The 60,948-nt window shown below is 42.6% G+C and overlaps 1 protein-coding gene across 4 annotated transcripts; it reads right to left on the bottom strand.

Moving 5' to 3' along the window:
• Positions 1-825: 825 nt before the first annotated feature.
• Positions 826-46,325, bottom strand: sulf2a (sulfatase 2a). 4 transcript variants are annotated; one of them, XM_026168770.1, is made up of 23 exons: positions 46,165-46,325; positions 44,947-45,031; positions 25,678-25,743; positions 10,610-10,876; positions 9,627-9,866; positions 9,359-9,510; positions 8,844-9,013; positions 7,207-7,357; positions 6,788-6,963; positions 6,545-6,673; positions 6,215-6,271; positions 5,947-6,076; positions 5,348-5,555; positions 4,712-4,967; positions 4,447-4,543; positions 4,256-4,350; positions 4,119-4,178; positions 3,867-4,033; positions 3,535-3,677; positions 3,293-3,401; positions 3,168-3,201; positions 2,602-2,655; positions 826-2,235 (listed from the first exon to the last, which is right to left on the bottom strand). In XM_026168770.1, the coding sequence occupies exons 4-23, from the start codon at positions 10,803-10,805 to the stop codon at positions 2,205-2,207; spliced, it is 2,655 nt and encodes an 884-aa protein (XP_026024555.1). In that variant the 5' UTR covers positions 10,806-10,876; positions 25,678-25,743; positions 44,947-45,031; positions 46,165-46,325; the 3' UTR covers positions 826-2,204. The 4 variants fall into 4 exon arrangements, with proteins under 4 accessions (XP_026024555.1, XP_026024554.1, XP_026024557.1 ...); XM_026168769.1 differs by lacking the exons at positions 44,947-45,031; positions 46,165-46,325 and adding an exon at positions 33,831-33,960; XM_026168772.1 differs by lacking the exons at positions 2,602-2,655; positions 44,947-45,031; positions 46,165-46,325 and adding an exon at positions 33,831-33,960.
• Between the last annotated feature and the right edge of the window lie 14,623 nt (positions 46,326-60,948).

The following is a 60,948-nucleotide window of genomic DNA, read 5'->3' as shown; positions in this document are numbered from 1 at the left end:
TGAAATGGAAATGAGGGAAGAGAGAAAACAGAGAAAACAACAAGACATAATGAGAAAGATGATGAATACACAATGACATACAAATGTTCACATATATGGTTTGAAAGGGAAAGAAGTAACTTATAAGGTGAACGATGTAAGTTAGCCAGTGTACAGGCACAAACACCGGGTGTAATGATGGTGTAATGTCTTTTTCGGCCACTGTATTCAAGAGGCTGGGAAACATGGCGGCCTCCACAAAGTGGAGCCTGCTCCTGTGTATTTTTAATGGCTTAATTCCAAGTTGTGTTTAAATCGCAGGCATCCACTGGTTTGAACCTGATGCTGATCATCACTCTGAACCATTACATGGTTTAATATCCTGTGATCTAACACATTATTACACACTAATCAACTTATATTCATGAGCACAATATATTATTTCCTATTAAATGACCTTAAAAAATTACCTAAGTTCACCTTTAAATTTTAGTTTGTTAGTTTGATTAAAGTTGTGCATAAGTGGGCGTGCATTCATGTTTATTCAGACTGAGATGCCAGCGTGACTGGAAATAACAGAGTTAATTTGACTGTGCCAATCAGAATGCTATGACTATCAATTTAATGATCTCAAGCTGCTGGGATTCCACTGTTGAGATTACATTAAGTACAAACCCTCCTGATGCTACAGTGAAAGGGACATTATTGAGAGCAAATAGGTTACAGCTTCCACATGTCACTGCACTCACCACCATAGGTTGTCCAAAGAAACGGGCAGACAGAGACACCTACTGGACATGAAAACAGTAAATTACTTAACAATTTCAAAATAAAAGCCTGGTCATATTCATGGTCAAACAACACTTTATTCACATTGACTATCAGCACTCTATTAAAAGGAAGTATTGGCTAAAAAAAGAAAAGAAAAGAAGCTAACAAATGCAAGAAGTAAACTTCACATCAATGAGTATTACACTGTTTTGTTTTTCTTCCGGCGCAAAGCATACTGTCCATTAATGTACATGGCACAGCTCTTCACAGTGAACCCTTTAAGTGCTTTTCTGATGTAAATAAGGACAAACATACAAATCTCAATGACAATGACATTTCTCAAGCTACGTTTCTCCCTATAAGTTCATTTTATCAACTCGTATCATACAATGAGGTTGCCTCTCCAGTATTATAAAAAATATTGTAAACATTTATATTAATTGCACAACATACATTCAAATACATACTGTACTGTACAGCAAGATTTCAGACTTGTATTGTTATCTTGTAGCACCATGTATAGCAAACTGAACAAACTATTTGGATACTTCTACAGTGTGATACTGACAATACAAAGGAGTAAAATGGCATTCACAAATGACACATTCTGTTACAGGTCACGTAGTCTGGAGGATTGTATCATTGTGAGATGGTGTTGTTAATTTAGACCTCTTCAAGGGCATAAAGAGACTTTTGTTGAATTCTGTGTATGCATTTAAATCATTGCAGGCAAACTCAGGTCATCTCAGATCGCACAGCTGTGAGGAGGATGACCTGTAGTAACAAAGGACATTCATCGGTGTTAAGAATAACTATAATACAAAAGAGTATGGCGACATGTTTGATGCAGTTGGTTGTTTGTTAAGTCCACTTTACTTCCATGTGCAGACACGTTGGTGCAGAGAAAGAATACAACATATGTCTTAATGTTACTCCAAGTGTGAAATAGTTAGCTAATCCACATGTGCCGCAGAGACATCACAAGGCCATGACATCATTGTGTAGCAGCAGAAGTGACGTGTTACTCATCATATTTCCACACAGTCTCACATGACATGAAAGAAAGCTGATTAAAGCTGAGACATTGTATATTATCTACAAGCATTAGTGGTATACTGAAAGGCTTGCAGACACCAAACTGTTCCACTTGATTTACAGAATCTTGTTGTTGTTGTTAACAATCCTGACAGCTGGGGGTGGCAAAGTTTGCAAATGGATATGAAATATGTTCCAAAATACATAATTGCTGAGTCTTTAGACTTATTGTAGGCCTTAGTATTTCCTACACCCCGGTAGGAGGCTATGAGGAGCAGCTCCCCCGAAAATGAAACCCAGCTTAGAGTGGTATCCCAGCATATGGTCTATCAAAGTCGAGGTCTTCGGGTTTTCTGCACTCTCCATTCTCCTTCCTTCTCTGGAGGAGGCCGATGCGGTTGGTTGTGGGCTGCAGGTGGTTAACCAACCCACCCTTCCCAAATCTGCCCTCTGTGCAAGAGAAACAATTACTGTAAGTTAAATGCACTGCTTGAGGCATTCACTGGAAACCATGGCTCCAGCTGTGGTCTGTTCCTACCAACACTGCGAGGAAAAGCAGGAAATGACAATAACAGAACAGAAAACGCAACACAATGTGACAATGACATATCTGCATTGCTGTAATGAATTTGAGCCGAGAGAGTGAATGAAAATGGTGCAGCAATGCAATGCAGGGAAATGTAAATACAATTAGTAGAGCAGTACAGAAATACAGTAAATAGGGCACCATGCTGTTAAGTCATCTGACCATGCTAAAAAATCTGGATGGAGATGCTGGCTGAGTACAAAGGAGCAGATGGGTTATGACAAACTCACAGCGATTTGGAGGAGGGCTTCTTCACTTTTGGCCTCTTTCGGCGATGAACTGGCCTGAAGCATGCACAGCACGTATACACGCGCGGGACCAATGCACGTGCATGAAGACAAAACCCACAGGTATACACACACACACACACACACACACACGTACAGACATAGATGCACGCAAGTACACACATGAACACAACCCCACACACACACACACACACACACACACACACACACACACACACACACACACACACACACACACACACACAATTAGGGTTGATTACAAAAAGGCAGAAGCTGAAAAGCAGCCTTGCATTTTAGCCCTCTTTGGATTTGACTTCTGCATGCTACAATGCTTCAATCACAACAGTGAGGAACCATGGCAGTTCAGAGCTTCCGTTTCAGAGAAACGTGTCTGTATTTTGTTTCCTCAGCTCCCTAGATGACTGGCAATGAGCAGAAACATAACCAAAGACTCAGCAGTAACCTCTCTGAATTCATATTATAACTTGAATTCCATCTGTGATGGTTGTGAAAGCAATCAGCTGCAAGCTGTTTAGAGGAAGAGATACCTGTATTCACTGAAGTAGTTTCGCTCCTTTCCTCCTGAAAAGAAGCAGGGGTAGCATTAATCTTAGTTTCAAATGACTGTTGGCGCTACAATATATGATATTTACCACAGAGATCTTTTACTGACCCTTCTCTGGGCTGCACTGCTTATGTCCTTTGCAGCCCCGTAATTCCATAAGTTGTTGATGCATCAAATTCAGAGCGTTGCGTTCAAGGGTGTTGACAGCATTTATCAGCTGCAGGACAAAATGTCAGCAAGGACTTTGGAAATTTTGGGAACTATCCCATGTGCACCATGAATCATGTAGTGGGATTATTTTAAACGTATTATTGGTAACTGCCATTCTGTGTGTCTGTTGAAATAAATACCTGGTACGGGTCAGTGTTGAGGTCAAAATACTCCAGGAAGCCCGTAGCAAATTCACAGAACAGGAAATTGTGTGTGTCATTGATGGTCCTGAGGCACCAGTATGTGTTGTTGTTGGCACTGGTGCATGCACAGAATGGACCCACTGAGGATCAGAGGAAGGGGGAGTTTATAAGGAAGGGAGGGGTGAGAGTGGAAAACAAGAGTTTGAAAAACGTGATTCAAAATATTGTTGTCATCATTTCTGCTCAGGAAAATAGTGCCAGAAACAAAGAGGTATGTTCCACCATGATACTCTTTGAACAACTTGCTAAATCCATAGACTATCCCTCACTTGTCCAGAAGGGAGCAGTCTGCCAATGATGGTTGTCATGTGTGAAGCAGGTCAGGCCGGGCATGCTGCACGTGTCGTTGTTCTGAAGCCTCTTGAGGAATTTCCGTAGTTTCTTTCTGCGTTTCTGCTCCTTCTGCAACCACTGAGTCTTCTGCTTTGATGGCATTCTAATAAATACAAAACATACGTCACAACTAGCCTGAGTGAGGAATTCAAAATTACTACACAGTAAACGAGTGTTATACATTTTACCTGAGTGAGAGCATTCGTCCTGCATTAAGTTGGAAAGTCTCCTTATTCGTAGTGAGATAACTGAAAAGACAAAGTCAGCTGTCAGATGTGCTGAATCTCTGTGTTGGTGCTTATCTGTCACCCTTAAATTCTCTCACCTGGGACTGTCGCACTGACATTCCTCTGGTCGCACGTTTTTTAAATGACCTTTGACCTCACGCAAGTTCTTGATTTTTGTCTGCAAGGTTTCGATCTAAAAAGGAAAGTTGCCCCAAATCTAATTAGACACCACAGGCTATAAATAACCTACAATATGTATTAAATATAACAATTAAAAAAGGAACAGTACCTCGTGCTCTATGTGCAATTTGTGGTCTTTCCATGCTTGAAGGGACTTATAGAGGCCTCCATCACATTTAACTGTGTCATTCATAAGAATGGAGCATCTGAAGGGCATAGAAACAATATATATATACACATATATATGTATGTATATGTATATGTATATGTATATATACATACACATATATATATATTCTAACAGTTGATTTCTGTCTTTTACCTCAGGAACATTACACATTCATGTGGAAAAATGTACACACACACACACGCACCTATATGTGACTTTAATAGCAGCAGGTGTAGCAAGTTTGTTGCTGGTGGTGGGTTTGACAGTCACTTCCATGCCACTGAACTCTTCATTGTCTTCCTCATTCACTCCTCTCCTCCTGTCTCTGGCCCAGCTGCTGTTCCTGGACCCCAGTGGCCAGTAGCCTTTTTCTAGGTCTACAGCATACAGGTCACCGCCCAGCTCAAATGATATAGAGCGGGCCCAACGCTTCCTACTTGTACCCTTACTGGACTTTATCTCTGCAGAAGACGAGACAGATTAATGTAAGACGTGTTTTTGATTCTTTATGTCAGGATAGATGACATAACAGCAACTAAACAGACTGATATAAATCAAAATTCCATGCAAGTTGTATCATATTCTGGGAATCCTTTACAAGCTTCTGCTATTTAATTGGTAATTTGTCTGTTCTATTCTGCCACTTGATGGCAGCACTGACATATCCTTCTGGTCTCATGAATACTTCAACAGCTGGTTATTTTCGCTTGAGATAAATGGCCCCATTTGGAAAGCTTCATAGGCTACTGCAAGGACGATTCAAAGTAAAGAAAAGTTTCTTTCTAAACAAAAGCATCTATTTATAGCAATGACAACAATGTAAGCGACAACAGGAACTGACTCTTTTTGGTGAGAAGCCTCTTCCTCTTCATGATGGATGGTTTGAAGCCGGAATTGCTGCAGTCACAGCTGTCAGAGCTGGATGTGAGAGACAGCTGTGAGGCACCGCTGGCCATCAGAGCCTGCATACGTGGGGCAAAGAGACTAGCCATGCCCTTGCACTTATACAGCCTCAGCTTGCCAGTCGGGTCCTCCACACACTGCCACTTCTGAAAGAAGGCACAGGGAAATATGGATTAACACAGGTCTTTGAGATTTTATAGAGTATAACATAATTTTGACCCAGTCTTTATAGCATGACGATAAAAATCACAGACATCTAAATGAGCACAAGGCATATTCAAGCTGAGCAGTAATAGTAATAATATTAATCTTCTGGGATGAGCCTTTTATGAGTCTTATTCAAACTGGAAAGCTCTTTATACACACGTGCACATGCTCTTCATTTTGGAGGATTAAGAAAAAGACTTTTATGTTCGATGAAACATACAATGACTGCAGATAACTCGGCAGATTGCAACCAGAATGTTAATTATCTCTTAATTTTGTTCTATTCAGACTTCATTAACCTCTCTGTTCGAGATCTTACAGGTCAAGTACCTGTCCTGGCTGCTGGCAGGAGGTCTGGTACTCTTCTTTTTGGCACAGGTCCTTCACCCTCTGATATTTTGGCAGGAAGTTCTCTTCCTGGGCCATTTCCTTTCCATCGGCTCTCTTGTGCGGAGGCTTCCTGAAAGCACAGATAAACAAAAAAACAGAAAATGATTTTTTCTTCAGCCAACCAGACAAGAAGTCTCATGTTGCTACAGGACAATTCCTGGTTTGGGAACAGTTTTCACAAAAGATAATACATTACAATAAAACATACCCTCTCTCCACGAGGAAAGAATCTCTCCATGTTTTACCCTTCCTGCTCAACTGGAACCTGTAAAATGAGACGTTTTCAGAAATCCTGTTAAACCACTTTGTGATATTTGCACAGGATAAACATGTACTCTATTTTAAATGTCATCCTTGCATGGCACTGAGAAGAAAGTGGTGTTCCATTTTTATGTTTGGATTGCAGATTTCATTATGCCCATGAAATAAACAGAGTTCAACTCTCAACCTTTTTGACACATTCCTGGTATTTTAAATGCTATTCAAAAATACGAAGAACACGAAGATAGTGAGTTTATAAAGTAAAGTAGGTACTCACCTATTGACTGGTCGGTCTGTGTCTAGCAGCTTGAGGATAGACTTGCCGTCCATTTCTGCAGGGATATCAACACCAGCCATGTCCAGCAGAGTTGGTGCCAGGTCAATGTTCAATACTATGTGAGGATTACTGCAGGACAACAAGAACATTTTTTTCTATAGAACTAGATAGAAGAAAATAGTCACAATGGTATTTACCTTTATCCCTATACTGAATGCAAGAGAAAAACAACGAGTCTCTTACACAGCACCTTGCTCCACATTAGGTCCTCGAATGTAGAAGGGTACACGGATATCAAACTCATAAGGCATTGATTTGCCCTTCACAAGACCAAACTGGCCAATATGGTAGCCGTGGTCTGAGGTGTAAATGAGGTACGTGTTGTCCAGTTCACCTGTCTCCACCAACATGTTGTACACCTACGGAGGATATAGTTCATTGAACACTCACACAGTGTGAAAAGTTTTACTTCTGTTTGATAGCTCAAGTCTCTTGTGCCAGATTGTGGGAAAGGAGGATTGAACAATTTACCAAGTGTGTCAGTGAATACATTATACAGTCCCAGTCAGAACAAGCACAGATCTCCCAGGATTTAAGGCTGTCAGATGAGATGTGTGTGTGTGTCTGTGTTTAAGCATATGTCTGTCTGCTTGTCTGAATACCTTCTCCACACTGTCATCCACCGACAGCAGAGTCTGCATCCTCCTGCGCTGAAGCATGTTAGTGAACTGCATGTGGACAGGCTTCATAGGTCCAGTGTAGCGTAGGATCCAGTGCTTGTCTGGGTTAGGGGCATAGTTGTAGCTGGGGGTTCTAAAATGAAAGATAACAACAAAAAAGCTTGAAGCTTGAAATTATGTGGTGTAATAAGCATTTCACTTATACCGATTCTACTTACATTTTAAAGGAGACAGAGTTCTTTTTGTACTAGTCACCGTACATTTGCACAGAGATGTTTCCATATTCTTTAGCTGTAAATTGAATCATAGAACCAAAACGCATGCATTCACAGCAACATTTTCTTCCTGTGCTGGCTAATGTCTCCAATCCTTTTCCCCCAAAGTAGCCAGAAAACTGTTTATGGAATGCTAAAGTGGAGGTTACATAAACCATGTAAAATGCAATCAATAGGTCTGCACACAGTGAGCCCAGTTTGATCAATATTTAACTCCAAGCCATACAGAACTGTATTTGGGAATAAAAACTGCTAAATAGCTAATGAGATCCTAAAAGAAAATACCTTTAATGTTTAAAGTGGATCGATTTGGCTTTTAAGAAATGCTAATGTCCCGAAGCTTATTCTGCAGCGAGAAATCTAATGTACTGTGAAGATGTGTCTGTAATGTGCCAAGGTGAGAAGAAGGTTTACCACTAGAGGAGTGCAGGACTTTTACTGCCTCTCTCTCTTAGTGTGGTTGATAAGGACAGAGGGAGATGGAGTGAGAAAATAGCCAGAGAAGGCTCTCACAGAAAACATCACCCGAGGGAGAGGAAATTTATGGAGAAAGAGCAATTAAAAGTTTGCACAAAGACACTAGGGCTGAATTTTCAGAATATTCTATGTGTTTAAAGCTTGTGTGGCACAGGTTAATGGTGCTGGAGGGATTAGATGAAGCAGCAGGATGGTGTGAGGGGGTAGAAATTGGAGTCTCATTACTGGCCTTGGCTACATCTCTAGAGGCTAATAGCAGCTCTGCCATTAGCTAGCAGCACTAGGCAGCCAGTGAGCACAAAGGGTCAGGAAGAAAAAAATGGAGGTGTTAGGCGTGTCTGTGTGTGTTTGTGTGTGCACATGGCTTCATCATTACCTAAGCTCTATACATACATCATTCCTCTCTTCTTGTACCACTGACAAAATGCTACAAATTAGCAGGTCTCATTACGGTGGTACCACTAATGTGAACAATGCACGAGCCAAATAAACTGGAGGAAAGCATTGGCAGTGGAAGGAAAGGCATCGGCTGCCAACAACATTCTGCAGGCAGAGGAGGATGAGATTGAGTCGAGATTATGGAATTTGTGTCATCCTGGGTCATAGAAGCAGAATGAATGCACAGATGACTCATATGCAAGCAAATAGGTCTGGATGTGAAAATGTAAAAATGTATCTGTGTACTTGTTATCTTTGTCCCCCTGAAACCAAACACGCTTACATCCCATAGGCAAAGCTCCTGTTCAAACAGCTGCCAATTATCTGTGCATGTATTATCACAGATCATCGGAAAACCTGCAACAATCTGCTAACTCGTAACTTGGTCACAGTTTGTTTAGGCAATTTGAAGCTAACTCATTTCCTTACATGTGCTGTGATGCATTGGAGAAAGCGGAGCTGTACTGCGGGGCAGAGTCCTCTGGACCATGTGGAGCAACGTGACTCAGAACCATCAACACAGGCCGGTGAGGGTACAGCCTCTTGGACGTACGGAAGTAGTCGATGCTGTTGTTGGTAATGACATCTGTCAGATAGTCCTGTAAAGTACATGAAATATTATTTATCATGTACTCAGTGAGTGACAGAGGGAGTCAAAGAGCAGAGCACCAGCACTGTGCGAGTCAAAACCAGACGTTACTGATACTGAGTCAGTGGAACTGCTCAATGTTTTAACCCTTCATCTTGTTAAGCTACTTTAAAGTGTAATTTTCATGTGTATTATGTTGCTTAAACTTATTGAATTGTTGTTTTCATTTGAACAAAAGCATCACTTTTCACAAATTTCATTAAATGATTTTGTATCAATCTCAGCACATGCAGGGATAATTATTCTGTAAAGATACATGTATTTTCTTTTTGATGTCAGAAGAGTGCAATAATACCTTTGTGTAGTCGCTGCTGTGCTTCTCCCGTACACCGTTTCTGCAGAGGGTGTAGTTGTAGAAACGTGAGTTTTTCACCAATGCTACCCACTCCTTCCAGCCAGGAGGCACGTAGGAGCCGTTGTACTCATTGAGGTATTTTCCAAAAAAGGCTGAGTGAAGAACAGGTGCGCAGCAAGTTAATGATGTACTCTTTTTCAGGTTTATTTGCAAATTTCATAACTCAATGGGTACGACTGAAGCTCGATTTGGACTCTGCAACGCTCACCTGTCCTGTAGCCTGAGTTGTTGAGGTGGACAGCAAAGGTGTGCGGCTCGTGGTGGGCCTGCCACGAGGGTGAGGAGCAGTTCTCGTTGTTGGTATAGGTATGGTGATTATGCACATATTTTCCCGTCAGGATGGAGGAGCGGGATGGGCAGCACATTGGCGTGGTGGAGAAAGCGTTTGAAAAATGTGTGCCGCCCTTTTCCATGATGTGCCGAGTTTTGTTCATGGCCTGCATAGAGCCTGGGAGGCAACAGGGGGAAAGGGAGAGAAGGGGGGGGGGGGGGGGAGGTTGTACGAGGGGACAGGAGGGTAAGAGCAGATTCAAAAGCCAGCAATTGAAATGAAAGGGACCCAGGGGGATGTAAAGCATTCAAGAGGAATGAGGAGTGAGATGTTGAACATAGAGTAAAGAGTGAAAATATAAATATAACCCATGAGGGGGGAAAAACATTATGGATGTGGGAAGATAAAACGAAAGGGGGGAAATAAGATGAGAGAATAAATCTTTTTTTGTAAAGTAACCCATTTGGTCTACTGTGTACTAAAAGCTTTTCAGGAGGATGGTGATTGTTTGGGGAAACAGATGCTTGACCATAAATTCCTGCTTTTCAATGGGAGTTTTCTCACTGGTGATCACAGGAGGACAAAGGATGTCACTGAGGCCATTATGCAGCCACTCCAGCCCAATACGCTGCTAAAAGACTTAAGCGGGTAGGGAGATGGCCAGGGTTTGGCAACCAGACAATGGAAGCCATAGGCCGCCCTCATTTCATGCCAGCGACAGAGGAGCTGGCAAAGGGAACACATGACTTTGAGTGGGCCAGTTGTTATGGTGCCAAGAGGCAGCATTAGGCTGACTTTCCTTTGCTGATGCTGGTGGATACACATGGACAAAATGTCTGTACCCGACAAAGTGAACAGAGATACAGATGCATAATCACACGGTAAACGCACACCACAGAGGATTAATGGAAACATTTTACCCAGTTCTATGTCTTGATCATCAGTGAGAATGAGAATGACGTTGGGTCGGATGTTGCGGATGTGCCGGTCCCTCTGCAAACGACTCCTCAGGCGATATCCGGAAAGATATCCCGAGCTCTCAATCTCTGGGAGAACTCCCACCAGGACAAGAAAGAGAAGGAGAGGGAGAGGGGCGGAGAGCCTCCGCTCTGCCATCACGCCACCTCCTCAGTCACCTCCTTAGTGTTTCTTTCAACACAGAGGAGTCAGCAACTTCCTTACTCAGCCTGAGGAAGAGGACACAGAGGGAAGCTGATGAGAATAAATCATACAAACACACGCACATACACAAAGCTGCACAAGTTAAAAACAGCAGATGCAAGCCTTGCCTGACCATTATGGGGTGCTCTTCCGTACAAATGCACCCGCTTGGGCTGAGCTCAGCTCGTTAATCAATCATTAATGATGCATTGGAGTGGTGTCATTGGCTGATTGTAATGATCTCTGGTGATGAGCACATGGCTGCGAGGCTGGGGCTAATGGGCCTGGGCTGGAGGCCAGCTCGGGCCTCACCTCATCATAACGGGGTTAGGGTGAATGCGAAGAACAGGGGAAGGAGGAGTTGGGTGAAGGAGTGTGAGGCAGAGGTGAAGGAGAGACCGGATGAGAGGAGGGAAATGAAGACAGGGGTCATTGAGCGCAGTGACAACGTGAAGACAAAATATGACTCTAATGAAAATGTTCACCTTAAATCATAAAGTAGACAAGGCACACTACAACAGAAAATCCCCACAGTGTGAAAATGAAAGTAGAAGAATAAATGTGGATATGACACTAAGGTTAATAAAATAGATAAAAACACAAAAACATTGTCTATTTATTGTCATTGTTGCTCAAAAAAATTGAGCACACATTTAACATAACAATTAGAGCCAAGTATGTGTTAAATAGTCTTTTCTCAATTAATCTCTACATGCAGTTTGCCAAAATTACACTTCAGTCCTATTAGCTTTCTAATAACTCCTCCTCATTAACAATACATCCCATTAGAGTTTACCATGGCAACTGTTGGTTATTGTGCCCATGCAAACCCACAGCAGCGGTAACCTGACTTTCTAGTGTAAAAACTCCAGAAACAATGACTGCAAGAACTCACGAAAAATCAACAGTAGAATTGACAAGCGCTACAAGCACTGTAGCTAATTAAGACACATCAGTAAGTGTTCGAGATTTAAGAGTCGTTTTATTTATCTTCATGCAAAAAAAAAACAAAAAACGCTGTATAACGAGGATCACATTTAGTCTCGAAATGAATAAAAACCTTTTTCTTAGAAATAAAGAAATAAATATTTGTTTGTCGTTTTTCCACCTTTGTTTACATCTGAACCTTTCGGAACAAAAATCTGCCTTATAAAATGTAGCGCATTCTCATTTTGATCAAATCCCCAATAAAGTTTAAATAGCATCTAATTTATGATGACACATCAGCAGCTACACACCCCTGTGACCGTAATTAAAAACCGTTTGTAAGCAACAGCAACCCACTGTGATGTTTCGCTGTCGTGAGAAGGTGGGGGTTAGGTATATGTGCTGGGAAGTCCACAATGAGATTGTGACCAGATCAGTCCTGATTCAAAGACAAATACAAAACCAGCACCTTCGTATGTCCTCTGTCTTCCTCCATCGACACACTCATGCAAGCAAATACACACTATGAGTATATCAATACATGATTAAAATGTAGCAGCAGCTGTTTTTGCTCTGCTCTTCTAACCCAGGGCATGCGGTTCTTCCCAGGAGGAGCACATGAGCTCTAACTTGGGGCTCTGTGCTTTTCTGAATTTCTGAATTGAAAAGAAGGCACCAGCAACGAGGGAAATCATAATAAGGGGGGGGGGGGGGGGGGAAAGAAACCTGCTGAAAGGACACACATTTAACCAACGCTGTCTGCATTCAGTAGTGCAAACCTCATCACCAAAATCATTTCCAGGACATCTAAAGAGAATAAAGAAGAGATTCAGTATGTTGAAAAATTAAAATCATCCTCTGCCTACTGGCTCCTCTTTCAGGGTGGCTTGTGGTGTAGTAGGTACAATGCTTGCCTTTGATAGTTGTTTATCTGTTTAAAAAGCTGATGTGGGCAAAAGCCATCAGGGAAGGCTACCAAATATAGTCCTGACTTGCAAGAAAACATCCAGTTAGATTTTTCACGCTGCTCTATCAATAGCCAAGTATGTAAATGTTGTGTTATTGTCATGCTATGGTGGTGGATATTTCCTGACATTACTCCCATGAGGCTTCCTCCTTTGCCCCGATACTGAGAACTAATTGGATTTTCAGGCTTTTATCAGCTCTAACCGACACACACGGTTCTTTCTTTCCAGCTTGCTCTCCCTCTGTCTGTCTTTTATCTGCTCGTATTGTTTATCTCTTCGGGTGGTAGATGCTACATGAAACCCAAAGAAAAAGCAGACGCAACCATAACCTCCAAACAGACAGAAGACATTGCACCTTGAAGACGTGTGGAAAAAACAGATGGACGACAGTTAAGGAACAGCAGTTGTCAGCCAAGCTGCTCTCAGTCTCCAACAACATGACCGTGTTGGCTTACACGCATTCATAATGCGAGGCAGGCCATGTTGTGTCTGTAAACTGCAGTGATTTAGAGCTCGTTTTCCTGACAGAGATCTGCCCACATCAGCTCTTTGTACTAAGTGAGCTGCAAAACAACAATGCTGATTCAGCCCGATAAGACAGAATGAAAGAAGAAATTTTGCCATTTAGACAGAAGCACAAGACAACTTGAGTAAATATAACTCTCAGCAAAACTCATTAAAGGCTGGGGGCTTGCAGAGGAAGGCTGTGGGAGTAAGCTAGCAGAATATGAGATCATAGGGAATAAGCTTCTAAAAGCATGTATAAAGAACAAGGATCATCTAAGGTTATACTAATGCCAAGCGATGCCTGAAAGTCAGAGCACAGAGGGAAAGTTTTGCTCTTCAGTCATTCGCTTGTAAAGAGGCTTTAAGAGACAGCAGCACTGCATCACCAGATAAAAACTTAATGCCACGCATCTTTTATTGATAAGACTGAATTATAAATGTAGTGACAACAGAGCCGGCCATGTCATAGCATGGGCATGATGGTAAGACGGTAGCAAGAGTGGAGGGACAAAAACAGAAACCGGATCGGCAGGCAGATATGTTACACTGCCCGGCAACTCACATCTGTACTTTACTAGGTCTGTCACAGTTCAAGTGAGGCAGGGTGGAAGCTGGGAGAGTACTTGATAAATCTTCCAAAGACTTTGCAGAGGCGTTAATGTACTTTTCCCCTATAAATAAAACACCTTGGGCTTTGAAACAGGCACAAAGTATGATTCATCCAATCTGCGATCCCCCGAGAAGGCACAAAACACAGACAGAATATGAGAAAACTGAGAAAAAAAAGACATTTATTACATATTGAAGGAGGACGAGCCATGGCGTACACTTGCAATTTAATCAGCTGTGCTCATAATGCCAATAAAATATGGAGGCGAAAGCCCACAAGCTTAAAGTCAGGCTCCTGGTTTCTTTATCACCAATGTTCTTAGACAGAGAAAGATTGAGGGAAAAAAGACTGTGCGAGGCAGGGGGAAAAAAATTCTAGGCATATAGTCTGGAGAGAACAAAGCACGAGCACTTCCACTGCAGACAGATCTTCACAAAACGCGAAAACTAGATTCATAGGCCAAGGCTGCCATATAAAACAGAGCAGAATAAAACAGGATGTGTCGCAGAGAACCGCCATATTGTCCTCTGCCTCGTTCTTGACAGAGGAATTTGCCATCTACGGTGCTGAAAAACATAAAGGAAGTGGCCAGGAATGTTTAAATAGACACATCCATTGCTGAATGTGGCCCGCTGAAACACTATCAAGCCAATCCCTTTGGTCATAATTGAGCCTGGCAGGGCTTTGCTAATGTGTGACTTTGTTCCCACTGGCCTGCCTAGCTCTGAACAGAATGTGCAAAATCTCCAAGGACCCTTGCATTTACCAACAAAAGTTGGTATTCAGATGCTAATTCTGCAATGGCATGCATCTACGTGAGAGTAACATTCTCTCAGGGAAGTTTGCATTTGTGTGCGTGCGTGCACGAGGGCGTGCGTGCCAGTGGAAGGAGGGGATTGTGATTCTCAATACAGTATGGAATGTTTTTTTCATGATAATAAGAAGCCACGGTCCGTCTCCTTAATCTATTATTCTCTGCAAATCTCTGTTCCACCACCAGATTTGGGAAAATTTTTTATTTTGAGGTATTGGTGGAGCTACAGCAACTGACTTTTGTGGAATTTGATGGCAGCACAATCAATCTGTAAAAGAAGTACTGATATATCACGTCATCTTTCAAGTTGATATGCTGACCTGGGCTTATTTAGAAATCTAGCAGCATTACAATTCTTATGCTTACGATCACTTTATCAGTGTAGGTTCAACACCCACGCCCCTTTCTCTATGCATTCAAATCGGCTGTTTTCACATGCAGTCTTAATATATTATTCTTATTATTACAAAACACTGTAGACACCCAACCGTGCAAATGTAGCTAATAAGGCTAAGGTAAGATTTTGGTCATGAAAATTAAACTTGTACAGTTAAAGGTGTTATTTGGTATATGACTTTCAGAACTACTGGAGACCGAAATAAACAAGTGCGTGAGCCAGTTTAAAGTCCATTGAAATGTCTTAATGAACTGTCATTAACTCCACTGCTCAACTATTTGTAAGTGAAACTTCGTGTGTGTGGCTTCATCCGCATGTTAAAGCGATGCGTTCACGCAATCAGATGGGTCACTTTCACGTTAATGTTCCTTCCTTTATTCAGTGACAGTGATGGAGAGAGCTATTTGCGTCTTTGTCTTGTGCTGTCTTGTGTATATCCATCTATTAATGTGACAGCATGCAGTTCAGACTTGTGCCATTAACAGATAAGTAAATGTTCCTAGTGCTGAACTACTAAATAGGTCATCGCAACTTTTGCGGAAAAGTGATAGGGTGCTCATTCAGACACGAAGCCAACACTTTGGAACGTGATCGGATTAATGTGAAGGAGTGTTTGCCTTCTCTGCTCCCCTTTATGAAACACATTGAGGGTGACTGAGGGGATATACATGGTGAATCAGAGAGCAAGGGAAATGAGAAGAAAAAACAAAAACAGTGGGTTAGATGAAATTAGGTACATAACAGAATGCTTCAGTTGTTTTCTGCAGCCATTAGCTGAAGGCTCTGGGCTGCACTCGCCTCTTTCTAAATGTAGATACAATGATTTCATAGCGAGAGAACAGCTAAAACCCACAGAACAGCTAAGCAAGCAACGCACAAATGGAGAATGTTGCTCAGCTAAATTGTTCCATATCAAAGTGTTTGCTGCTCATGTTTAAAACCCTGTATATAGATCCTTTGTCAAGCTGAGACTAATCGTGGTATCAGACTCTCATAATTCATTCTATAAGACAGAATGCTGCTTTCCCCTGTCAGCTGTTTTATGTCTCTATGAACTCTGATTTGACAGTAAAAGTAAAAATGTGGATTTTACGCAGTTACAACTTGTTGTCATTTTTTTGGAGCAGAAGGTCTTGACTCTTGATTCCCCCGTAGCACAGCTGTGTGACCCCAGACAATCTTTTTCCAACACTGACCTCCAAACTAACAACTGATACCGATGCAATGACATCCAAAAACAATGCCTCTTTACTATGACAGAATCCATCACTGGTCAAAACTCTCAGTGCTTCGCTGATAACCCTGAAATCATATTCAATAACTCTCCAGCAGCTCCTTGGTTTAAAATAGAGCCCACACATTCTTCTGATGAATGTGCCTTTACTTCCTAATAACTAACTTTAACCGTTGAGAATGACAAGAGATAATGCAGAGGCTGATCCTATTCACTGAGAAGATTTAATTTAGATTTCCCTCAGGTTCCGATAAGCTCGGCACACTGCAGACATTTTAAGATGACAGTCAGAACCTGCACAGCAATTTTCTGTTTGAATACGCAGACACAAAAGACCAGTGGTTAGACTTTAAAAGTGAGAAAATTTGATTTCTGCAGCGATGAAGTGACCCAAGTGTGAAATATTTCTTTCTGCACTTAAACTGTTTGTCTTCAGACTTGTGTTTCTTCTCTTGTTAACACATAATATTCTCCCCTCACCTTTAATGCCATGTGGAATGTGCTGCCCAAATGGTGAAATATGAATGTGTGTAATTTTAGCACTTAACACATCATTAATCCTGCAGTGAGTCTGCTGCTCCAGGGGAAGAGGTGAAGTGGTGATGTGCTCTGTCTGGAAATCTCTCTCTCTGCCTCACACTCACTAACAAGCGTTTTCTTTATAGAAAACATATCGAATGCTATACAAGTACAATAACTATATTTGTAGATAAATGTGGATAAATAAACAGTTTTCTTATAGTGTTTTAGGACAACCTCACTGGTTTACACAGACCTCTGATATCAACCCAAATCCAAGGCCTTCAGGAGAACTCGGTACAGGGTTGGGTTGAATATCAGAAGCAACACATTAAGAAAGAGTTCTTGGATTTCCTCCCCAAATTTGGAGCAACATGCACTTCACTTCCTGTATTCTGGTGAATTGCATTTTTTCTACATCTGTTTATGGTGTAAATTAAGAGATGCAGAAAAAACACACATATAAAGTAAAACTGAAAAAAAATCGAAGAGCAGGTGACAGTTCGGCACATACTAAAATATAACACAATGAAACTCTCAGGCATTCTGCATCATTTTCAAATAATTATTCCCCAATTTTCTCACTAATTATCAACAAACTTTTCTCATTAAAAAATTATGGCTGCTGAGTAAACACAGACATGATTCACACCGCTGTCCACTGTTGTCTTCGCCCATTTCCAGTAAGGATGCAACTAATTTAATAGTGTTTAAAACAAACTGACTGTATGACAAAAGCACACAGAAAATATCCAAAATTGGACACAATGGACAAATTAAATATTGGTCATACAAACATTGCATACATATTTAAAGTCATCTTAAAACCATTAATCACTTCAATAATCGCATTTTTAACTACTGAAATGTGTGCCACCTCCCACTGTGTACAAAATAAAGTCAGATTAGTTTGCCGAGTCAGGCTAATGCTATGAGCCCTGGCAACCTTTCCTGCACACCTTGCACAACCCTGTGCAGAAAGTAGCTACACATCCTGTGTAACACAACATTAGTTGTGCAGTTATATGTAGTTTTATTCTGACACATCTAACAAACAGCTGCTCAATTTCTGCATCCAAGTTTTACAGAACCACGCTGGTTCATGCAGCTTTCACCTGGTTACTTTCCACCTTGCTTTTCACAACTTCCCCTCACACAGAGACAGTGAAGCAGTGCTATAAATGCTACAGCCAAAAGGATACATTTCATTGTACATTAACAAAACAAGAATAAAAATGTTTCTATCACTTACTTTTTCCTTCTTCGTGGTGATCGTCCAGCCTGAGCGTGCACAAAGTGAGACACTGTGTAGCTGCTAACTGAGATAACACCACTGTGAGTGTGTCAGAGATAATTATCTTTACCTCACAACCTTCCGTGGTTGTATAAATGCATAATTCAGATTTGGGGAATTAAAAAAACAAACAAGGAAATAAACTGAACAAAAAAGACCCCAGACCTATTGCTGAGGGAGAAAAGCCCCACCTGTGTCGGAGTCGTTCGTAAATTCTCCTTTTTTTCATGTTTTTACAGCAGTGTTGGGGGTAGTGGAGTAAATATTAGAGTTTTTGGGTCTTTTCAGAAAGCTACATCTATGTAAGTTGCGCTTTATCAGTGACCTCATGCTCATGCCAGGTTATCAAACCTCCTGGAAAGTCTTCACAGAGGGAACGTAGATGCTGGAGGTAGCTAATTACTCCCCATGCTTGCAGAAGGAGACATCGAACAGCTTTATCTGGTTGCCACGCTGTGATGTTTAAATTTTGGCCCTAAGTAAAAGTTACATAAATGTAGGGTAACAAACAAAGATGGCAATAAATTATAAATGCAAAAAAAACTGCCCTCAGTAGTCATTTTCTGGTAGTCACGCTATACTCTGACTTCCTCACAAAGCTAAAGCACCCAGACAGACACAAGGAAAAAAAATCATCGCCATACCTCCATAATCCACAGGGCCCATTATCTTTTAAATGGTTTCAATGCGTGAGGGAGAAAGTGATGGGAAGGTGGGTGAATAGTTTGCTGGAAAAAAATAAGAGGGTGGAGGAGAGAGAGAGGAAGACGAAAGAGAGCGAGGTAGAAAAAGAGACTGTATGATGGTGTCAGTTCAGACAAAAAGCCCAGTCATGATGTGTTCTCGCCAGAGAACAAAGAGCTCTGACAGACTCGGCTCTGTTGACTATAAAAGTACACACAACGTCTCACACGCGCACACACATACTGAGCGGTAGACACGCAAACACACCCACACTGTGTGTATCAGACTTCAAACTTCTCTTTCCAATGAGGGGACATAAAAGAGGAAAACAACAGTTAGGCTAATTATCTCTGAATCTGGAGGAAATGAACAGAATCATATTGTTGTATTGTTCTCAAAGGCATTACAGGGACATCACAGATCTACCTTTTGGTCTCCTCGGGGTTTATCAAACTAAATCAGTGAAGATCTTCCCCATAATGGACTCAGCCACACCACAAATAAAAACCTACTGCAGTGAGGATTTCTTTATTAACCAGATTCACTCTTGAACTCTTAAGATGCTACTTTTCACTTTGATTCACACATGTCCACTTTGCGCTTTGTTTCCAGCAGCAACCGGGTGGCATGTAAGGCTAGCGTGGTGGTCTGCAGGATTTTTTGAGGGGCTCCAGTCAGGGACCATTTCAGGGTCACGGCACTTACCCCTCCTCTCATGCACCCCTGCGGTACGCTCCATGAGAGCCCAAAGAGAACACGGAGGTGTTAGAGAAAACACAAACAGAGCCACGATTGTCCCTGACTTGAGTTCAACCCCCCACGGCCCCACCTCCAGGGACTTAAGATTGAGAGAATGAGCAACTGTCAATGGTGTTTTGCAAATACGTAGCTTTTTTCACTTCAGATGGGTTTATTCAGATGTCTGAGGGAAAATCGCCCTGCTTTGCAGTCTCTGAGTGTCCTTGCCTTTCCTGTCCTATTCAGGTTTGTATATGAGAAAGCCATTTGTGATGCATCCGAAAGAGCGGCTCAGTTGCTAGCTCCTTTGACATGGGGGTTGACAGCTGAAACAAGTGAGCACGCTGGTGGACAGGGCAGCCCGCTGAGTGATGACTGTTTCTTATTGGCACTTATTGACCAGTGGCAAAGCCCCCCTACAGTGTGTCACATCTCAGCTAAATGGATAACGGACAAATCAGCTGGGGGCCATTGTTCCACCAACCTAAATACCTCACTGAGACTTCAGAGCAGCCAAATGACTTCTGTATGACATTGTGTAACTGCTGCAGCATTGAAAAATCTAACATCAATCCACAACGTGGTCTGCTAAGAATTGCATAATACGAAAAGGCTTGATGAGAACAATATTGAGATTCCCACAGTGATAATTATCTGCTGAAAGTTTGTTGCTGTTATTTTTCTAAATAAGGTTGTGCGCCTTTGGTTTATGAGTTGCACACATCTTGTTCCACTGGACTCACAGGTTTTAAGCTGTCATCTGTTGTCTTTTAATTACATGCCATTCCTCTCCTATTATCAAATTAGCAGCGGCAGTGGGGACTTCTCCCTCTCCTTATGGCCCAGACTTAATGATGATTACGGACAATATCAGTTTCAACTTTCAGTAAACAACTGCCGGCCACCCGCTGAATAAATTAAAGACAGCTCAGATAAATCAATACGCTAGTAGGAAGTTACAGTTGAGCTGCTGCTGAAGTAATCACTTCTGTAGACTTGCCAATCTTTTACTTAACGGATAAACAATGGTTCTTAACTATTCAAAGAGGCCCTACACAGCATGGGGATGGCCAGGACCGGTGAGCATGGTGAGGACCATCTTATCTGGAGTTAAGCACACCCTTGGGACTTTGAGAGGCAACAAATGCTTCTTTACTTCTTCACTCCTCCCATTCTCTGTCCTTACCCCCCCACCTTTGCTAGCTGGCTTTCTCCTGGCCCTTTTGTCAGTGGATTACTGGCTTATCCCTCCCTCTCCTATCGGAACCACACAGGGGGTTAGGACTAGAGCACAGAGGGGAGATTTCCACACAATGATCTGAATTACAGAGGCTTTCTATGTATGGTCACTTATATTCCCCCCATTTGCTCTACTTGGAAATCCCCACAGAGTGCCATTCATTGCTTATGGTTTTCCCAGCAGGAATCTTAGGCTACATGCCCAAACCCGGAATGTTTTTCCTCTGTAACAACACAGTTCACAGAGTGTGTCTTTTTAAGCAAACTCTTTGTTTTTGGTTCAGTTTAAATGCAAACATCTGTGTCTGTCTGTGTAAACATCAGCTTTGGTAACACAGAAAATACTCATGCATTGCAAACAAACAAGCCACGGTTGAGACCGCAGTGTGTGTAACTCCACACTCTCTACACACACAGTCTATATCATCCCTCTATACTGCGAGAGAGCGCAGGCCGTCTCCTCCTCTACAGGTCGGCATCCATCTCTCTCCATCTCTTCCTCGGGACAGCTGCCCAGACAGCCCATCTGTCTGTCCTGACCTGTGTTTGGGACCATGGGGGGAGCCTAAGTGGCCCACAAAGGGGGTCTCTGGCATGGTGCCCACCCAGTAATGACAGTTAAGCTGCCAGCGACTTGCCTAACAGCTTTGGAGGTCCCTTTGTGGTGCTACAGTATTGATATTGTATTGGGTTGCAAAGGGCTTGGCAGCCTTTTAATGAGAGCTCAGATTGATCAGGCAGGAGTGGGTCTCTCTTTACTGTGGATAATGCTCATCAGCTGTCCCTGCAGGCCTGACTTTCCTGTGATTTGAATTACTGACTGAAAAAAACAGACACACACATCCTTACATGTGTGAACAAATATTAGTAAGTAAGAGCAGAAAGAAGGTTAATATTAAATATTCATAATTACAGTTATCTTTGGGGGTTTTCACAATTGATTGAACCGAATTCATCATTGTCTCCTTGTGCTTTGGATCCATATGTTTCATTTTATGTCCAATCAATATGCAGTGAAAGAAAGCTGCTTGAGTGCACTTGGCCAAAGCTAATAACCTTCAAACCTGTTGCTTTAAAAATCCGGACGATTTGTAATTAAGTTATTCTGAAGAAAAAAAAAATGTTGTTGCATTTCAAATACGGCAATAATGCACTAAAGTTTGATGAAATTATTCAAACTTGAAAGTTACTTGCAAAACAAAAAGGTTTTTTTTCATATATATGAATCCCCCCCCCCCCACACACACACACACAATTATAATATCAATAAAAAAACAAGAATAGTTAAATAAATTTTAAGGTAATATATACTTTTTAAAATATATTCTGACTCATGGTGACACACAGACATACACACTTGCCCAATCAAAGGTAAAAAAAAAAAAAAAGATTCAGAGAGCCAGAAAGGTGTTTAAACCACCTGCCTGTCAGCTTCTACAATATCACTTCCCTTTTCCATCCCTCATCCTCCTCTTTACCTGCCTCCACAGGCGAAATTCAAGGTCAAAGCAGAGGCCTCTGGAACTTGACTAGTTCCTATTAGGCCTCCATTAGACCCCTGTCAGAAAGGCAGCCGGCTGTCGCCCTCCTGTAGTGTGATCATGACCCCCACTCTGCCTCTGGAACCTCTCCTGGGATCTGCAGCAGGGAAGTAACAGGATGGGGGAAGAATAGAAACCCTGCTCAGAGGACATCGTGGTTATTTCACAGTGGCCTTTACTCCTGAAGCAGCCAAGGGACCAATCCAGAGCTGGGCTGGCAACCGATCATACTGAAACAGGATGTGAAAAGAAATTTAAATTCCTAATTGGAAATTGTATATATTCTGTTGATAACCTCTTCAAAATACTCTACACTTGTTTAATTGCAACCTGCTGACTTTTTCTCTTGGGTGATTTCTCTGTTTTATCCCACTTTCTTCAATCAGGCATCAATTAACAGCGCTGGGATGGAGTTCATCAACCTTGTGTCGCAAAAAGAGTGCAGCGCACGACCCCGTTTTACTAAAGGCGTAATTACTGCACCATTACCTCACTGTGACCGCTGCACCCACACAAAACCTCATAACGCCTTCCTATCAGCTCAGACAGAACATAAAGCACCAGACAGGATAGGAGATATGCCCAGTTTTTCAACCATGAAGCGATTAATAGGCACCTATACCCTTTTACTGTGGTTCACACTGAGCAAAAAGGTCAATCACATTCATGAGAAAAATGCTGTAAATGAATGTCTGCATTTAATGAACATCATATGGCATTAAGATCACTGTAACCCTCTCTTGTGCAGTCAGAAATCATTAAAAATAGATGGGGAGCAAAGCCAATTCATGGTGTACATAAAATGGCCAGTAAATTCATAGGGTAAGCCGACAGGAGAGGCACAGGGACGCTGCATTTCTTTCACATAAAGAGTGGAGAAACGCACTGTTTTACTGCTGTAGAAATTCAGTTTAGGCGTTCCTATAGTGTAGTGCTTTACACATTTACTTACCAAACAAAGGATCCATGGTTCAATTCTAGAAGGAGACGTCTTGTTCAAAAAAAGTCTGTCAAATCAAACATGTGAAGCTACCTGCTGTGGCAAGCCTTTGTGGATAAGGGAGCACCTGAAAGAAATTTGATTCCTACACTAGAGTGTAAGAGACAAGACTTCAAACAGAACCACCAACACCTATCCAGCATTTATCACAGACTGGTGATGAGATACTCGGTGTCATCGTGTGTTTTGTAAGCTCCTTTTTAAACACAGCTGTGATTAATATCTATTAAAGCAATTATCTTAAGGGCAGGAAACTGGGGATGGGAAAAAAAGAAGAGGGCCCTTTGTGGAACTTTGCATTCAGCTGAATGCGCCTTTCAGCACCATCGCCCCAGATTGCTTAAGTTAGATGAGAGGTTATGCAAGTGGGCTAAAGAGATTTTTTTCAAGCGTGGACCTACACACACACACACTTTTGTCACAGGCAGCAACTTCCTTAAAAATAAAAAGTGGGCTCCCAGCTAGCTGATGGAAGCTGACAAACAGCAAAAGAATGAGCTGCCTCTGTTTTTACTATAAAGCTTGGCCGGAGTGCCGAGTGGCCTCAGTGTGTGTGGGGCCGCAGGTTGGCACACTCACAGGAGGCTTTATTGGGGTGCCGTCCTGAGCGTCAGGCAGCATGCCCGATGTTGACAAAGCCTGGTATCGCCTGCTGTCAGCCCATTCTGTGTGCACCCGGCGGAAAGAATCAATTAGGCCGTGGTCACAACAGAGCACTTTAATATTTGACTTTTAATCAGTGGGCAGAAGGCAGGATGGTGCATGGAAGCAAGCCGGGAGTTTCTGTCTTGCTGATGTGGAAAATGAGGGTCAGGAAACTGCTCCAAGACCCCTGCTGTGTGCATCAAATATCCTAGGCTGGATGTAAGAAACCTGCACCCACCACTGGCTAATCCAAAGCGGTTAGGGAAAAATATCCTTTTGTCACTCACACGATATCAAAAGCACCTTATGCAATCAGCTGCAAGGAATAGTGGAGATATATCAAACAACTTTGTTCATAAACAACCAGAACTCTGCGGAAAGGACACTGGTTTAAGAGGGGAGGCTGAATTGATGAGGTCTTCATTCAGCGAATGAACTGTACCTTTGAAGAGTTTCTCTAGCAGACTTTTGGTTTTTATCCTGCACTGACTGCCGAAGGCTCTCTCTACCAGGAAGAAGAGGAGGAAGAAAGAGAGAGGTGAATGCTGTCCTCAAACTAGGGGTTTGAAGTGGAGATCAGTCCTCAAACAGAATATTTTAGCAAAGGCACATCATTCACCTGTCTGCTCTTGCTAGTGTCACAGAAACAGAAGCTATATCAGAGCTGAGCTGCCTTAAATCGTCTGTCAATACAAGTTTCATAGTGAGGCATATTGTCTTCACAAACAAAACAGTAAACTATTGCATGTATATTAGGAGCCCTTTGTAGCAGTTGTTTGTTAACCAGAAAGGAGAACTGCCCTGCATACTGATGTTTTTGCAAGTGGTAATGAGACAGCTGTACACAGCTGTGCAAATAATATACCCACATGTACAGAGAGCAGTTTCTTCTGCAGCTATCCAACTGATCACACAGAATGACTCTGATCATAGCAGCAGCACGACTATGTTACTGGAAATCAGGACAAAGTAACAGTGACACATCTAACAACTAATTTAAAGCATAAAATGTGTCCAGTCCTATCATTACTTCTTTAGATAATACATTAATCTAACCCAAAGCTACAGGGGGTGAAGGTGATTCTTCATAAAAAGTCTACACTTTATAACCAGCTCATTAGTCTCACCTCACCCAACACTCTACAGCATTCATTTCACTCTTTTTTTCCTATTCATAACTACCAATTTCTATTGACGAGGGTGCATCTGCTGTGGCCAGCAACCAAAACACCCACAGATTTCTTTCATCATGATGTCCCTCTCTGCAGAAGCAATAACAACCGTGCCTTTATTTGTGCAGAACCAAGTGGTAATCACTGGCATTCAGATCAAATGAGCTGATGTGATTAAGGGACTGGCTGAAGCAACGTGATGTCTTTGGAAGAGATGATTTCATCCCCATTGTAGGAAATAAAGTGTTGACACTAACCGTAACCTGCAGTTTTCTCAGGAATAAGGAGAATCCACAGTAACGGGAAAAAGTAATAAGTCAGTCCCTGACTTATTTCTGAAGATGAAGGTGTGATACCCAAAAAGTACAAAATCAGATAACCAGAAAAGACCAAATCTGTGTGATTTGATTTCACGAAGAAACGTAAAGACATGCACTGATCCACATCTTTAGAAACCTATCTGTGGAAACGCGACAAAACTCCATCCACGGGGATGTTAACAGATGGAAAATTCTCTTTGAGAGGTGAACATCCTTACCTTCTTTTCTAAACAAGCTGCCAAAGATGTTCTCTCCCACAGAAATCAGCCTCTCACTGCCAAATCCTGTAAGCAAACACAAAGTCCAGAGTGGTTGAATACTTGGAACATATATTACTTCAGTTTAGAAGCTCAAACAAAGCCGGATTATTCCATATTGTTGCAACTGCATTATTTTTTTTAACAAATATTTTTTTAATGCTTGACCCCAGCTTGATTTGTTCCGCTCCACCCTAAAAAATGCCATTAAGTACTCTGTCTAGATGCCACTCTGAAATGCTACTCTTCTTTCACACATAGCCCAATGACTGAGAACATCTGGTGTACACACGGTATTCAAACAAGATAGTCCATGTATGATGGATGTTGTGACGCCTGAGGAAGCAGGCAATAGTTCAGGAGGTGGTTTAATTAGACCTGTACCAGAATATAAATGATCTGATTTTAACATAATTACCTCTTACTCTCTGGGACATTTTTAGCAATAGTGATAACAACCCGTTTGCCTTCATAACGCTATGAAATTGCTGCTAAATTTCAGCCAGGCAAACAATACTAGGTGTCAGAAGCAGTGGAGCTACAGAAAAATAGCTTTTTTCACCCTCCTCTTTCCATCAAGCTGCCATCTAACACTATCTACATGTCTCCAAATGTCTCCAGTTGTGATCTTGTAAGCTGCAAGGCCTTGTTTGGTGTCTGTCTGTGAAGACATGCTGACAGGAATGGAGCTGTCTGATCCCTGTTCTGATTGGACAGGTGTCAGTGTCCAGCATGTAAACATCTGAGGCAAGCCAAAACCAACTTCGACATCTCCATAACACTCTGTGAAATCTTTGATGAGGTGTCTTGCACACGCACAGTGGTGATGTGCATATGCACGTGCACACACACGCACACACACAAAACCCTAGCCATTTGGTATGTGAAGCATAGCTAAGAATATGCTGGAAAGCCCACTGTCATCTCGCTGCCAAGGCACGTCTCTGACCCCAGCTGCTCTCTGCCCAAGCCAGCACTCCTAGCCACTCATGGGCATCAAAGAGAGGTGAGTCTGTGCACCTGTGCCTGTTTATCTGTCCATCTAAAAATGTGTAGTAGTCATACAAGTAACCGGAATAGGCATTTAAAGCTAAGCATTTCAGTGATGTGACAACACAAAACATCTGAGACATTATTTATTTTGACAGGATTTTATGTGGCGAAAAATGATATCCACATACATTCGCAGAACTCAGCAGACACAGCAGGCTGCAAATGGCAAAAGTGATTTTCCTTCTTTCTCAATCCCTGAGATAAAGAAGTGACAGATTTAATAAAAAGTAAGCAGAGAGGGAGATGAGGGAAGGAGGGGATTGGAACAGGCCAAGGGTGACAAGGAAGCACGACAAGCGTGGCAACTGAGAGAAAATGTGACACCTGGCCTTGTCCTTGATGTGAATAAGAGAATGATACATCAAAACGTGACACGGCAGAAAGATGGCTATTACCCAGGCAATGGCAAGATGAAGAGGAAGGGACTATTTTTAGCAGTGGAGTAAAAATACACCAGGGGTTCACTTAATATTCCTTTCTGTGAAGAGAATTTCAGGTTCTTGCCAGTTTTACACCAAAACAGTAATGACATTTTGAAGCAAATATTGACAAATATAAGCTACGAGCTGACTTCATCCTCCAGATAAGCTGGAATGAGCTGTCTTTTTACAGTGATCCTGATCACGTTTGACTGTGAGAGCAAATAACTGGAAGCCTGAGGCAATGTTTTTTTGATTAGTTGTGTTCTTCATTGGAGAGGCGACTGATTGATGTCAGTGGACTGAAACTTCAGTTCTGGCTCCATTGATCCCTTACCCTCACTCCTATCTCTTCTCCAATTAAGAGTTCACAAAGCCACCACTTCTAATGAATACCACCTTCCTGCCAACATCTTAATGTTGCATTCACAGCGCTGTCTGCTTCCTCACTCCAATTGTGGTTAATGTACAATCACTTGAGCGATAATGACAGAATTGATCTAGAGGTGTGATGAGGTAGATTTGTAGGGGACGGGAGGGGTGGGGGAGGATCAAGGTTAGTTAAGAAATCCCACAGTTCTTTAAACAAGCCTCAGGCAGACAGTGCAAATCTTTGTACATCACTTGGAATCAATTGCTTCACCAGCAGCCAGATTTTAAGGATTAGAACGAATTGAGCTACTTTGGGATGTAGAAATCTGGGATGTGTCTGGGTGTCAGGCGAGGAAGATCAAAAGATTCATTAGATGAGAATTAGATCAAACACACTCAAAGTTGTGAGGACAGACGTGGAGGAGTGTGTAAGAGTGAGAGTGGTCGACATGAGAGAAATAGAAATCCAGACGCACAAGCCAAAAAGCTGTCTGACTCTGAATCTATTTAATTGCCAGGTACATACTGATACAAAGAATCTGCCGGTCTGCCTGCCTTTCTCACTCCAGAGCTGTTGGCACATCAATCTCTTGATCTGCCACCTTGGGGTGAAGCCAGAAAAAAACACTTCAGTCACAGGTCAGTTGTGCCCCAGTGCACCCGGGCTTAAATCTGTAATCCCAGTGCTTTGGTGGAGTGAGAAAATCCAATTTCAGAGATCTGTAATTCCATAAACCTTATTTGGCACAACAATGACTGCTACACCCTGAGGGAGAGGCACGAGGGAGGGGTGAGGGTGCGCAACGAGGTGGGAAACTGCAGTTGTGACTTAAACACAGGGATGGAGAGAGGGCGAAGAACACAGAAACTGAGATTAAGGTAGAGCTAGAGTGTAGCAAATCAGGGAAATGAAGAAGACAGAAGCGTTCGGGCTCAGCTGAACTTCTGATAAGTTACCATGACCAGGTACAACATGATGAAATGGATGATGCTTTGAAATTTGCTGGGTAAAATTTTCAACTTTCAGTATTTCCATTTGGAATCTTCACTGCTGCTGAACTCATTGTTCCTGATTTAACAAAGACTTAAAGAATATCCCACATTTGTCATAGCTTTTTGTTTCATTTTCTCTCTCTTTAAAATTTATTAATTTTTTCTTAAATCATATTTGAGCCTTTGTCAAACGAGATCACACAGCGCTCATTATGCCTATCAGCACTCTGATCAGTTCAATCTATTATTTTGTAATGTACTGGAGTTCAAAGTAACACTACACTGTAATCATATTTTATCTGTCTGCAAGACATTATATTTCCTAAGAAGAGCAATCACATTATAATTATGAATCTAACAATTTTGTCCCTACTTGCATTACTTAGGTTCTTTAATTATCACAGTAATGGGAGATAGAAAAAACCCCAAATGTGTCTTGTGAATAATCCATGATTTAAGTCCATGTGGGACACAGGAACATCATAATAGACCCATCAGCTGAGAAATGGAGATATGCACATCAAAACTGTTGCACAAAAAGAAAAAAAATGTGCACAGGACAGAAGCAACTATCCATTTCTGTGAACAGGACATCAAAAGCCAACAAGCTCCTGGAGTGGATGCAACATGCTAACACAACTCTATTAACAAAAACTGAGTGTATTCTGCTCCCAACCAAGCATCCAAAGCTTGCTTTTTTAATCAACAGCTGTGTCACCTTTTTTAAAAAATTTTTTTTTATAAATGACCAATAATGTGTAATACACCATTAATCCAGCACTGGTAGCCATGACTGGCTTGGCAGAGCTGAATGGGAAGCGACCATAATGACAAGGAGAGAGCAGCCTGCAGCAGTGACAGTGGAGCCTTTGGGCAAAGAAAAAACTGGAGATACCAAGAAAAAGTTTCCTAAAGAAAATCCAAATAAACCAAAAACCTCAGTGTTCAGAGGAAGAGTGGGAGTCTAAAATATTGATCGACTGTGAGGCATGTGTCCTGAGCACATGCCGACAGTGCCCAAACAGGGCAGGAGGGTTTGAGAGATGTTTTGTACAGTATATATAAATTCCAGATGAGAAAATAATATATTTTAGTCGGTTTGGGTCGGTGTGTCCTACCATCATCTCTGCATCCTGTATTCATTTAATCATAACATCAATGGGCCATTTAGTCTGCTGTTATCTGAGTGCTCTCATTGATTGTTTGCCTAAATTCAGGAGAGTGGGGTGTGTCTGTTTGTTTTGTCTTACTAATGGACATCATCTCAGCACACACCTCAGAGCAAAGCTGAGAGCAGGCAGCAGAGGAGCCACAGCTATAGAAAACAGAAGCACATGCTTGGATGAGAGGAATATACATCAGAGATTGATCAATAAAAAAAACTCTTCAATGCCTCAATGCCATTCACGAAGGACGCAGGTGGAGAAAATGCAGATGAAAGCAATTACGACAATAATTACATCTGCGCTGATAAGATTTCGCTTCTCAGACAGAAAAAAAGAGGTGAGAAAAATGGCTTTGAACTTGAGTCAGATATTGGCTGTGTTCTGAAATCTCCCAATCACTGCTCTTAGCAACCGCAGTTAATTCTGTCATAAATTATTCACAACTGTAACAAAACTGTTGCAAAAGGCCACAGATAACCCCGGGATTTAAAAGCTGATTAGAGGAGCAGATTGCGGTGCACGGATTTAATACAAAATTCACAGATATAAGAGGGCTTTAGTGACATCACTGCTGTTTGATATTGCAAGTGAGAAGGGGCCTCCAGCCGCTGTCTCTCCTGAGACAGATAGGCCAGTGAAGCCTGTACTCTGTGGCCAGCAGGGTATAATTACATTTCCCCGTGGGGGCACCTCCGCCGCAGCAGCTCAGCCATATAGAGGGAAGAGATTGAAATCTGATTGCATTCGCACACAATAGTCGAATGGCTTTCCACACATAAACAGTGGGAATTGCATCTGCACACAGCGCACACTTATCCGACGCGACACAGGCACAAACACGGAGAAAGAACTACACCGATGTACTTCACCAGCGTGCTCCTATCAGTCCTGGGCTGTGCTTCTTTCTCATTGTGCTTCCAGAGAGGAGTGTCTGAGATGCTTCATTCAAGGAGTCCTTCTGCCTTTCTTCCATTTTAGCTGAGAGGAGCAGAAGCTCTCAGATTTACATACTGATCTCCTGGTGCCGCCTCAGCAGGACCTGCTAACAGCAGCTTATAGACACAGATGAACAGGGATTCACGTGGCCACTACTTATTGTCTGGATAAAGAGGGTTTCTGTGCTCTTCAGTGAGAAGTACAACCCTAGATTGCTGGTTAAAACTTGAAAACATATTTCCTATAAAACATGAAGCAGTGTTTTACTTAAAAATCTCTGAATACAGTCGTATACACCCAACATATTCATTAAGCCCAATATATAATTAATGCCACAGCCGATATATCACAAGGTCTAACGTGGCGGTATACGTTAGGTTTTTGTTTTCCCACCCCCTCCTTTCTGCCTCTTTTCAGTGGACTATGTTATGTTTAAACAGCCAATTGCCAAGATTTGCCATTAATTAGTCATTCTAAAAGAAATGCTGAGTGCACAAGTAGAGGCTATAGAATAACAACAATGTTTAACCGCAAATTCTGCAAAAGTCTGAATTTACTATGGCTGCCCTCTGGTTTACACAACCAAAACAGGAGGAGAAGCTCTTTTGTTCTCCTCAGTATCTATTGGTAGCTTACCCCAGGTAGCTGAATTGCTGGATGATGCAACCACAACAGTAGCTGTGACAACTCTACCTGACAATAGAAAATGAGCCCCATTCCTCCGTCGGGGGAGATAAAAAGAAAATAAAAAGAGAAGAAGGTGGCGAGTGTTAGGGACCAAAAACAAGAGCAAACCTCGGGCCGGCATGCATTTTTTTTAACAAGAGATTTAAACAGGAAATTTATATGGTATTATTTCTACTATATCAGTAAGTAACACAGTCTGTTTAGTTATTAGGCTTAAACAAGTGTGTTATTCAGTGTTGTGTTTCTAACAGTGGCACTGAGGAGGATTGTGGGGGAAGTTTCTATTGTCACTTTAATGGCAGCCCAGTGAGTTTATCTGTCATTCTAAGTGAAGATATGCCTAAAAACAAAGGGACCGGGAACATTTTAGCTAGACTGTGTAGGAAATGTAAGGGGCCAGGAAATGGAGCAGGTGAAGTAAACCATCGCATGCAGAGGGTTGAATGAAGCTAATGGGTGACATTAGCTTTACGACCCTCTAATCTAACCACCCTGTGTATAACCACAAAAGGTCAAGGTGGCAATAAAAAGAGCAGACACCAGCGCTGCTCCAGTCGCCCGTGGGCCCTCAGAGCCCATCCTGCAGTGTCACCTTGGCTGCTGTCACCGATATCTGCCACCTGTCACCACTCTGCCCCCGTGCCCAGGGATGAGGCTGTGCTGACAATAGGTTTGTCGATAGCACTTCCTCCCCAGAGTGAAGATGGGGGAACGTGTCCTCTGTTTTCATCAACAGCTTGAGTCAAGCGTGTGGGATTAACATACAATACATATTCATGCTGCTGTCTCACTTTGACACTAGACTCACATCGCTAGTTCTCCTGCACATTTTCAAGCCATTTTTACAAATGGCGTGTCAAGAACCCCATTTTTGCCGGGAGCCCCACATGGCCTCTTATGTATTCACAACACGGCCGCTGCAAACAACATCAACAGGTCTCAAGGTCGTCACTCCCACTGATTGTGCCTGTGTTTTTGTGTGTGTGTGTGTGTGGAATTCATGTGTCTAAGAAAGAGTGTGTGAACAAAAGAACAAAACTAAGAGGAAAATGGCTGATGGTTGACGGAGTGCTCTGCATGTGCTGGGTGTGCATGAGCACAAATTTTGCACTGAACGTGCAATCGCTGCATGTCTGCAATTAAGTCAGCACAAATAAGCGACTGTAATTTCACATCCCATTACATTAGTGAGTGTAACCCTGCAATTACTGCTTAGTGTGTGCAAACATAAATATGAACAAAACATCATGTAGGTGTGTGCATGTGTACGAGAGTAAGTGTATAGCATAAAGATGGAGTCTTAAAATGTCCGGGGATTAGCCGACAGGTAGACTAAATGGGAGCATCCTCCTTCAGTCCACTGGCATGTTAGTGAGAAAAGAGGCCAGTTGATGTGGGGGTTAGAGCTTCCATGGCAGAGTGCGTTGTGATAAATAATGAATGCTTTAAGAACAGATCTCTGAAGCTTCTTTACTTTCCGTCCATTCCTCCATCTTTGCGTTTGTTCACCCCATATCACTACAAAGAACACGGGACGTTCAGCAGTCTCTGTCATTAATATTGCAGCCACTAGGTCATCCCCTGACTCTGTTGCTCTTAACCATCACCACTTGGTGGTGACACAGCCTTTTGACCCATAAAGACGTTAAAACAGTGATACGAGTACATTCACAGGGACCAGACTAAAGCTGTGCAGGTTCTTACAGGAGTGGCAGCGGCTGCATTTAGCGAAATGGCGATTCAAGATTGAAGGAGTCCGTTTGCAAATTGAGGTTTACTCAGTGTAAAGCATTCAAAATTGGACTGGTCTTTTCTTGGGAAAAAGTTCAGATTTTCACTCTAATTTTACACCACACAGTATTCAGCAACAGTCAGGATTATATTTGGCTGAGTAAATACAAAGCAACGAAAGCATTTCTCAAAACTGGGAAATATGAGGACAAAGAGAAGTTTATAAATAGGATGTAACACCAAGACAGACGAAATAACAGTAAAAGCTGCACTGACTTGTTTCAGTGGATAAAGTAGACACTTGCAGATTCTCAGCACAGCTGCTGTTAAAGCTGCTTTTCGGTGGCATATTATAAGGCATGCTGAAACATGAAAAACACTTATAGAGACAATCGCTTAAAAACCAAATTAAAGCCCCCAAACTACCAACTTGTTCCACCAAATAAACAGCAGCTTATCCCCTTACTGCTCCGATTCAAAGCCAGATACTCCAGTGCATCCGATGAACAGTCCCATCTCTCTTACCACAATAAGCAGTGCCGTTAGCGACTCCACGCATAAATCTCAGAGGCGAACAGAATGGATCAGAGCATTCAAGTGTAAACTAGGGCAAAGCTCCAGCACTGTACCTTCTAGATATGCTACTCTGAAAGCAAGTCCTGTGGAGGAACAAGCAATCACATACTGAGGGATACACATGCTGTCCCCAGTCATCTATGACAAATGCACACACAGGCACAGATAAAAATGCACACACCTGTTTGGCCAGTCAAGTACCATCCAGCTTCGTCTGGTCCGGTCAGATCGGGTCCGCTGTACTAGCAGAGCGAGGAGATCGTCTCACCCCACACACAGCCCGGTGCAGACAGCTCACTGTTATAGATGCACTGACAAGTGAAAGGAGGGAGGCGTGGTTTCACATGAGATAAATAAAAGAGGGAGGGAAAAAGGGAGGAGAGAGGCTCCCTCAATCTACAATTCAATTTCACCCTCGCTCCCTTTCTCAGCAGCATTTTTGTCCACTTCTTTTGGAATATTGTTGTTGTTATTCGAGCATGTCTTTTCCGTCTTCCTACCTGGCTGTTACCCATTAGTTTTAGCTGTGCTTCTGCTCTCTTTCTTCCTGTTGGGTCTGATTCACAGGGCAGTAATGTTTGTGGGCATTGTGTGTGTGTGCATATATATCTGTGTGTGTGTGCCTGCGTGCGCGCATCCACGCAAGACAGTGAACCAGGGCAGCTCCGGCCATCTGTTGGAGCCTGGGAGCTTCACCTATTCACAGTCTCATAAAGGCAGAGGCACACAGAGAAAAAAGAGAGAAAAGAATGGGAGGGAACAGAGGATCAATCTTAGTGCCGCAGGGTTGAGGAGGAAAAGGCACAGCCTGGCACACACACCATATCTATCAGACTGGCACCTCTGAGGAGAGCTGGCGTGGGCACGCCTGCTCACTGGGTCGAAGCAGCACAGGGGATTTGGCTCGCAGTGCATGGGCATGCAGATAGAAAAGAAACCCACACCACAATCAATTTATATACAAGCACACAGAAGGGATACATGGGAGAGTTCACACACTCAGAAATCCTCCAAACTGATTCTCTTTTTGACAAAACAAACAGGATCAATCAAGATGGATAATCCTACAAGCTCACAGAGACAAGGAGATGGAGGGCTGGGGATAATTCTAACAACCCGCACCGAAAGTCTGCCCCGAGTCCTTCCATCACAGCAGAGCTAAAGCAGGCGTTTTCCTGCTCAGTTGAAGCCTGGTATTTCTCCTGAGTGCCGGTGTCACTTCCTATCCCTGACCAGGAAAGAGAGGTGCAGCGGAGGGTGGCAGAGGGTGGAGGCATTCATCATTGTCTCCACCAGCCATCCCATGATGGATGCGCCTGTTTATCCCTCTCTGCAGGTTATTTAGATGCAGTCACAGCCAGAAAGATTAGTGATGGAAAACCTCTGCACCTCTTTGCCTCCCCTCCCAAACCATCTAATCAATAACACTCTTATCAATTATCTGCATTTTGAGGTATTTCTCCATGGAAATTTGAAGCAGTGAGAGAAAGAGAGATTAATTGTCCACCCCCTCCTAGCGTTTTCAATTACATCGTCTGCAATGGATCATCTATCTGTCACTTTGTCATACTTAGGCTATTTGTGTCGCTGCAAAGAGATGAAACCGTGTTGTTTTGGAAAAATAATAAATAAATAAATCAAACAGTATTTTTCTGGCCATGACTGTCCTTTTGGAGATGAAGAACAAGCAATTTAGAGCAAGGGATTTGCATGCCATTTGAGGATGAAGAAAATTATGTTTCCTGCTTCCACATAAGATTCATTCAACACTAATCCTGATTAAAAAACACATTCAAAAGCATTGTCACACAAGCCAATTGGAAGCATAAGCCCTTTGTAAAAATGGATTAGGCTGCTCTAATATTTTTCATAATAATCTTAAAACAAAATATACTTCTGTAAAATTATTTATTTCTTCAATATATGCATATGAGATTATGTCTGCGACTCTGGGACTGCTTACATAAAGGAGCCATCTAGCTGTTCTTACATGCCAAATTACAAACAATGCCCCAGAGATAGCCATGTTTTTCCTGAACGGTGCAGACATGCCAACACAGCAGCCCAGTGACGCCACTTCAGCACATGCTTAATTGATGCCCACTCTCCGTCTCTGCTGCCTCCTCTCACGCACTCTTAAGCTGTGCCATCCTACCAACTTGTAACTTCATGCAAATCAACAGACATGTAAACCATGAATATCGTGGATAATGCACAGACAGAGTAAATTCTCTATCTAAACAAAGGTGACTTTTTTCAGCCCAACTGCATTCGAAGAAAGTTCCACAGAGGCGAGGAAGAAAAGACACGGAAAGAAATGGAAAGACTAAAATACGATGCGAAGGAAGACAATAAATGTCTTTATGCTGACACAGAGAAAATTCAGCACAGGAAGGGTCCAGACAGCGGGGAACACGTTTTACATTTCTGTTTTCTGCTTCATTTGACACAAAGTGGGAAAGGCCTTGTGCACAACCTTTGCATGATAAGGTGGGGCAGGTGCATAAATAAAAATGAATGATTTCACTTCTGATAGAACAAAAAGACAGCTCTCTTCTATCATGCTGAGATCTTGTCCTTGGCTGTGAGTGTGCTTTTACAAATGAGTTCGTTTCCTTTCTGCACTGTGTGCGCCAGGCTGATAAAAATATTCCCTGTCAGCTGGCTACATGACGAGGGGAGGACTCGGTGCAAATGAAACAGACCCTCTTACTACCTTCTCTTCACCGGCGCTCTCTATCTTTGAGAGCTCTACTCCTATTATTTTCTTGGTAAGGGCCACTTGGTTCGAGGCTGACTTCTCTTCACCACCACTATCACCCTGGCCTTTGTGCATTTATGAATCCCTGGTTGATCTGAGGGTGTGTGAGTTTACAAGTAGGTCCTGTGCATTGAGACAGCACTACATCACCACAGCCACATTATGATGAGAAACAGAAAGAAAACAGCGAGAAAAAGAAGAGAAGAACCCAGGAGCTGACTACATGGGGACTTCAGGACACAAGATTGACAGAACTGAGCATGAGAGAAGTTCTCCTAAAAAACAAAATAAAAAAACACGACTGCAGGTATAATAGTAAACCTCCGAGCACACAGCTTCAGAGGCAGGGAACCAAATTACCCAGTCTATCATCCTCCTAAGCTTGCATAGGCTTAAACATAATAATAATCCTAAAAATACAAGACCTTGAAAGAAACACTGTGCACACACATCAGAGCATTAAACATATGTATGACCAGGGGCTAACTCTTTTAACTTACTGCAAATACAAATAGTGTAAAGAATCACATTCTGCAGCTGTGCTCATTGCTCCCGGATGTTTCCTCGGTGCATGTTTCTGTGGCACAGAAGGTCGTCACAACAGCAGAATAGATTAGCTGACTTAGCCCTACATCATTACATCCCTCCATGCCACACATCGCCCTGTCATGTCCAATGTAATTTCCTCTTATTTATTTCATCCTTCCCGTCACTGCCACATCACACGCTCCCACTGAAAATATAAATAGTTCATAAGTCTGTTATGAGTGGCCATTGTTTTCTAGTGCCGAGTTCCATACCCTGAGGTGATGTTATAATTCATTTATGAATGTCCCACAAATCTGAATGGTACAATTAAAAAGAACAGAGGCTTCAGCAAAGTCCTCAGTGCAGATTTTAAATTTAATTGCTAAGCGTTTGGTTATTTCACACTGAAGAAAGTCTGAATAAGACCAACTAAATGCTCTGCAATAAAATATAAAATCTACAAGAGAACAACTGTGGGAAAGCCTTTGTCTCCCTTTGTTCGACAAGAACTACAGATTTCATTCTAGTTTTTAGGTCCTACACAGAACTCTCAAAACGTCAAGGACAAATAACAACAAACACAGACACACAAAGGAAAGCAAAAGTTAAAAAAAATGGTGTCCTGGTTGAACAGGTTTGATTATCCGTGTAGATATGGAAAACACTGGGATTTATCTAGTTACCAACAATATAAGATATGCCTTTGTCTGACAGTTCAAAATATTCTGGAAAAGACTGTCGTACCTAAGCAGTAGCTTGACAGCCGTGCCGCACTGCTTCTATCGTTCTTGTTAGTACAAAACAGTACACGATTTGTTGATCTGCCAAAACAGTGTGCTGTCAACATTACTACATGGTGTACTAACACATAGTAATTAGAATTGGGACACCCCGCCAGGCTTGCTAACTGAGCCCATGTTATGTGATCATCAGCCAGCAGGGGGAGGCGAACTCAGGGCTTCATGGAATAAATCTTCCGCTGTGCATCAAGAGTATAAAAGAACCCAAATGCATTACTTGAAGGTGGGAAAAGCAACTGAACTGATTGAAAATGCTCAAATGGTGCTTATGCTAAAACTGAATCCCCACTTTTCCATATTCCTCGTGTACCTGCATAATGTTTTTTTTTCACTCATAAACCCATGTTTATATAATTAAGGAAACAGAAAGTCAAAAACTGTGCATGTCTCTTTCTTTATGTGATACTCTATATTTTCACTGGCTATTTGGTGTTTGTGTGCGACAGGCATTGGCAGCAGTGAGTCAACAAACTAAACATACGTTTGAATGATTCATTTTCTTTGCCAGTATGACTATAGGCAGCGTTGTCAGGTATATGTACTCCATTTTGCTCTAAATGTTTAAGCACAGAGCTTTCAGTTTCTACTATATTATGTTTTTAACCTCTTCATATTTTTCCCATAGTACAGTTTAGCTGCCCGTATATTTATCAATGTTTGAAATCAGTCAGATGCTGCCAACACCATCCTTCTCGTGTGAAAGTGCAGGGGAAACTTGTTGACTTAGTGAAATGATGACCAGTATGGTGTGACTGCTTATCCTGACTGCAGATGTTGCGGTAAGTGAATCCCGTTTTTATTTTTAATTTTCATTTATTGGCTGTTATAAATGCAGATACTGACATCTGCACAGCATCAATGCGGTTAGCTCGTTAGCGTCAGCACCGTCCAGCCCCACGCACGGGGCAATCCGCACTAACTCGCCAACGGAGATTTGCCACATTATTGCGGTTAGGGCGTGAACGTCATTTTAACTAGATTAACGCTGGCATCTGTTCTTGCTCATGAAGATATCGCCAGAATATAGCAGACAAGGATGATTAGTGGTGAAGGCTGAGCCCTTTCAAGGGATTTGGTGGGAGGCAAACAATGAAGGCAAATACACTCTGGCAACCAGGCAGGAGGCCAGAAGTAAAGATGAAGACACTATAGGATCCAGGCAGGAGGCCAACAGAAGAGATGGAACCACTCTGAAGGCCATGCAGGTGGCCTACTGAGAAGGCCAGACCTCAAAGGTGGGTGAACTCTGGACCAGAGTACTACTAGACAGACACATGTTCCCCAGCTAGGAGTTCAGCCAACTCTACAGGAAGAATAGGTGAAGGCTATGGCAAATGTTAGGTCAGTCGCGTCAGCAGATATTTATACATTTATGAAACCTTGACATTACTGAACCACCTTTTCTAGTGTGTGCTCTCTTCAAAATGGGCCCCCAGAGTTCAGACTCCTGAGAACAACTGGAATCAGGCATGAGGTTTGCAATTATAGGGAGTGGTCGAGGTAGGAGGTTAGAAGTCCCAATTGCTAACATACTCAGGATCTAGAAGTGACAGGTGGCTCACCAGTTAGTGACTAGCTACCTGGGGAACTTGAGCAGGGTGGTGTGGAAACAGAGCCAGCTTAACCATCTGGATTGTTTCAGAAACTAGATCAGCCATTGGGAAGAAGCAGGGACAGGCAACAGGCTGGAAGTTGGTGCAGGCAGCAGGCTACTGGGCCACTAGCTAGCCAAGTCAGGAGGAGGCTTGAGGATGTTTTTTTTACTACTAGGCACATGATAATCTTAGCTTGAAGACTACTAGAAGACTTGCCAGCGCTTCCCTGCTTACAAAAATAAATCAATTCCACTATATTATGGATGAATAAGTCCACAGGTCCACGGTTAAGCATGGACCTGTGGACTTATTTATGCTACAGTTTAACCAGAGGACATTGCTTACTCAACTTTTTTGAACTTTTCAGAAAAGAAAAAAGATTTAGGATGTGGAAACAGAAACAAAAGTCTGAAAGAGAATACACATTTACACAGTGAGACAAAAACAAAACTAACAACAACAGCAAGTGGAAGGTGAAAACACAAAAAATCCAAAAACACCTGACAGGAAGAAACAAGGAATACAAAATGAAAATGGTTCCAGTGGTTGACTACTGACAGTACAAAGATGATCCAGCAACAAGGGGGGGATCAGCAAGTGGTATATAAACAGAGAACCCTGGTGGGAAAATAAAGACAGCAAGCACAACAGAATGACATGAATGAAGGCGAGCGCTTCCAAACAACACACACAAACATGACACATCTTTGGAATCCAAAGTTTGGTTTTGCAAATCTCAACCTTTGAAACTATTTGTGGCATAATTACTACATGCATGTAGATATGCTGAAGGAATCCATTACCTTTGCATTAGAAACAGGCTTTTGGAAGTAACCAAATTGAAGCTGAGAAATAAATACAAATCCTGAGTGGAAGAGCTCGCTTGTAGAGAATCATTAGGTTTCTTTCCATAATATTGTAGAGTCTTTGTTCTTTAGTGTCTTGTGACCTGAGAAAACTGGTATGGTGAACTTGTGATATATAAATAAAAATGAACGGAAATAAATTGGAAATTTTATGATGAAGGAAAAAGCCAAAAAACGCAAAACAACCCTCCCACAAACAAATCGAAGCTAACTTAAAGACTCCAGGCCTTTAAACACCTCGAGTGTTTATAGGTTCACAGTAAAGGAAAGTGTTGCAAAAAGCGGACGACAGATTTTCTCATTCATGTGTACAGAAGCAAACACTAAGCTACACATTTCGTTCCCATCCGTGCATGTGCAGCAGCAGCGCAGCGGTTAGGGAACTGTTAGCAGACTGTGGGATCCACAGATCAAAGAGTGGCCCCCCGTCGTGGTCTGCGGTCCCAAGGAACACAAGCCGACATGGACCACAGCCAGCATTCACATCTCCAGCTAATTAACAGAAACCTCTTTGACGCTGTGTTATTTGCATTCCTAATGTACAGCACTCAGAGCAATATCTGCCACACATATTAAATAAGAAGTGCTTGTGGGTTTGTCTAACAAGGCACCCCAGTGTTTTTAGCACAAATACATTTGTAATCACTTTAAAATGATGTGAGGGCGGCTACACAGAGGAGCTGAATTACTAAGAAATGGGTGAATTTTACAATATAATTAAATGAACATTTTTTATGAACTTGCTCGCTACATATTCTCAGATCTTTATTTGGAGACACATCGCATCACAAAGCCACTCTACTTGCACACCTGTTGTAACACAAAACAATGCGTACACTCAGTCACACGGGACTCTCACCGTTTGCTGAAATTTCAAGTGCCTTGAAGTATCCTTGTAATCTGTGCACTCACCGTAGTGGAAGAATGGCCTGAATTATAAAGCCGGCAGCTTTAAATGGCTATGATTAGCAAGCAGGCGTGTTGGGTGTCTTCAATGGTTAATTACTTGTTTGCACCAGAGTAGACCTCACATCTTTTCTGTATGGCTCTCTGTGTGTGCAAACAAACACTGGCTGGCGTGCAATAAGGAGCTGTCAGGGTGTGGGGAAGGGCTTGGTGTAAGGACTCACATCACAAGGCAAGGGCAACACTGCTGGGAGCTTTCTGCTAATGTGTGAGTATGTTTATTACTTTTTTATAGCACTAAATGTTTCAAAATCATTAGAAAAACTTCTGCGCGCTCTTCTTCAAGAGGCTAATTTGGGCTCTGATGTTCTCTTTGTGGTTTCGATTTTGCAGTTATGTAACTGTACGGGTTATGGTTAAAAGCCCTCACTGCCTGTGTTTACATGAGCACACATCTAACAGCAGAGACAAATGGGAATTGAGCTGCAGCATTCTCGCAGCATATGGACCATTTGCTGCCAGCTAGCTACGGCAGAATGACACCTGTACAGCACACTGCGATAACACAGCCGCCGTCATCTCCTTTCGTTGTGCCCTGAAAAAGAAATGTTTGGCATACATCCTTTTCTTATCACCGCCCTCTGGCCACTGCTCCACTGCTGCCCTAAAACAGCCCTGTAAGCAGACTAAAGACAAGTGGGAGGATGAAGTAGCACCTTTCTCTCCCCCATGAGAAATGAAATGATGAATTGTGTAAAATCTTATTTGGCACCTAATATTAAAAGTCGAAGATTAAGCCAGCAAAGCAAAATGCAGAAAAGAGCTGATGTAGACAGAGCAGAGGAGGGCCCATTAGAGGAACGCTCCTGTCTGTCTTTCTGTCCAGCTGGGTGACACCTCGCCCCTTAATGAGCTGTCTGAAGTCAAACAGGAGAAATACCAACACAATAAATTACCAGCCTCATCCCTCCCTGTTTGCCTTCACTCAGATATGGCTGAGTAATCGTACTATCTGGACCTGAATCGTCCAGAATGAGATTCTGTCAAATCACATTCTACAATCCACGGGGCCATTTGCATAACTACATTTGATGTTTCCAGCAATACTGGTGACATGTTTTTCTTCAGTTAATTAGATTTTGGAATTACTTTTCCGAAAGGGAAAAGAAAAATATTGCCATTTGGAAGTGACAAGATAAAATTGTGTATATGGATAATTGCGTGGCAGTGTTGGAATTAGAGCTGGAGAGAGAAGGTATTTTTGCAGTTGTGAGCTAATACTCTATTCCAATTTCAGTCTGTTTAGCATGCACGCTCTGAACTGTTCCCTCTGACACGGCAAACCTCATTAAGATAGAGCAAAGTAATTCACTTGAGAAAGAGAGCTAATTCTTCATATCTTTTTTTTTTCTTCTTAGAGATATAGAGACAAACTAGAATTTTTAGTGAGTACACACACTTGAAGGTAGCGCTCTCTCCTCAGCTCTTATCACAACACATTTACCACAGATCAAAGAGAAAAGGGAGAAGACGCAACCTTCAGCTACATTTGAACCGGTGCTGGTAGAAACAGAGCAGACTGAGCCCTTGTATGTCGAGCTTACTCTGGAAAAAACTGTCAAATAGAATGGACGTCTGAGCTGCATGAGACCAGTCTATGTGTGCATCTATTCCTGCTAATAAAGCACAGCTAACCTTTAGGAAGCACATGTGGAGGAGAAGGCAGGAGAGCAAATGGATAAGAGGAATAGGTGCAAGAGAGAAAGAAGGAGTGAGAGAAAAGAAAGGGACAATGCTGGGCCTGCAATGGGCAGACATCCATTAACCAAGCGCTCAGCATGGGATATGGCATTTACCAAGAACAGCCAAATGCCATGGCAATTAATCAGGGCCTTGAATGCCAGCTGTATCAATACCCCTTGTAGCCTTATGTGCAGGAGTGCAACACACACACACACACCTGAAAAAGAGCTACATATATATTTTCTGTGTTTTCATGAGAAAGAAAACTGTGTAGATTTAGTGCTGTGGCTTGTCTCTAACCTTAATATTATCTCAAACTAGGACACACACGGAGAAATGGAATGAATACATCACTTACACAATCACAGTGAAAGGCCTGGGAGATGGCACACATTTTACTCTGCAGGGAGTTGCAAATTGCTTTTGAATAACCAAGGTCTAATTGACAGGAAAAGAATACGCTGTCACTTCGCTGGTGCGACTGTCATTAACACATTTTTCATTTTGTACATGCTCCAAGGCATTATTGTTTTGTTGGCCCCCAATCCTTCCCTGGTGCAGTGAATATGTTTTAAAATGGTTGTGAGCAGAATGTTAGCAACACAACACTCCCCGAGGGGAACAAAACACAAGAACAATCGGCTCATTAGAAGCAGAAACACTTCAAACTACAATATGGCTGGAATACACTCAGAGGAGAGACAAAGTCAGCGAGGGAAGAGCACAGATGGATGGATAGGAGGGACAGGGGGAGATAAAGGCACACCAGCAGAGGAGCAGAAACATTATGTTCGACACACAGAGAGCTTAGTGTGCACAAGAGAAATCTACCGTTGCGGTGAGGACGACTCCCGAACGGGAAGAGATTTGGGAGGGAGGTCTTATAATTAGATTACAGTAATCCAGTTAAGTGCTACCTGTTATACTGCATGTTTATACTGAGTTTAATATAAAGCAGTAATCACTTTATGCTCTCTGGAAGGTACTCAAAGGTATTTTCATATGGAAATGAGAATTTAGATAGCGAAAGCATGCTCTTTGAAGCAGTCTATCTCAAGTCTACACAAGTATTTAGCTCGTAGTAACAATGAAAGACAAGACCTTTGTTTGATTTACTATAGCAGAAAAAAGCAGAGCAGCTATTGGAGACTCTTTTCTTTTATCCCAGCGAGTCATAACAATGCGTCAGTGCGCCAGCACGAACAATATCAGAAATCTTTAACTGAAACAGCTAAAAAGAGTTTAGACCTATTAGTTCCTATCCATGCTGCACACAAACTCTGCTGAGGTTTTTGAGCATGTAGGTCACACTGGAGAAGTATCAAGATAAAGTATCCTTAAAATAGAATTGTCACCATTCGTTCCAGTCAAGCTGCAGTTTACATCTATGTTTCTTGTGTAGAGAGGACCGTCAAAGGCTTTAGGGTCTAATTAGGTGGGAAACTTGAACATCATCTCCCTTTCTGTTCCTAAGTTATGATGCTGAAAATTATGTTTTATCGACAACGTTAAAATGTCTAATTAGCTCATCCATGAGTCCAGTTGAATGTTTATGCCAGAAAAAACAAGCTATACATGTTCATATGGAAGCATGAATGTCAGGCTACTACTCTCCCACGTACAAAAGAAAGGGAGAATGCACAGAAATGTGATGATCCAGCTTCATTGGAAACAGAAAAAAAAAAACCAACCAAAAAAAGACTAAATTTAAAAACCTCGTCGTCAAATTGCAGTTAGGTTATCTTGCAATATTTTCAAATCACATCATATACTTTGACATTAGCGAGCCACTACAGTTTTAAGAAGAAAAACATAATGTACAGTCACTGTACTTCAGCCAGGTACACACTGAGACACTGCCTGTTTAACTGAGTGTTTGCACTTGAAGAATTACCTCTACCCTCTTTATAGTCAGTTGTAATTACAAGCTGGTGTGAAGATAGTCCCTAAAGTGATACCAAAGATTTATACTTTAACACTCCAAAAGGGGACCAGTACTCATTAGAAATCTTACAAAATATTGCTTAAGCACATCAGCTTCTCTGAGGATCTGAATTCTTCCCCTTGCAACCAATAGCTGTAATCTGGGCTTCCCTACCTTTTGAATGATTCCATCTGCCAGCCTTGTTTCTCCCCTGTGAAGACCTCTGTCATGCAGAGCTTCTTCTCTTTAACAAGTGTGCCTATAAAAAGAATAACAGTATAATTCAGAGCTTTTTGAAGGACCTTACTGTGACAGCTGCACTGAGACATGGATGTCCCAGATACCCCAAACAACTGTCCGAGCCATATCGCTGACCTGAGTCTGGGTTCTGTGTGAAAGGGAGGGACAGATGGAGAAAGGCTGGGAGAAACAGTGGGAGTATTTGACAGACACCAGCCTGTCTCTTAACATGCTAGATGTCTTGCAGCAATATAGAGGGAGGCTGAAACAGTTCTCGGGGTCTCTAATGTTTTGTTCAGAGATTAGAGTTGGCTAATATTTTCCGGGACACATCATTTATAATTCATTCAGTTTATTGAATCTCTCAAACATCACTCGCAGTCTATTAATATCACATTCACAGCTTGATGAAAGTGTTCTCCTGCATGACATAACTGCAAACACAAGCGGTTTGCGTTCATTGTTTGTTAGTCTGACAAAGATAAGATTTATAGACCAGCAGCAGGCAAACACTGGCTCCAAGGGCAAGTACGGCCATCGAATAAAAGCTGATGATCTCGCTGTTGTGCATCGTGACTGTGTATATGACTTGCATTAAACCCAAAACAGGTTGCTGTTTTGGGTTTAATGTTTTCCTCCTTGGTGGAGGAATAACAGCATCTTATTTTAATTAATGCATAAATGAAACAGTTCACTGACTGCTGAGTCTGGTAACCTATTAACTGCTTTTTAAGTCTCCTAGTGCAACACAAAGTGCGTCTATGAGTTGTTTTACTAAATAAACACAAAATTGGTGACTCATGCAGCTGAAAAAAGAAAAAAAAACCTTCCCTCAGATACAAGCCTAAAAGATCACTTTCATGTGATTTATTCCTAAAACAAAGCAAAACAAAACAAGCTAAAGCACTCATTGCTGAGAAAGCACGACCACTTCTTTAGGCATACATGCAGCTGGGATGAAGCATAATCTAAATATGAATTTAGCTTTAAAAACATGAGCAGTTTATTAGGGAGACAACGGGGATTCATGATATGGTTATGGCAAAAAAAAAAAAATCTAAATCAAAATCAAAAACGAAAGCATACTTTTCGTTGGCTTCTTATATATTTAGTATATTTATTTTCTCCTACAAATACACTACATTGACATACCTAACGGTCACATCCTCACTGCCCGGTGTTGTCGACCTGACGTGGGCTAGCATTATCTTGCAGCGACCTCTACCGACTATTCGTATTAAAGCGTCGCCGTCGAGTAAAGTGTGGACTAGCTAAGTGTTGAGCGCGGTTATGAGTGGATAACTGTTCGACACACTGCACACTGAGCAGTTCGCTGCATGTTTGCTGTCAGGATCTCTTGACACGTCGTGTTTAGATACCCACCTGACACACAAGATGGCGCCACCAGCTTTAGTGTGCTACTTTCACAACAGGCAGGCAGGCAGGAGTCGCTGTGGTGTACTTTCACCTGGCAGGACTGACTGAAAGGCATCAAATTATCTGCGTATTTCTTAAAAAATAAAATAAAATAATCAAAACTGTAGCTGGCTGCGGGGGTGAACTCCAGATTTGAGGTGTGTGGGATAATCTAGCATACTAACTTAATCCCTTCACATCACCCTTTTCCAAATGCATCCTCCATCCTCCTCCGTCTACATGAACCCCAGCACAGTTTCCTTATCCTTTAAATGTTTTCAATTAAATGCTTCAAATGCCATTTTCTGTGCATTAAGATAACAAAATGTCACAGAACAAAACAACACACACGCTCTTAATGTTTAACATTAGGAGCGTGTGGCACATGAAGCATATTGATGACAGGGGAGGAGGGGGGGCAAGGAGCCTTTAGCATTTCAGGCAAGTCAGGGAAATCCTTCAGCTGTTTTCCTGATCAGCAGTGCTGAGCTGGATCGCTATAGAGACCTAAGCAGCTCATCTGTTACCTCATAGTTGTGCTGTCACTGGAGAATAATCTCCTACCTCTTTTCATGATTTATAAAAACTGGAATAAGTCACACAAAATATGAGTGAACTCAGCTAAAAAGGCTGAAACATGACATCAACATCTGACATCTATTGCCCTGGAGGCCTGAGTGTGTGTGTGTGTGTGTGTGTGTGTGTGTGTGTGTGTGTGTGTGTGTGTGTGTGTGTGTGTGTGTGTGTGTGTGTGTGTGTGTGTGGAGGGTACGGGGACAATATGCTTGGATTACACAAGCTCATCCAAGAGCCATGGGAGAGAAGGAGAGAGAGGGGTGCAGCAATAACCTGTGGATCACTTCTCCCTGAGTCAACATCAAGACTCTCTGTTTATTTTTCATTATTTCCCAGAGGCACTGAGCTCCTGGAAGAGAGGCCTCATACGCACTAACAACATCTCATCCGAACTGGAGCCTCTATCTTAACGGCCCTATTTTTAGCGTTGAAAACTGCTGCAACTCTGAGGAGAAAATGACAGCTTTTCTCTTTGTGTTAGCTGCCGTTTTTCTCACAGATATAACAAAGGTTTTGCAGATATAACAACAGGCTGCACCCCGGGAGACGAGCCTGTCATCTGTTTAAGTATCGCTCTGAGAATTGTTTTTGTTTTTAGCAATAGAGCTGTTATTACAGTGAGTCTGACACAGGTGAAATTACCACGAGTGAAGAGAGAGACGCGGTTACTGCAGAGAGCAGATCATTCAGGACGCCATAACACAGCCGTAAAATAGCCCTGTTAAAGCAGTGTGTTACAAACCGAGTTAACACAACCACCGCAGCACCTTTAGCAGTCACTGTGGCTGACTGGTTTGGCAAATGGTGCCACACATGCGCAAAAAAAGATCAGTCAGATTTTCTACAATAACCTGTTCTGACATGAACACTATGGAGTTTTACAGTAACAAGTCACTTATCACTGAGAGTGTTCTGGTCCGCTTCTAACCTGACAGGGCATGAATGCTAACATTTTCGTTTTGAGCTAATTCCCACAGTCAGTTCCAGGAGGACCTTTGGTCACGTGTGTCAAGTGAATTTATTTTTTACATGACTGTATTCAGGAACCAGGTCTGTAGAAGGTCGGTATTTACATAAAAAAATTTAATTTAATTTTTTAAATGTCATTTTAGTCATCACAAAAAAGCAGTCAGACAACAGAAGCACTTTCACTTTGAAGTATTGTCTTGTTGTTGTTTGCTTTGACGAAATTTCATGTCATTTGAGGACTAGCGAACCTGAAATGATACGCTTGGTTATTGCATTAGCATTAAAGGCTAAAAGATGACGATGCTACAGTATCCAGACAAATCAGTGGCAGTGCACGTTGTACAGAAAGAAACGTACATTTCTTTTCATTTTAAGCCAGTGAAAAGTCAACCTCTGTGATGAGTGTGAGAAATTAGCTCAGTGTTACCCAACAGCATTGAAAAGCATTAGTCAGGCTAGCCGCTAGCTGTTGGGTATGAACAAGCTAGTGTTCATACCCAACAGCAGAAACCAGGAGTGTGATGTAAACAGCAGCTGTGCGTATTGTTCCTTATGATTGTTTGAATTTGATTGTGTGATTTAGCATTTTATGAACTCTTAGTATTAAATATTAATATTCATCTGTTCAATTTGCAGATCAAGGAAGCAGTTCTCACCCATTACTGGTGTATAACTGCTTTTCTTCGCACCTCCATTTCTAAAGATATCACCCCTCGCCACATTATTCATGCAGCACTTTTCACCTTCTGCTTCATTCTGATTGCTTTCCTTATACCTGACTTCGTCACCAGGCAGAATGTTTTCTAAGCCAGAGGATAACAAGCTAAGCCTGTGTTTGCCTCATTGTCAGAGCACAAACACTGCTAATACCAGTCCGGGTGCACTGCCATTGCTGCTGGGCCTCTCCCAGTGGGGCGTTGGGTAGACTTGTGTTGACAGTGGTGTTACTCTGGAAAGCCTGATGATTCACACACAGCGTTGTGCCAATCTGCGGGTCTCAACACACCAGCAGCGCATACGCCTCGCAGGCCAGCCGGTGGCTGATTGCGCAACGACAGGACGCCAAAGACTTTCTTTAGTTGAGCAGGCTCACGACTAGAAAACAAAATCCAGTGGCTCTTTTTCTTGGCCACACACACATGCATTTATTGTGCAATATGCAATTCTCACTAGGACAGTATGAATCAGCACTTACTGGAGGACTAACCAAATAAATTTAGCTGCCTCTCAGCCTGCTCTACAGTAAATCTCTTGGCATTTAAGCCTATTTATGGCTGTCAGTGGGTAAAAGAATGGACGTCAGCAGTGTTTTCACCACTGTGACGGTTTTCGGTTAGGTCAAAAGTCAATAGGGCTTTAGGGCATCAGCGGAGAGCAAATGTTGTTATCGCATCAGCCAGAGTTAGCTTGCCACTTTTTTAAGAGCTGTATTTAGAGCTGTATCTCTCTTTGAGAGCAGCAATTGTGTCTGCTCAGCTTTTTTTTCACGCTTGACACTCAAGCCCCTTGGCCCTCAGCGCAGTTGAGAGCCATGCCGACAGTTAGCACCTGTAATCTGAATAGCTGAGGTCACCTTTAGCACTTGGGACTACTTGTCCTCTTTGTCTTTCACATAAAGTCCCTCCCTCTCTTGTATCTGGTGTCTTTCTTTCTTCTCTCACCCTCTTTATCTGTCTTGTGACAGATAAAAAAAAATAAAAAAAACAAGAATAAGAGTGGGAACTGGAGCTGATACAGGTGGTGAGAAGATGTGCGAGGTTCACCCCGAGTGAAACGTGAGAGAAGACCATTCAGATAGACCAGGGAAACTATTTTTCTCTAATGGCTTCCAGAGAAGGCAAACACCAACTAGTGCTGTCCAGATGTAATCTGTAGTCGCCGCTTTCTCGGCTTTTTTCGAAAATGAATATATTACCTTGTTTTACCAAAGTAGCTGGATAATTTGTTCCATTTCAGGGGGAGGGAGAGGAAGGCAGGCGACAGTCAGGCGAGCAGCCGCACAGGTTCAGGCCTTGTTGGAGAGTATCACGTAGCTGCCTTTTATGACCTGCTTAACACCAGAGAGTTGAACACAGCCGCGTGTTGTGGAGTATATGACATGGTGTGAATGCAGCAGAGGTGAAACATGTAATAATCATTTTTTGAAAAAAGCTCACGTTCGTGTGTATAAAAGTAACAAGGCTACATGGAAAGAGAGCGAGAGGTTTGTGTTTGTCTGCAGTAAATTACACTGACGCCTGCTTCTCTGGATCCAATGAAAGAAATTGTTTTTGCTACAGCTTTCCACTGTTTAAAAGGGAAACACTATTGTGACTGTGCTCACATGCCAAGGGAAAACCCTGATGCACGCTGTTTACTGGATACACAATTCTAAGATTTCAGACAGACGCTTTTGGGCAGAATAGGTCATTTGCATAACAGCGTGTGTTTGCCTCAACTACCCTCTGTCTCTCAAGACCATCACAAATTGCCAAACAGTATTTATCTTATGTATATAAGAGCTCCCCCCATCATGTAATGTGAGATAACACATATGTCTCTGTTTAAAAGCCAATGAGTGTTCCCTAATGGGATGTGTGAGAACGCTGTAAGAAAAAGAAGCAGAAGCTTTATGTTTTTATGTGTGTGAGTCTAAGCCAGGAGAGGATAGGTGGTGAATATAAATGCAGGAGAAGAGGTGTGGGTGTTTATGGTTGAAAGAAAGAGGTTGAGGAAGAAAGGATAAAGGAGAGTCAGCAGAACAAGGAACATTTGTCCTGACAGAAACCAACAGGAGCCACCATTCAAACACGGCCGTCTGTGAGTGTGTGCGTGTCATGTTTATCACTGCTGTTTATTATGAATGTCGGAGCCAATATGTTTATATGACTCCACTTTGGCTCAGGACACTGATCCTCAATTCCTTGAAAGATCACTGGAAGGTCCCTCTGTGGACACTTGGCTCCAGCTTTTCAGAGGGAGAGGAATAACAATTGCCTCTGTGATATCTTCCACATGCACTCTGTGACGCTTTGCTCTTTTTTTGTCTGGCTATTTTGTGCCTCATCAGGCATGCTGGAGGTTGAGCGGGAGGGAAGAAGAAGAAGAGAGAGAGAAAAGGGTAAAGGAAAGTGAGTGGGAGACCGGAAAAAGTGAGAGCCGATCCTGAGTTTCAGCGGAGAGTCGGCAGCTACGCAAACAGTGGATAAAGTTTGGGTTGGGGAGGGCGAGTGTGAGTTGGGGAGAGCGCCGAGCAGCTGAGGGAGAAAGGATGGATGGATGGATGTGGAGAGAGAAGAAGGGAGGGAGCGAGGCGCTCGGCAGAGCCACTCAGTCTAGACTCCAGATGTGCAGGCAGCAGCAGTGTGGCTGTTTTGGCCCCCACCAGGCTGCTCTGGGAGTATCCCCGGCACATGTCCCCACGCCGCCTGTAAATCACCCCAGCCAGGCCTCAGGCAACACTGCAGCCACAAAACCCCTCCGCCCGGACCCCCAAAACGGGCTGGCCAGCGACAGACAGACGCCGATGAGCCCACTGTGCCGCATTATTCCTGTAATAGTTTCCCTCGCTGCCTATGCGAGATAGAGAGGGCTCCAAGTTTGAAGCGTTACCACCCTTTTCCATGCGCACCTTTTTGCTCTTTCATTTTTATGTGCATGTTTGCATGTGTGTGTAGGTGTTCCCCTAAGCACAGATGATGCCCACCAATACACAGCTGATTATAGATCAGAGAGGAATGCAGCTCTGTGTCATAAATGCTCTCGTCTCCCCTCATTTAGCCCCACCACAACTTGTCTGCTCGCTCTGCTCCCTAGTCTCACTGGCACCAGGGTATTCCTTCAATAGCACATAGCTTCCCATACTTCACATCCACTCCAACATCCACAGAGTGCGTTCACACAATTACAGATTCCTGCTGGATGGAAGTGTGTGTGTAATCCTTTCCCATCAGCGCTCAACACATAATTAGATGTTGGACTGGGAGGCCCAGCCCATATATAGTAAGCAATGCAGACCACAAACATGCAGTTAAATCCAGATTTCTTATTGTACTCTGTCAGGCCAGAATGAGCTATTTTAAAGGAGAAACAAAGTCTTTCAGTGGGTCACCGGGCGGCGTTTATAACATCCAAGTCCAGGCGAGCAGGAACACAGCAGGAGAAGGAGGCCTGTGTGTGTGTGTGTGTGTGTGTGTGTTTCCAAACCAATCCTGAGCTATTGTGCAAAGTGCTGAAGTCAACACTCAGCTGTTCAAACAGGTAGCATGGGAACACTGGAGCAGTGTTTAAGTTGATCAGGATCCTCTGAACAAACAGGTGAGCTAAAGAAAAAAATGTGGAGGATAGTGAATACATCTGTGTGTGTGTGTGTGTGTGTTTGTTTGTGTACACTCAGCCGTGACTGAGGCCATGTGAAAAGAGACCGTTTCCCCTCCTGTCCACTGTGTGTGTGTATGGGTGTGTGTGAACAGGTGAGCAGCCACTATTTTGTGTCCAACCAGTGGCAAGTGAAACACACAAATACACCTATTTACACACTACTCTCATGCATACAAATCCCTACTGATCCTCTTCAACATAACACTGCGCACTCATGGTGAGATTCCAGGAGTGGCAGTGCTCACACGCTCTTTTCCTGGGAGAGAGGAAGATACACATCACTCCAGCATGTGTGAGTCTATGCGCTTGCACTTTATGGTTGTTCAAACGTCTCGACTGAGTTGTTCATCGTTACTGGGATACAGAGTTAGGCGTCCCAGCATCGAGGGGCCATAGTTTGAATAAGAAGCTGCAGGAAACAGCAGCTGACAGCGCGTGGAGTTCTCAAACATCTAAGGTTAACTAGACTTTAACCTCTGCGCCGTTGGATGAGAAAGCTGCTAAAACACAGCAAGGACCTCCGGCTGCACTGTCATCAGAAGCTCAGGCCTCATTAAACTATGAAGTGTGCAAGACTCAAACATATCAAGACGGTGAGAGTGATGGTGCTATGTATGCTGCCCCAAACAGCCACAGAGATCAATTTAGAGTTAATACCAATGCTTAAGTAACTTTCAACACTTCACCTGTTACAGTGTTCACCATTTATATTTGCTGCAAAGTCTTAGTTACCAATAACTAAGGCAAACAATCAAAGACTCAGAGAAATGTTAAGGGCTAAATCAAATGGTAATTAATGGGAATTTATACTGCAAAAGTCTAGTCATATTTACCTCTCCAAGTTTATATTCACACATATGTCGACTTATTCTATGCACACATTGGCTACTGCACACACTGACACATGGATGGATGCATCATGGGCAGTCTGGAGTTCAGTATGTTTTACATTTGACATGCAAACTGAAGGAGCCAACTTTGATTACTGGATGACCAGCTGTACCTCCTGAGCTACAGCCACTCCCAGTGAATTCATGGTTCCAAGCAAGAAGCAATCTCCAAGGCTGAGAAACAAAGATGAACTTGGTTCTGCCAAAGGTTTCTTCCTGTTTAAAGGGAGTTTTCCCTTTCCACTGTTGCCAAGTCCATGTTCAAAGATGGTCGTTCGATTGTTGGGGTTTGTTAGGATGTGTTATTGTAGGGTCTTTACCTTATAATACAAAGCACCTGGTTCTGTGATTTGGCACTATATGAATTGAATTGAATTGTTAGCTGCGTCTGTGTAGGGACACAACTTGTGAACCCAGCTCTCTACTGTTACCATACAACTTACAGAGGCAGAAGGTTGGTCCAAGGTTTATGTAATTACACTTTAGCTAGTAGTAGTTGACTTTCCAGAGGTTATATTTTTAAATAACATCATAGTTTCCATAACACACCAGAATTACCTGTTTCAATGATCAGTTGACTACTCACGACAGTGTGAGTTTAACCAACGACTCGCAATTATTCAGTGACTTTTAAAGCATTTAACTTGTGGTTTTGAGGAAAGTTTCTGAGAATGGCAGACACATTTTGAAAGCCTGCTAACTATTCTCAACAGCCTTCATTTTATACCACAAGAGGGCCACCTACACCATCTCACATCCTCTTGGGGTCCACAACAGATAGGAGTCTGTGTGTCAGTGTGTATTTACATGAGTGTCAGTTAGCATGCATGCATGAGCAGTCCTGAGATGGGGGGATTGCAGGAGACAAGGCAGTCAGTCAGAGGGCTTTGGGCTCACCTAGTTAATTAGTAACAGGGCCTAGGCCACAAACAAGCCAGCAGCAGCCGCCTGGCTAGCAGTCATCATGTGAAACGGCTGGAGGGGTGAACATCTCCCTGACGCAGCAGATAGAGCTGTTCAAAGAGCTTATCTCAGGCAGCCTGGCCTCGACTTATCTGATCTGACCCCAGCTCATGCGCCTCCTGTTGTACTATGTTTCATTTGGTGTACCACAAGAAGGTCACTCCATACATTTAAGGGCGTTGCATGTGTTGGAATCTGGTTATATAGTTAAATGCTTGGGTTGGATGTCAACCAAGCCGACGTGAGGTCACCAACAGTTGTAACACAGCAAAATGAAAGGGGGCAGGGTAAGGAGCTGCATATCAAATCAGCCAAAGGTAATGTTACTGTTACGACGCAATCTGAAATCGCTTAAGCATACATTCGCACAGTGATTTATGAAGTGATTTATGGGAATGTTACTCAGGCAAGCTCTGTGGCCTGAGTGGGAGTGTGTCGCTGTTTTAAGTGCTCAAAGTTGTACAAGAGAAATCTGGAGTTAACGCAGAGCGGTTTTAACTAAATGTGAGGGAAAAAAGAAATCAACAGCAAGTAATAAAGACAAATAAAGAACTTTCCTCCTGACTAATATAGATAAATAAATATTCTGCATTATTTATCTTTATTAGGCTGCTGGTGTTGCTGAGTCTTTGTTTTTGTTTTCCCCACAAATCTGGAAAGTAATCAGTAATCTGTTCAAAATTACATTCTTCAAACAGCCCCCTGAGCTCAGCGTGAGTGTGTACTCATCCTGCAGGTGATCGTTTATTTTCTATTATATGCTAATAAGCAGTGTTGCATCTTTCAAATGAGCCACTGCACAGTAATTACGTACCCACTCTAAGCTTTTCTCTCTTGGCACCGGCTGGCTGTGGGCAGGGACGAACAATTCAGGCACAATTTAGCTACAATGCTGCAGTAATTGTTGTTGCCCACTGTCTCCCCCAGGGGTGACCCCTCACTTCCCGAAACACAAACACATGGAGATACAGATGCACACACTCACACACATTAGCACACAATGTTGACACAGCTTCAGCAGGGACAACCCCCCCCCCCCCACCACCCCACTCTACACCATGACAACCCCCCCCCCCCCCCCCCCCCCAACTCTCCTCTTCCCCCTCTTTTGCCTTCTTGATCCCTCATCCCACCGTCCCTCCCTGCACATGCACTCACACACACACATCCACACACACACACTGCTGTTTGGTGGAGATCAGAAGCCCAGCTCAGAGGCCCCACACCTGGGCATGTTTGCGGAGGAAGCGGGCCCTGGGCGGGCTGCGCTCCATGCGCCTGTCGACTGGCTCCACCAAGTCTGGCCAGCTGTGCTCCTGGCCTGGCCTCGCGCTGTGGGGGCTGTGCAGCTGGGAAAGGCATGTTTCCCAAAAGAGGAGAAAAAAAGGACAGGGAGGGGAGGAGGGAGAGAGAGGACACAGAGAAGAGAGAAAGAGAGGGAAAAAAGGGGCTTTAGGTTATTTCGAGCTCATTACACATTCATCCCTGAGCTCTTCTAAAGCATCTCCTTTTATATAGAGAAAAAAAATTCAGGGCTAAGCTGGTTAATACCTTGGAAGTGCTGAGTTAATGATTAGATTTTTCTTATGGAATTACCAGCCAAGTTTCTATGATTTGAAGCAATCAATAGAAAACTTACACGCAAAGAATGATCTTGGCTCTCTTTTGTTGCAAAGACTGTAGTATTTGTTGACATATTCTCATGAACAAAGATGACTCATATGAAGGATTCCTTGCCTTTTTCCTCCAGAATATTAGGCCAAGTACTAACACTATATATTTTGAAGAATAACGTCATCATTTTTTTAGACTTAAACATTTTTTTTTGACAGAATGCAACTGTTATCAGTGTTTTATTGCAGTTTAATGAAATAAAGCATTTAATTTAAATGGAATCTGAATCCTAGATTTTGTTATTTGGCAGATATTCCAGCGGGATGTTACGCATGGTGGATACAGTACACGCACTATAAACTTTCAGCAGTTTAAAGAGCTGACAAACAAGCTGTTGCAGCCTTTGCTGTTTTAGATGTCACTTCTTCCTGTGTGTGTACTTAGCCTGCTGCCATGTGGAGCTCCTCAAGGGCGACCTAGCCCAGCAGTAGCCTCAGGAAGTGAGGGATGTGTGAAGAGTCTGCAGTGTTTTCCTGTCACTCAGCACTCTAGGGAACAGCCGACCAAGCTGGGCCGGGCTAAGCCTGGAGGACCAGGGCCAGCGCACTGCAGAGCTCGGGGTTCCCCTTGGAATATGCCCAGAGCACAGGTCTCGTCTCGGGCAGGAGACACTGCCCTGCCCACCCTCATTCCCATGATCCTTTAGTGCTAGAAACTACATCACATAAATGAGGATTGATTGAGAATAACCACACCTATTGTTGTTTTTGTTGTTTACATAAATTAAAACCAGAAAATACCAGAGTTTTTGTATTAATTGTCCTCTTTTTGCTCTACTGGCATAGTTCAGATTCTGGACTCTCATCTTATCTGTGTAAGATGTTAACCAAGGACTTTTGAACCTTAAGTGGCTGCACTCATCAATAAGTATCCCTTGGGCTTGTTTGACTACGCATTGAGTGTTCAGGTGAAACAACACTTGTTATCCAGTCCAACTATTTATTGCCCCTGCCCAGTCCTTCCCCTCAGCAAACCTCAAACATACAAGAGCCTCTGTGCAAACATAGAGGAGGAATACACTAAATCCCATTTGTCCTTGCTGCAAGACAGTGTCTGCTGAGACACGGTGGGTCTGCAAGGAGCCACATCAATCCAGTTCAAAGGCGATTCTCACAGTTTGGCCTCTATGCAGAAGGATGACATACTGCTTCTTAGTCCCTACTCCCTGCGGTCCTCTGGCCTGATCCTGGGCCTGCCATCCTGCTGTCACCAAGTGGCCTCGGCGGCCAGATGGACGTACAGAGAGGAAGCAGCATAAGGTGGACATATGCTTGTGAAAAAAGGAAGGTGCTGTGACAGGAAGTTTATTTGTTCCCTTTGCTGGTAACATATGACCTCCAAAGATAAAAATGTTGCATTGCATGTATTGATTAAAAGGTGATGTTTCGCAGGATTGGGATACACCTAGAGCTCAGACAGAAAGGCATGAAACATCAAACTACTGCCTGTTTCTGACTGTAAGCCTGCACTTGCTCACCTACTGAGTCCTCCTTCTTGCGGGCTGCCTGTGCACTGTCCTGTCTGCTCCACGACAGAAGCCTGTTCATAGGTTTGGCGTACCGACTAGAGCCAGTCTCTGCTCGCTACCCGGGCCTGCAGACCTACACCCACTACATTCCTCCACTCGCAGCCAGAGGGGAGGGAGAGGTGCTAGATGAGGATAACATCAGTGCTAATGGACGGGACAACCTGGTGTGATATTGTAGGATATTTTCTCCAGATCAGCAGGTATAAACTGTTTCTTGTGCCTGGGTCTGAGATCATATGGCTGCATGATATCTGTTAGGTTAATTTAGCAGTAATGCTGGCCTACCTAGGGTTTCTCTCTTAGAAGAATATCTATCTCTGGGGAATCAAATTCGCTTTGCATTTGAATCAAAATAAACCTGCAGCCTAGCAGAGTAAATGGAAAAACAGTACAGGGGGGAAGCTCTGGAGACACAGAAAGAAAGATAGAAAAAAATCCCTGACAAAGGCAGAAAGAGAGAATTATCTCCCCAGCTGTCTGTGCATCAGGAAGTTTCTCCCAGAGAGTCAGCTCTGGCCGGCCTGATCACAGAGGCAGCACAGGAAGTCCCACAAAAAGCAAAGGAAGTGAGCACCAGCTCCAGGAAGTGATTTTTTTGCAGCTTCGGCTCCACGAAGTCTGGACCCTGAAGGGAGGGAGGAGGGAGGAGGAAGGGAGTCAGCCCAGCTGAACACCACAGTGTGAGAGAGTGGAGGGAAAGAGAGGGAAAGACGCATAGAGGGAGGGAGGGAGAGGCAGATTAAGGCGTAGTGACGGCAGTGACAGCTGTCTCAATGCCGCCAGCTGTGTGTCATTTACTGAGTGCTTATAAAAATGAGCCTGGCACCAGGGAGTGATGTTCCCAATGCAGTGGCGCCAGGCGCTCCGCTTCAAATGACATTGGGTGCCACCACCGACTTCCTCTCAACCTACACATGTATACACGCAGAGAAATGAAAGAGCCCAAAAAGCTCAATTCAGCACAAGTAAATACAGGCTGCAAGAGGCATGCTTTCAGCTGCTGCTTCTTCTGCAATCTACTCCAGTCGACAATAGAAAACTGTTTCCACAAAGCGTCTAATTACACAATGCTGGGATCCAACAGTACCGGAGCAAACACAGAGTACATCAGGACAAACAGATTAGTGGCTCCAGTAACAACATCTCCATCGTACCCCAGTCTCTCTCTCTCTGTCTTTCTGCCTTTCTCACACAAACACACACACACACACACACACACACACACACACACACACACACACACACACACACACACACACACACACACACACACACACACACACACACCTGTGTTCACACGTTTTTTGACTAAGCCCAGTGTTTTGCATGTAAATAGAGTGTGTCTCTGTGCTGAGGAGGTGCTAACTTCCTCTGTGTTGCACCTGGACCAACTGCTTATCTGCATAAAGAGAGAGTGAGTAAAGTAGAGCTGTAAGGATGGAGAGAGAGCGATAGGAAAAGAGATGGAAAACACTGTAGGTGTTAAAAGGTTAAAAGCTGGTAACTCTTAAAGCAGCTAACTCTACGCTGTTCCTTTTGAAAAAGGGTGTTTGTTAGGACAGGAGTCTGGCCTATGAAGTAAAGAGGAATGTTTAAATGTAATCAGCTGATAATGCAATGATACTCTTAGACAGCTATTATCACTTTGATACAAATAAAAGCCAATCTGGTTTTCTGAGAAATCGCACGTCACTATGCTGAAGCGTTTAAGGGCTTATCAGTGACAGCATTTCTATCTGGCCGCAAGTGGCAACTTCACTGCAGCTGGAAAATTAAGTCTCTAGACCAGAGAGAGTAAAAATGCTTTTATGCTCTCATTTTTGCTGGTTGTCCACCTATTGATTTTTGGAACCTGCTGCTGCAGCTAGGTTGAAGACAACAATCAAATTCTACCACAGTTTTAATGATCTATCAGCGCAGTAGATCAGAGATTCACATATTATACAGATGGAAATGCTGCAACAGTTTAAAAAAAGATTACTTTCTGAGAAAAATTATGCAATTTCTTTGGCTCGGGTTTTGACTTCTCCTACATCAGCACTGATGTGGCTGTATCATCTAAGTATCATTCAGGAAAATACTGTACCTGCTCCTTAATGGCAAGCATAAATATGACCTTACCAGTGGCAAGGCACGACGAACACCTTGTATTAAAGGCCCCAGTATACTATATATATATATATATATATATATATATATATATATATATATATATATATATATATATATATATATATATATATATATATATATATATATATATATATGGGCTATATATGGCAGAAAGAACAATGTGGACATGATGTTAATCTGATATTAAATTTGTCTGACAGCTGGCTGAAGTAGCTGTAGGTGCTGGCGATCAAAAAGTCTGTGTTTCAGTTTTGGTGAAGTTTGTATGTTAGCAGAGGCAGGGGGTAGTGCAGTACACATGCCAATTTACAGTACTTAAATAGTATTTTCAGGGATCTTTGTTTTGAGTATTTCTTTTTCTGATTTTTTTTAAACCTGTACTCCTTATATTTTGAAAACAGCCTCTTTATTTTAGATTTAAGATATTTGAGGGGAGTTATTATTTCACACCTTGAAACATCACACCGATTTAAACGTAAATGGAAGGAACAGCGTAGACAAAGAGATAAAAGAGCCAAAAATGTGTGCTTGCTAGCTAACAGTAGAGTTGTTATACCTCTGAGGAAAAGTGAGATAAGTTCCCTCTCACAGATGGAGGAAGATGTAAGAAAGACAAAAGAAGAGAGGAAGAAGATGAGTTATTTTAAAAGGACTGGTCAGTGACATTTGAAAACTAGAAATCTACACTCAACAGATATTCGAGCTACACACGATGTCTTGGTGAAGTTTAGTTTCATTTTAAAAATACACTTACTTACTTGCTTACTTCGAGAGTAGCAGATGTCACATTCAATCTAAGGTGTTGATGCTGATTCGACTGACCCACTGAATTTTCCCTTTGTTCTATCGTTATACGGAGTGTTGGAACTCAGCCATGATAGCTAGCATCTGCTCATAGAAGCTAGTTTCCCTTGTAACAAGAAGTCGCCACAGCATGTAGCTCTGCAGGTTAGACGTGGCAGATTTTTATGCCAGATTCCCATCCTGATGTAACCCCAAAGGTATTTGTGCTTTCCGCTGGAAATGCACCAACAACCTTTCGCTTGTTAAGCAAATGTGTAAACCACTACATAGAACACCTGCTTATATCGTGCTGAATAGCTTTGCTAAATCCACAAAGAGCTGTAGCACTGCTCAGCTGATCACAACCTATATACAAAATGTGCTTCTGCTCAAAATTATTGTGACTTATTTATGTGATTGTTTTCCTCACGGTGCCAAATCCCATTTTAACCCTATACTATTTTTCTGCTTAGGTACGGAGGTAATATTAGGTTATAGGTTTTTTAAATGAATATTATGTTATTACTATATTAATATGACATTAGTTTCGGTCTGCTAGTTTGCAGCTGGTAGCAATGTCCTCCAAAGAGCTGCTTTTTACTTTTACACCTTAAGTGCATTTCAGAGCCAGTACTTTTTCAGTTT

The sequence above is a fragment of the Astatotilapia calliptera genome, chromosome 5, assembly GCF_900246225.1.
Source record: "Astatotilapia calliptera chromosome 5, fAstCal1.2, whole genome shotgun sequence".
NCBI classification, from domain to species: Eukaryota; Metazoa; Chordata; class Actinopteri; order Cichliformes; family Cichlidae; genus Astatotilapia; species Astatotilapia calliptera.
This window is presented reverse-complemented; position numbering and strand designations above follow the sequence as displayed.

Excerpts from the sequence above, each read along its gene's own strand:
- sulf2a (XM_026168770.1), bottom strand. The coding sequence starts at position 10,805 with ATGGCAGAGCGGAGGCTCTCCGCCCCTCTCCCTCTCCTTCTCTTTCTT. Across the intron at positions 7,358-8,843 it reads TCCAATGCATCACAGCACAT|AACCCCCAGCTACAACTATG; the intron begins GTAAGGAAATGA and ends CTTTCATTTTAG. Across the intron at positions 6,272-6,544 it reads ACAGACCGACCAGTCAATAG|GTTCCAGTTGAGCAGGAAGG; the intron begins GTGAGTACCTAC and ends CTCATTTTACAG.